General features: G+C 38.9%; 1 protein-coding gene across 1 annotated transcript; it reads left to right on the forward strand.

Annotated features, from left to right (window-relative positions):
• The first annotated feature begins 32774 nt into the window (after positions 1-32774).
• On the forward strand, positions 32775-34195 carry LOC123317735. Its single transcript, XM_044904344.1, has 2 exons — positions 32775-33040; positions 33095-34195. Exon 2 carries the CDS (start codon positions 33206-33208, stop codon positions 34193-34195), a length of 990 nt encoding a protein of 329 aa, XP_044760279.1. The 5' UTR covers positions 32775-33040; positions 33095-33205.
• Positions 34196-72089: the final 37894 nt, after the last annotated feature.

A 72089-nucleotide genomic window follows, 5' to 3' on the forward strand; every position in this document is an offset into this window, starting at 1 on the left:
TAGGAGTTGGTAATTTAGTGCCAATTCTTGGTGAAGAATCTTGGCAACAGCATCATGTCTATTTTTGTACTCCGTGCCCGCGAACTTCTGACATCCCGCGGTGATGTGCTGGATAGTTTCATGTGTCGCACAGCCATAACGACAGCTGTCGTCCGCCACTGAGGCATCCTTGGCGATGTATCTCATGTAATTTCTTGTTGGAATCACCTGATCCTGGATGGCAAGCATGAAGCCCTCTGTCTCAGGAAACAACCTTCCGGAAGTCAACCAGTAGTTCGACGCAGATATGTCGACGTAATCATGGTTGACCTCGTTTTGGTGTCTCCCATGCAAAGGTTTGCCAATCAGTTTCTGCATTTTACTTTCTGCAGAGTGTTGGACGGTTTCCAAGTGATCCTGGTGTAGCTTTAATGGTGTGGAAGTATCAGCAACACAAACTACTCGATGGAGTTCTGACGAAGCTGCCTTGCTCAAGAAATATTTTCGAAGTCCTTCAATTTCCTGGGACATACGGTTGGACAAATCAACATTTCCTCTACCCCCAAGATGTCGTGGCAGCTTTGTCCGTTCTATTGAGCTTTTGGGGTGATGTTTATTGTGTTTAGTCAGCATCGTCCTTATTTTTCTCTGTAAAGCTGCTAAATCGGTGGTCGTCCAAGAGATAATACCAAATGAATAGCTCAGCGCCAAGCAAGCGTAGGTGTTAATCGCTTTTATCAGATTCTTGCTGTTAAGACCAGTTCTCATTATCCTCCTCAATCTTCGGGTGAACTCCTCCGTTAATTCTTTCTTCTTCTGAGTCTGATTGATTTTTCTTGCCTGTTTTATGCCTAGATACTTGTATGTGTCTCCCTCCTTTAATGCTTCAATTTCTGCACCTTCCTTCAGTTTGAACGTACCATCTTCTATTTTCCCTCTCGTTATGTTTAGCAGTCGACATTTTTCTAGTCCAAACTTCATTTTGATGTCTTCCGAGAATCCTTCCACCATTTTCAGCATCAGTTGCATTTGTTTTTTGGTAGATGCGAAGAGTTTCAAATCGTCCATGTAAAAGAGATGATTCAGTTTCATCATAGTTCTACTGCCGCTCTTGATAGAAAATCCGTAGTCCGTAGAATTCAATCTATGAGACAAGGGATTCAGGGCCATGCAGAACCACAGAGGGCTCAGCGAGTCTCCTTGGAAAATTCCGCGTCTTATTGGAATAGGTCCTGTTGTAATGGAGTAATCTGCTGCTTTCATTTGAAGACTAGTACGCCAGGTTGACATGGCGTTTTTCAGGAACTTAACAATATTGGGATCCACTTTATAAATCTTCAAGATCGTCAAGAGCCATTCGTGAGGTATAGAATCGAATGCTTTTTTGTAGTCTATGTACGCAGCGTAAAGATTCCTTATTATTATGACTTTAGCCTTGCGGCTTTCACACTCCTCTCCAGAGGAAAATTCACTTATCCCAGATATCTCAGATATCAAAAGGATTAAGCTCTGTTGAAGCCCTTTCCAGGTTTTCGGGCTCGTGGTGTTGGTCGGGCTCGGGTCGCTCCTCGGCTCCCCGCTGTAGGTTGGATTCCGTCCGCACTTCCTGTCGGAGCAGACGGTGTTCCTCTGAATTTCCCATGTACTTGCGTACAGTTCTCGCCGTTCCCAGCAGTACCGCCTTCTGCATCACTCTATAGATATTTTCGTCCAGCTGAAGTTTCCTCAAGTTCTGTAGTAGTTTCTTCGGTATCAGGCCTGTAGATGATATGACAATAGGGATGGTCTTGACATCTTTCAGCTTCCACTGTCTCCTGGTTTGCTCCTCGAGATCTCTGTACTTTGAAATTTTTTCAGTGTGCCTATCTAGAAGATTGTTATTATTTGGAATCGCCACATCGATGAAAAGTGCTGTGTCCTCATCCTTATTGAGCAATATGAGGTCTGGTCTATTGTGGGTTATTTTCCGGTCTGTGAGAACCGTGCGATCCCAATAGAGCTTGTGATGTTCATTTTCCAATACAGCATCCGGATGGTAATTGTAATAAGAAACCTTTTTCGAACTTAGAAGTTGGTGTTTTAGTGCCAATTCTTGGTGAAGAATCTTGGCAACGGCATCATGTCTATTTTTGTACTCCGTGCCCGCGAATTTCTGACATCCCCCGGTGATGTGCTGGATAGTTTCATGTGTCGCACAGCCATAACGACAGCTATCATCCGCCACTGAGGCATCCTTGGCGATATATTTCATGTAGTTCCTTGTTGGAATCACCTGATCCTGGATGGCAAGCATGAAGCCCTCTGTCTCAGGAAACAACCTTCCGGAAGTCAACCAGTAGTTCGACGCAGATATGTCGACGTAATCATGGTTGACCTCGTTTTGGTGTCTCCCATGCAAAGGTTTGCCAATCAGTTTCTGCATTTTACTTTCTGCAGAGTGTTCGACGGTTTCCAAGTGGTTCTGCTGTAGCTTCAACGGTGTAGAAGTATCAGCAACACAAACTACTCGATGGAGTTCTGACGAAGCAGCCTTGCTCAGAAAATATTTTCGAAGTCCTTCAATTTCCTGGGTCATTATTATTATTATTATTATTATTATTATTATTATTATTATTGAAATGAAAGAATATTGCGATTCTTGGACTAATTTCATCTAACTAAATGGACGATAACCTAAGAACAATTATTATTATTATTATGATGAAGAATGATCACGCCTAAACGGGGAGGCAATGAATAAAATAATGCGGATAAATTCAGATGCATACCACCCGACGATATGAATATCGACAAGTGTTACGATCTGAATTGAGCTAGCCAATTTGTCATCGTCAAGGCCCCCAAATGGAGTACGCTCCACCGAAGAAAAGCAGATGCTGACCATGTTTCCATAAATTCCAAACGTTCTCCACCGTGGAAAAATGCTATTTTGCTCTGATGAGGCCAAATGAGGCCGAAACCATGGTCAGCATCTGCTTTTCTTCGGTGGAGCGTACTCCATTTGGGGGCCTTGACGATGACAAATTGGCTAGCTCAATTCAGATCGTAACACTTGTCGATATTCATATCGTCGGGTGGTATGCATCTGAATTTATCCGCATTATTATTATTATGGTTGTGTTTTCCTTTTTCTGAATGTGAAATTAAATGCGATAAAATAGAACCTGTTTCCGAACGACAAGTATAATTATGTTTATCAGCGATAATTTTTTTGTTTGTTTCTTTTTTCAATTCAATATGGATGACTGAAATAATCTCGAACAACTCAGCTGAAAGAATTTCATGAAAAGAAAACTGATTCAATATATGGCTCGAACGGACCAAAATGGCACTACTAGGGCTTGAAGAGCTTGAAAATTCGAAGGACCTGGAATAAATCAAAACGCAATGCTGGGGTTGAGGTGCCTACCTTGAACAGATGGATATCCTCGAATAATCCTGGGTCTTGGTTCTCTTGCCGGGTTAGCTAACCACGTCGAAGGCTTCAGAACAGCACCACACATTCACTTAGTGTCTATATGTTAAAGTTTGTAGAGAGAAATATTATAGAGTTCAAGAAAAGAGAATAAGAAATCACGTAATTATTAAGCACTGGGAGGCGTTAATTCATACGATAATTTCGAGCGATGATTGATTGTCCCTTTATCAGCGGTGCGACAAATGTCATGTCCAGCATATGGGAATTTTAATTTATTCTTTCAGATGAGCTCCTCGAAACTATGTAATTACAAATATATTCGAAAGTATTGTGGGTGGCACTAACAGTTAGTGTTACATCCATTTCATGTTCAATCCTTGATCTATTGCCTCAAGTTTTGAAACACGCTCTTTTATATTAGCAAGTATATTTGTCACTGCCACAACTCAATTAGTGTGTAGATTGCAATCTCAAAATCATGAGTCAATTTCTTTTTCTTTGATTGTAAAAAATTAATAGCAGAGATTAATAAGTATCTTTCAAAATTCAACTGTTATTCTACTAAATTATCATATTGTATAATTTCAATATTTTCTGAAAACACTATTGTGATAACAAAACAGTTGATGGTAATCTCATTGTTAGGGAATTTGTTTTTCTATTTTTTCATAGAAGTGTTCTAGATGGAGTGTTCCTCAGTTGAGTTTGTTGTACTTGCTGAAATAAAATGTTTGAATATCTGAAATATTTTGTTGATGTGAATAAATATCTGAAACGTTCAACTTAATCGTTTATTTCCACAAATAACATGAATCATGTAAGTGAAATAATTGATTAAGAAATTTTTTCAATTAAAGTTTCAGCAAAAACTTCATCAAATGGCACTAATACTCTAGTTTTTGAGAAACTAGAATATAGAACTAAGTCACAACTTCTCAAGTTCAGCAAGGCCATGCCTAACTGAACTTGTGCATAATAGGAATGATTGTGCTTCAATTTGAGGCCACTGGGAGCTAGTTCCGAATAGTTGCATTCACCAAAGAATTCAGCCGCACTCTTAGTCTTCCCTAGAAAAAAAAATGAATGAAAAAGTAACAATATATGAAAATTAATTCAAATGCATAAAATCCATTGATATAAATCCCAAAAAATATATACAAATTGTGACAATAAGAAAGATAAATTTGCAAAACTATTACCAACAAATGGACATTTTGTTTCTAGCGAACGGAAAGGTTTGCCTTCTTCAGAAATCACTCCTTCGGGAGAAAAGCCAAGCTATGGATATCGGTTGCAGATTAAAAATCCAGTTTCTACCACACAATATCCTAGCTTGGATTTATAGCATTCCCTAGCTTCTCTTTCGTGGATTACACCATGTTGCACAAATTTGTTTTTGAACCCCTTTGGGTTGAAATAATTTGAGCTTTTATTAGGCCAATCAAGTTTGCTGTACGTGAAAATTGAATAGCACCTGGAACCTGAAAAAAGTTTATATCATTTGGTATATTTATTTTGAATTTTAAAAATCAATATTATCCATAATATGAATAAAATTTTTTATAAATGCACCTGTCAATCTATATTTTCTATAAATTTTCCAATTTTCACATCCACTGTGAAAAGTCTTTAAAATATTTGCAATGTCTGCCTCAATTGAAGTTGAATATGTTGTTTTGCAACAGTCCCTCGAACTTCTTCACTTCAATCCTTAAACCTGAAAGGAAAGTGGATTTCTCTATATTATTCAAAAGTGGATGTAGCCAATCAGGATCTGCTTCAGTGCTGGTACTGACATGTAATGCTCGTCGTCCCTTCCTGTTGGTAATTTAAAATATTAGTAGAATTAAATAATGTTGTCTTGACCAAAATATGAATGAAATACCCACTTAATTTTATTGAGGGCACAATAAGGATTTTTAGCTATAAGGAAGTCTGCACATTGTTTTTGTTCAGCTTCCGAAAGTTCTTTAAATGTTTTTGAGCCTGTTTTGAAACATTCCATATGTAGGACAAGCCTTGTACTCCTCCTGGATGTCTTTTTTATGGGATTTCCAATAGCACTCAACATCAGTACCTGACAATTTTTCCAGGTTTTGAAGGTTTACCCTGATATCAGAACAGAAGCAGAAAAAAGAAAAAAACTAATAAAACCTGGATAGCATTAAGTTCAATTGCAGGGGCTCGATTTATGCCACTTATCAATTGTTAATTAATACAACCTTGTACACTTCAGAAGTGTTGCCGAAACATGCTTGCATCTTCCGCTAGCTCCAGCTTTACATGAACACATAAATGTAATGATTTTCCAAATTTCTTCAGATGTGTCCAGCTCCAACAAACCAGATACCTCATGAGGTTCACCAGTCGAAAGGGTGCTAGTTTGGAGGCAAAGGGCCATTATTTTGATGGAGGAATGAATACCACCAGAATTTAATTTTCCATCAATGACTCCCATCAAAATAAGATGCCTGCTATTGAGCACTTGTTCACCCTCAACAAAACATCTACTATTTGAAGTAGCATCCAAATATTTGAAAACAGTCGTCAAGCTTAAATAACGTTCCATTTTTCCTGTTGAATGATCATCATTATCGATATAAAAACTAAAAAAGCCAATTTTTTCACCTAAATTTGATAAACTTGACGCTGCACAATTCACTTCTATTACTTGTATATCGCTATATCGAAGAAAAATCCAAAAAACTCGACTTCCACAATAGATTTCCCGAAACGATTACTCACATTCCTCCATATTTGTTGACAGTTCGCAGCGCCCTCAACGGTAGTTGGATTCGCCAATACTCCTCCCACTATGGAGTATATAGTCACTGTAATTCAGATAATTTTGGACCACGAGTTGCAAGCTGTTAGTGTCGCTTTCCTTGGCAACACAGAAATACCCAATTGGCAACTACGCAATCGGTAAATCCTCAACCATAGAACTTATACATAGAATAATTTGAATTTGAATTCAAATTTTGATGTTTAGTGTATACAACCAAGCTTAGCTAAGGCTTAGTACTCATGAGGGCGTTAGACGCCGCGTTGAGTGCGCCTAAGTTGTACGTAATTTTTGCGAATCTTCGTTCTTACCAGATCCAAATATTATATTCGAATCAAGTGTATATTTTGTTAGAGTGTGTATTCTGTTAGAGTTAAATCTGTTTCGATAATTTGAAGGACTATCAATTTTTATCATTGAAATGCCTTTTTAACACAAATTGTCGGTGAAACGCTGTCTTGTGTTGAACTGCAACAATGATGAAAATTCCGGAGTGTTGCTGCACCACTTTCCAAGAGTTGGAAAAACGAATGTTCTCAGGTGAAAAAAAAAACATAACATAAGTAGACTGTTATTATTCTTGTTAGGTTTCAATTGCAATGTCTGTTATTTAGGAGCATTAGCGATTCTTCCACCCCTACCAAAATCAAAAAACTGGATATGCATTAATTCTCATTCTCCGATAAACGACAAATTTCAGTTACTTTCCCTATTTTCAGACTGTTTCATTCAAATTGGTTTTTTATTGAAAGTTAACTTCCCTCAGTTATTAGTTTCAATTTCTACATGTTAAAAATGAATTATTAATTAATAATGTTGTGTGTATTTCACAGGTTGTCTGAAAGAAGACGGGTCAGCTTTGGTAACTTCGTTCGTTGTTTATGGATCGCTTATTCGACTCTGTTAATGGAAGTGGTGTTATCCCCCACAAAGGCAAAACGCTGAGAACCCGCATGACTGGCTCAAGTGCTCATCTTAAATTTTTTTGAGGAGGCAGCAGACGCGATTAGAAAATGGTCGTTTGTTGGACACACTAAGTCCAATTCTCGTCCGTTCCAAGCAGGCTGGTTGTTCACCTTACAAGCCATCCATCACATTTAGATCGACCTTCAAAAAGAGGGTTTCCATTACTTAGAGACAAGGGCCCTCAACCAAGATCGCCTTGAAAATTTTAATGGAGTAGTAAGGGCCAATTGTGGTGGAAACAGCAATCCAACTTGTATGCAGTACACAGGTGGCTTTAAAACAGTCATCATTAATGACTTCGCGTTTGCTGACATAGCTCGCACCAACTGCGAATTCGACAATATAGAATTAATTGACGACCTGCAAGCACTACTATGCAACGAAGAGCAGAGTAGGTCTGCCGATACTGAAGATGACTTCAGTGTGGAAAAACTCTTGAAAGAGGTACAGGATATAATAGAAAAAGGTTCTGAAACTACCGACTCAATGAAGGAGAGTGTTGAAAAAGGCGATAGAATTTCTCGACCTGTGGCACATATTGCTGGCTTTGTAGCGAAGAGGTTGATGAGGAAAATCACCTGTGAGTTGTGGAGTGAGTTGCTAGTGACCAACACAGTAAGGCCTTGTCATGTTTTGATTGCTGACAAAGAGTTCAATAAAAACAAAAAGAGCTTGACTTATCCATCTCTACAGCTAGTAGAATGTGTAGGTTGTTGCCTCACGTTCATTGACGAATTTTTGGATAAAAAGGGGACCTGCCCAAGTTTAAAGCAACCGTAACATCAGCACTTCAAAAAGCATTCAACTTTGATTGGCTGTCTTATGGTCCTTGTATTCAGCATAGGTACCTCCATTATTTCTGCACAAATATGTAACGATGCATTCTTTGTCGCTGTAAAATGGTGGTGCACAAGACAGAACAGAACTTTTACGGAGGAACAAAAGAGCGGAAAGGGCCATTAGGAAGGAAAATTAAACATTTCCAAGGCGTATAGCACCCCAGATCAAGATCTTCACATGATGGCACTTATATTATTTGTTATTAACGAAATTAATTCAGATAAATAACATCTTCCGATATAAAATCAACGACTGATACGATCTAAATTGAACTAGCAAACCACCGTCACACGAAGCACAAGTCACAAAAATACCATCTGGCCGAGAAAGAGATGGTTTCCCTCTCATTTGACCTCCTCAGAGCAACTCATCAACTCATACCTCGACGAAAATGGAACGAATTGATGGCTCCTGATATCGATGCCAGTAGTCACTATGGTGAAGGAATACAGCATCTAGCAAGGCTGTATCTCGGGAATAAAGGAATCCGCTACAACGAAAATAGAATCAATTTTTTGAAATTGAATAGGACACTTTCACTCTGTGTTTTCTTACATACCAGAATTTATTCCGTTCGTAGCTTGATGGTAAAAGCGTCGGCTCAATATATTGGAACCGCAATTTTTACTGAGTTCGATCCAGGGCTAAGAAAGAAATTTTCTAGTCGATACGGGTTCGGGCGACCATTCACTGTTGCTTTAAAATTAACAGTGCTTTGCCTCAAGGTGGCGTAAGAACACAGTAACAAAGCCTACACAACTGATTCTCTGAACTCGTACAAACTCACAGAGCTTCTGAATGGTACCTTGGTACCTACGGAGAATCAGGATAAAATAGTAAAAATATGCACCGACATATCTAATTATGACATTTAGGGCTGGTATATTCATCCTCCTGTATAGTTTTCGTTAACTTCTATTAGTTAATTTTAGGATCATCTGTAACTATTTTGGTTATATTCATTCGTAATGATTCTTTTTGGAGAATCCTTGGATTTTATTTCTTCCCGAGGAAAGGATCAATTTTCGCAGTGCGAGATGTACTTCAATATGAAATATTTCAACTTCTTTCGTGAACAATTTCATTTCTTACAATCCACTACACTCACGGGGAGAAAGAGTTTTTTACTGGGGTTTTTCCCCAAGCTCTTGTTTCATCTTTGTATGATACCCCGTTCCGCTAACCTCTGCTAAAACTGTATCTCATAAATATATGATTATTCTCATTTTGTTTTCTGCCTGCAGTTCCATATATGTTTATTCTTTTTATTTATTCTAGAAACTGCCCTGGTAGATATGATATTATTATCTCTTACAATGAAAGAAAAGCTGCTGTCCGAGGTAAACTTCGGAAAGCATTTGGCGTTACACAGTATATAATAATTCATCATAGCAATACAATAAATTCCAAAAACATTAGTTATTTGTTTCTTTAGTATTAAGAAACAAGAACATTAATTACTTATTTCTTTAGTGTATTATAAATTATTATATGAAGCATTCGTTATATGTTATTTTCATGTATTATTTTTTGTTAAGTAAGTAACTATTGTAACGGTTTTGGTTCGGAAAATGATTTAATCTCGAGCGCCAGCTATTCTTTCAATAGGGAGAAATAGCAAACCCACCCAGGTACCTACTAGTCGGAGACAGAGTTCGGGGTTATCTAAGGTGGTAGCGATAACAAGTACTTTAAAACCAAATTTATTACAACAATCTAAATTACAGTGAACCATACAGTTATTTCCAAGTCAAGAAATATATATATATATACAGCTGATGACCAAGTTCAAAAATGAGGAAAACAGAAATGCAATAATTAACTTCACGGTCTTGGTAATCAGAAATTCAAACTCAACACAGTGAAATTAATGAATCAAAGAACATTCAAACCAATTATGTTCAGTCAAACTATCAGGTGTTAAAGAAAGAAAATAATCAATAGCGGTCACTTTGATTCCTTCTGAGACAATAAAGAATGTACGAGGTTTATACAAAATTTACAGTAACCGGGTGTCTCAGAAAGATCCAAGTTTCTGTAATCGGTTAATTTAGCAATGGGTTTGATCCCGAGTACTTTCAGTGATTTTCAGTGTACAGGCCAATCAGAATTGAAACTATTCAATAAACGGGACGGGGTTGATGCAGATGAAACACAATGCAACAATTTACAGGATAACGGGGTAGTTTATCGTGGTCTCCCCGTGGCAACCTTGGGTGTACACGCCAAGCATTACCAGCAGAAAAACTTCGAGACGTCTGCCGATTGGTTTCTGTCACCAGATAGCCAGGCGAGAGAAGTCTGCGGTAAACGGGAAATCTACACGGAACACAACAGGGGTAGTACGGTATAAGTTACTGTGGCAACCTTGGGTGTCACACGCCAAGCATTACCAGTAGAAGAACTTCGAGACTTCTGCCGATTGGTTTCCGTCACCAGATAGCCAGGCGACAGAAGTCTGCGTTAAACGGGAAGTCTAAACGGAACAAAAATGGGGTAGGACGGGATAGGTTACTGTGATAGGGTGTGACACCCAAGGTTGCCACACGCCAAGCATTACCAGTAGAAAAACTTCGAGATTTCCGTCGACTATCTTGACAGAGAACCAGGCGACAGAAGTCTGCGTTAAACAGGGGGATTAACAACAAGGATTAACACAATTAAACAAATAAAAGAATGCAAAGTATGCGGTATCAAGAAAAGACTTACAGTTTGTTCCGGTACGGTAACACCACCACTTAGCGAAATGAAAAGAAAAGCAAAAGGAAACAGGAAGAATGATTGAATACAGACTAAAGAATGAATATTGAATCAAGAATGAATAATGAGTGAATAAAGAATCAATAATGAATCAAGACTGACTAAAGAATCACGAATGAATCTAGAATACAGAATGAATACCGAACCAAGACTGAAAAATGAATGAATGAACGACTAACGAATCAGGAATGACTACCGAATGAATAACGAATGAATGACATTCGTCTGGTGGTGCGGCCCTATTTATTAACTCTCCAACATGTGGACGGACACGTGATCAAAATTGCACTCAAAAATTCGGAATTCTCGAATATTCTCCCCAGAAAAAATATTCTCGGTGGCGGTTATCTCTTTATCGGTAAAAGAAACTGTCGTTATCTGCAATCCACGTTGTTTTATACTGAATTCGGTGTGTTTTTGTGGACGGAAAAACAACGCCGAATGCAGAAAGAAACTTTTTCTTTGTTTTGGATTATTACGGCGGTTGAATGATGGAAATTTCAATTATACGGAATTTGAATTTATTAATCGGGATGGAGAGGCTGGCTGAATAGCGTAAAGTATCCTTGGAACAAGTTTTTGAATCAGTCTATGAGTTACTACGAAGGGATGCTAGGGATTGGTTCATTCCCCGGAGAGGTACTTTCGAGGACTGGGAGGATTTTAGCAACCAACTGAAAGAAGCATTTCTGCCAGTTAACTTCGAAGAGAATCTATTGGAGGAAATAAAAAGGCGAACACAGAGCTCTGAAGGAAGGTTGCTTCTATATGTTACCCGGATGCAGAACTCATTTCAGAAACTCGCCTATGCAAAACCATCCGAAATGGAGCAGATCCGGCTTATCCGACAGAGGTTGATTCTGCCCTTACAACAGTCCTTGGCCTTCCAGGAGACCCAGACTTATGATGAACTTCTCCGTAAGGGAGAAGTTTTTGAACTGGTCCAGTGGCAGATGAGCCAGTACACCCGGCCACCATCCAAGCCAGGTTTTGTGGAGGAACCTCACCTGACATACAGTCCCCGTCAACTGAACCGATATCAAGCAAGTTTTTCTATGGATACCGGAGAACAGGTTCGCCAAACAACTGATCACAGGGAATCAGTCCCGTCGACGCAATCCAAGCAAACACGACTTTCTCCGCCGGAGGAAAGCCGTCCAGGTCCAGAGAGTCAATATTCCAACAACAGGAATCTCACCGTCCGACTTCTGGAGACAGGTCCGAAGGTCGATCCAGACCGTCAACACCGCCACCCCGCCGTCCAGACGAAAAAAGTTGATAGTGGATATGGCCACATGCGTCGAGAATGTCGCAGGCCACCGAAAATCTTCTGTTCTCTAGGCCAGAGGGAAAACATTCTCCCACGAGATTGTCCGTGTTCGGGAAACTGAAGGGGAGATTGGAGGCGGAGTCAACCACATCTCCCGGAATCTTGACTCCATTGGCACCGACTACCTGTAATGATAACCGTCCGTTAGTAGAGGTCAGAATAGCCGGCAAACACTTCCGAGCACTGATAGATACCGGGGCGACCAGGAGTTTCTGCAGTCAGGCCGTATCCGATCAGTGTGAAAGTAAAGGAATCACAGAACAAACAATGCACAACAGTTTCGCAGTAATAGCGAGAGGACAAACCACCATCACACCGAAACTGTACACCACCACCGTGCAAATTTCCGACTACACACTGCCTGATTTGAAATTCTTACTGTTACCAAACTTACCGGTTCACATTATTCTGGGGATGGATGTTCTGTCGACTTTCAGGTTTTCCGTAAATCTCAGTACCGCCGAGTGCTTTCTGGAAGGCCGACTGATCTCGAAACCGATGACTCCCGTCGAAACCACCGCAGAAGTTTACACCGCCGAAGAACACGTTGGAGCTGACGGAATCTCAGAAACAGGAGCTGGAGGAATTTCTGAAAGAGGAATTAAAGAAGTTTGAAGACCTATATGGTACAACCGACCTGATTGAACATAAGATCAAACTGAAACCGGGCACCGAACCGATCAAACAACGATACCGACCCCTAAACCCGAAAATGCAGGAGATCTTCAATCAGGAAGTGGACCGTATGCTGGCTGAGGTAGTGATTGAACCATCCAAGTCACCGTGGAGTTTACCGTTAGTTTTGGTCAGGAAGAAAGACGGAAAATTCCGATTTTGCATCGACTTCCGTGCCGTCAACCAAGTGTCTGTAAAAGATGCATACCCGATGCCGTACATTTCTGGGATTCTGGATAAACTGCATAAGGCCAAAAACACCTCCACACTGGATCTGAAACATGGATATTGGCAGATACCGTTAGCAAAGGGAAGCCGTCCGATTACTGCCTTCACATTTCCAGGAAAGGGATTGTTCCAGTTCACCGTCATGCCGTTTGGTCTTCACGCTAGTCCACATTCCAGAGATTCTTAGACACCGTTATTGGCCCAGAAATGGAACCGGAGGCGTTCGCTTACCTGGACGATACAGTTGTCCTGGGGGAAACTTTCGAGGAACACCTGGAGAACTTAAGAGAAGTATTCCGGCGGTTGAGAGAAGCCAATTTTCGTCTCAATCCCGAAAAGTGTGATTTTGTGCGAAAATCCCTAAAATACCTAGGACATGTCGTCACTTCCGAAGGAATCCGTACCGACCCGGATAAAGTTTCCTCTATCGTAGCATTCCCAGCGCCGAAAACCATCCGTGAATTGCGCCGTTTTCTGGGTGTTGCTAGCTGGTACCGCCGTTTTATAGAGAACTTTTCCGATGTCGTTTCACCGTTGACTCACCTGTTAAAGAAGAAACCACGTTGGAAGTGGGGTGAGGAACAACAAAAAGCGTTCGACCTCCTGAAACAAAAACTGACCGAATCACCGATACTGGCCTGTCCGGATTTCAATCAACCGTTCGTCCTGCAAACAGACGCCAGTGACGTAGGCCTTGGAGGAGCCCTGACCCAAATCCTGGATGGAGAGGAAAAAGTGATCGCCTATGTCAGCCGTACCTTGAACACCGCCGAAAGAAATTACTCCATGTCCGAAAAGGAATGTCTCGCCATCGTTTTCTCGATAGAGAAACTGCGACCATACCTGGAAGGATTTCATTTCACCGTAATTCTCGACCACATGAGTCTGAAATGGCTGAATTCCATCAAGTCACCGTCCGGAAGAATTGCTCGATGGGCCGTTTTCCTTCAGCAATTCGACTTTGAAGTCCATTACAGGAAAGTCGCAGACAGTTTGTCCCGAAACCCGTTACCGTCTGTAGATTCCGTATGCCTGGCCGACGTCGAAGTTCGCTGCAGTTGGTACAACAAAAAGCTCCAAGAGGTACAAAGAGACCCAGAAGATTTCCCTGACTACGCCGTTGAGGATGGGAAACTGTATCGTCACTTCTGGGACTCTTCCGACTTTACGGAAGTTGGATCCGAAACCACGGAAGCTCTGTGTACCCGCCGAACAACGACTGGAGGTCCTGAAAGAAAATCACGATTCTGAATTAGCTGGTCACCTGGGAATCTCCAAAACAATCTCTCGGCTAGCCTGGAATTATTACTGGCCAGGATGTTCAGAGATGTCGCAAAATACGTAAGAAACTGCCCATCCCGTCAAAGGTACAAAGTACCACAACAGAAGACGCCTGGAAGAATGCAACCACATAGAATGACTGATGCACCGTTCCAAGAGGTCTGTACAGATGTGGTTGGGCCACTTCCTCGTTCCAAGAAGGGAAATTCTTACGTAGAGGTGATGCAGGACCGTTTCACGAAGTGGGTTGAATGCCGTCCGTTGCGGAAAGCCACCGCTAAAACCGTTTACTTAGCCCTATATGAACAGGTTATACTCCGATATGGCTGTCCGAGACTGGTGATATCTGACAACGGGGTACAGTATGACAGTAGACTGTTCAAAAACAGTCTCCGAGAGTTTAACATTGCTCACCGTTTCACCCCTCCATATACACCCCAGTGCAACGCCGTAGAACGAGCCAATCGTACGCTGAAGGCCAGTTCTGTGAAACCGACCACCGTACTTGGGATGAGAAATTAGGTGAACTAACTTTCGCCCTGAATACCGCAAAACAAGAATCTACAGGATTCACACCGGCATTTCTGAACTATGGAAGGGAATTAGCAGTCCCAAAGGCAATCTACTCATCAAACACCCAAGACGAAGACACCGAGGAGACAAACAGAAGCCCAGAAGAAAGTAGAGTAAAACTCACCGTACAGAACAAATCCGTCATCTTCAGGAGGCCTATGAGTTTGTCAATACCAGGTTGTACCGTGCATTTGAGCAGCAAGCTCACCGTTACAACCTCCGTCGAAGAGAAGTTCGTTTTTATGTCGGTGAGTTCTGCGCCGTTGATAGCTTTGCAGCCAAGTTGGCTCCGAAGTTCTCTGGTCCGTATACCGTTGTGAAAGTAATTTCACCCGTTGTTTATTACCTGAAAGATGACAGTGGTAAGAAAATCACCAATATTCACGTAAAGGATTTAAAACCGTTTCATCCGTCAGATGGTTAGTAAGTACACTGTATAGCATCCGTTTACATTACTCACCTGGTTAGCGTCCTGATGAAGCCGTTCCACCATAACCGACAGATCTAACCTGGCCCTGCCAGGGTTGGATAATTCAAATGTCTGTTCCGTAAAATTTTGTTTGTTCTGTGCAGTTTTGATTACCACCAGACAGGACCGTCTGACTGTCATTGTGTAAGTAAGTGGTATCCCATAACACCTACAACAGAAAAATCCGTTAATTCACTGGAAAAACAGGAACCGTTACAGTTAATTCAATTTTCTGTACTAATTGTGGGACCGATAATAATAAGTGAGATACACCCGTTCTGTCTGTCTCTATTTCACCCATGTGTTACCGTTAAATACAATAACAGAATAGAAAATAGCAAGAGAAGGCTGACACCGCTTACACCGATATTACAAGCTGGCCTGAACGGTAAGTGAAATAGAACATTATATTTGTATCTCCTTATTAAAATTACCGACCGTACTTACCTTTTCTTCCGAAATTCCACCGTACATCCTGTTATCCCTCTGCTCCAGGGTATCAGTATACTAAATGCTTTTCTCTCATTTTTATGCAACCTACAACTGCTGCCGATTCCAACACCCTCGGAGAAGTTCACCACCGTCACGGGGGGAGTCAACGACGCCCATTGATGTTCCAAACTACCCTGGTTGGAAGATGTTGGCCCCCATGGCATGTGCCCGGAGGCGGCTTTGCGAGGTCAACCCTAAAATGGTCCAGAAATAACACAACGAATGACAAATCGAAATGGTACTCACTTTGGAAATTCCGTCCTGCACTGTTTCCACGATGTTCCGGCGTTTCTTTCACCGATGGAGGTGGAAGTTGAAATTTGGAACCACCCGGCGTAATTTGACAATTGGAGGTTAGCTGATAGACTAAAGAACTTCGTCACGTCCCTGACTACCGACAGCACCACCGAAGCGGGCACACGTCAACGCGGACCATAGGGTGGGAGCAACCGATATAGCATTAGCCGAGTATACGCCACCTGGAGTAGATTAGGTGAACTTGTTTAATGTAAATCCGATCTCAATCGTCTTTCCGGTAACCGGACTTAGTAGATTTCACCGTGAAAAATTCAATCCCCTATTTCATCGTGGATTCAATTTTTCTACCGAAGCCCCGGGGATGTAACGAGAGGGTAGTTTTCAAACCTACCCCCTCATTTTAGAATTATTATTTTAGTTCTCATTTTTGAGTAATTTTGTTTTGAATTAGTTTTCCGAGAAATCTTTTCAAATTTCTAATTCAGGATTCCGACATCGTTCGGAATTGTAAACATTCCGCACCGTTTTTATTCCGTTTTCATTTCTAAAAACGGTGTCGCACCGTATAAAACATCCTGAATTGGAAGATAACCGAGTTTTTTGTTCGCTAGCTCAGATAAGTCTTCATCGACGCATATTTTACCGAATTTCGACTGTCAGGGCACATCTGATTTCCGCACCCCCCCTGTGGGTATAAAATCAGATGTCCCCCCGCAGGTCACTTCACTTACGATTAATTCACCGAGTGTTCACTTACGATTAACCTGCTGTCACTTACGTTTTTCGCCTGTTACGAGAACTTGCCTACGACTAGTGCCGTCCGCCGTATTAATTGGAAGTTTTTCTTTAACGAATTGAATTCCAATTTTCTTTTTTTGTTTTCTTATTCACCGTACTCGGGCGATTCTTTCTGTTTTGCGAGTGCAAGTGGCCAAACCGATAGGTAACACGACACTCCGTTTTTTTATATATCATTGGAACTTCAGTCTCCGTCTACTTTCCTCTTATACCCGAGTCTGAGTTCCACCCCTACTGTCATTAACGTACCCTGCTGGTGTGGATACCCGAGGGGTACCGAAGGCACTTTGGGGTGGCTCACCCTTCCCTGAAATTTCCCGTCTCTCTCAGTTCCACCCCTACTGTCGTTAAAGTACCCTGCTGGTGTGGATACCCGGGGGGTACCGAGGACACTTTGGGGTGGCGCACCCTTTTCTCAGTTCCCGTCTTTCACCTCGTTCCTGTGTTCACCCCTGCGGTTAGGGAGGCATTCTGCTGGTGTGGAGTGCCGAACGAGCCTAAGGGTGAGCCGTCGTGACTCTGTGTCGTAATTTTTCAACCCCCTTACCTGGCTGAAGTCCGATATCTGTCCGTTAAGTGTGCGTCTTAGGTTCTGGCTGGCGAACAAGTCCGAAAACCCCCGTATAACTTTTGAGATCGGATCCCGTGTCATTCCGTCCGTTTTGCCCTGTAAACTCACTGATTTCGAGTCACTGTACGAATTTTATAATAGTGCCATTTGTGTTTCCTTGTAAGAGTCGACAAATATAGTTGTCGCTAACACCCCAGACACCAAGGAACCTTGTCTTCGGCTAGTAGCTACCAGCGTAGGTTTGCTATTCTCCCTTAAAGAATAGCTGGCGCTCGAGTGCACCTAGGAAAACCCGTTACAACCTCATTGGGCTCTTCAGATCCAGTTGGGCATGGAATTTCATACCATCCAACTGGAGGAAGGTTAAAGTCGTTTATATTCCCAAGGGGGGAAAAACGGAGCCTAAATCATTCCGACCGATCAGTTTAATTTCGGTCGTGATGAAAACCCTTGAAAAGATACTAGATGAGCAAATCAGAGAGGTGATTCTACGGAAGTATCACCTGAGTGCTCATCAGTATGCCTACCAGAAAGGCAAATCCACGGATCTTGCCCTCAATAATCTTCTCGGCAGGATCAATGAATCTCTCAACTCCAGGGAGATTTCAGTGGCTGCCTTTCTGGACATTGAGGGAGCCTTTAATGCTGCCCTTAATGAATATCTGGTGAGGGCTGCCAAGGTTAAAGGTGTCCCTCCTACCATATCGAATTGGATCAGCACAATGCTGAGCTCCAGAAACATCATAACCACGCTTTGTGGTCAAGCGCTTAGATTCAAAGCATGCAGAGGTTGCCCGCAAGGCGGTGTATTTTCGGCCCGGAACCCAGTATAGGAATTTCCAATTCCTTAATCAGGGACCGAAACAACAGCTGGATAAGGTCCTGGACTGCGTCACTCGCACAGGGCTATTTCAGTGCCTGCTAGCCCATACACCAGTCGTTGGCTAAAATTTTCTAGAACTAATCTGAGATATATAATGGCGGTTTTCACAGGACACTGTAGACTCAGAGCCCACCTCAAAAAACTCAGCATCGTCAATGACCCGCTCTGCAGACTCTGCTTAGAGGAGGACGAAACAATTGAGCATATCCTCTGTGACTGCCCGGCGGCAGAAAGGGTCAGACATGGAGTTTTTGGCTCCCCGAAGATGATCCTAGAGGAACTCAAGAATCACTTCCCCTCCGACATCATCTCCTTTTTGGGCAGGATGGGACTGGAGGGAGAGATCTAGCTCTATGAGCTTGTCTGTGTGCTACAATAGACCGCTTGGTCGCAGTGGCAGGTTTGGGTTTATCCGTCCAACACACCCAGCAATCAGTATGTCAGTAAGGTTTCAATACTCGCAGAGAATAAAGAACAGGGTTCAATCTCCCTCTCAGACCCCCAATATGCAGGTTCCACTGAATGTTTTGGTCTATGGTTAAGCCAAAAAATCTGGTTGACGAAACTGTCTTCACAGTTTCATTTGCAATCTGAATTTCTTTGGGTGAATTTCTGTAGGATTTATTGGTTTAAAAAAAGAGTGCACTAGTTTTTGCTGCGTTCAAGGTGAGGTGGTTACTTTTGAACCAGTAAATAAGGCGGTCGTTACACATCCGAAATGTTCCTGTAAGAAGTTCCCGGTTCTTCTCTCGAATCAGTTGTTGTTCTGTAATTTGAAAGATATTATTTGAGAGATATTTTCAGGAAGGGGTTGGGGGAGGTGATTGGGCTGGGGGGTGGGGTTTGAGGAAGATGGGAAGGTTCTGATAGGGAAGGGGGTGTGGGCTGTTGGGATCGATGTTATTAACTCTTATTTTTGTTATATTTTTTACGAGATCGCTCGAACGACAATGGAATTCGTAGAAATTATTTGATATCCGATCGAAATGATCTCCGATTGTTGGGAGATCTGTGATTTCGTGGAGGTCAGAAATTCTCGTGTAGCTGTCCCTGTTCGAGATGAGACGAAGCATTTTGTTTTGGAAATTTTGAATGGGCCTGCTATCCAGCTCGATACTTAGGTATCTAACGGAGTTTTTGGGGGTGATTGTGTGATTGTTGATTTTAAGTGGGGGGTTGATGATTTTGTCGTTGACCCTTCTGCTAAACACGATCTGTTCTGTCTTGCTTTCGTTGAGTTTAATTTTCCATCTTTCAAAATATTTAAGTAGTATTTTGAGATGGGAATCGATTTCATTGTTTGCTTCAGTTGCGCAGCGCGAATGTGCATATATTGCAGTATCGTCTGCGAACAGTGCAATTTTTATGTTAGGATGTGTGGGAATGTCTTGGACATAGGTATTGAAGAGCCTAGATCCAAGGACTGACCCTTGTACTATCCCTGCAGTGATATTTTTTATGCTGGAGTTTTCTGTACCTATTCTAACTCTAAATTTTCTGTTAGTTAGGTACGCGTGAATGAGTTTAATCAAAAATGGTGGGTAGTTGAACTTGATCATTTTATAGATTAAGCCCTCTATCCAGACATTGTCGAAAGCTTTTTGTATGTCCAATAGGACCATGACAGTGTGATTTTTTTGGTTGAAATTATTTGTGATGTCAACCACTATTCTGCAAATTTGTTGAATGGCGCTCTGTTTTTCCTTGAAACCAAATTGATAGATGTCTTTAATTTTGAGTCTACGGGTGATTTTTTTTATTTTAATTAATAGGATTTTTTCTACTACTTTGCTGAGGTTCGATAACAGGCTTATCGGTCGGTAGTTGTTAGGGGATGTTTTATCTTTCCCTGGTTTGGGGATAGGTACTACCGTTGCCATTTTCCACTGTTTCGGCCAGTGCTGTAATGCAATGATGGCGTTAATTATGTAGTTGAGATGCACTATGGCTTTTTTTAAAAGAATCTTGATAAGCCTTTTATCGATCTCGTCAGAGCCAGGGGCTTTTCTATTGGGGAGGGATTTAATGGTGTCATGGATTTCTGTGGGATTGGTGTGATAGGTTTGGTCGGGTTGGGGGTTTTCATTTTTTTCTAGAAATTCTTCGACGCTATCGATTATTTTTTTCTGCTCTTCACTGTCGGTTTGGGAGATTGTGTGAGCTTCTTCGAAAGTTTCCGCGAGTACCTCCGCTTTTTCTACATCAGTCGAGAATGTGGAAGACGCTTTCACTAGAGTGGGAATTGGAGTGTTTTTTCTTGAAAATCTGGGCTGTTTTCCAGAGAAAGTTATCTTGAGGGTTGAGGTTAGACTGTTTTTCTTCCCACTTTTCATTTCTGAATTCTAGTATTAGGGATTGGATTTCTTTCGTGGTGTGGTTGAGGAGAGTTTTATGTGCGGCTAATCTGTGAGATTGCCAGCGCTTTCGCACTTTATTTTTGAATTTGATTAGGGAGATGATGTGCTGGGGGAGTTTGTCCTGGGGGGTTTTATGGGGGTTTTGGGTGTAGTTTTATAGCGAGCGTAAATGAAGGCTTTCGTGAAATTCTCTACTTCCAACTCGAGGGTGTGGGCGTTGTTTATGTTATTGTTCATTTTAATTTTGGAATCTAATATTTCACGAAATGTACGCCATTCAGTGTTTGAGTAGTCAAACACTAATTTTTCGGGTACCTTTTCGATGTTTCCTACGGTGATGGTGAATACTACTGGATTATGATCTGAGGAGAGTTCGCTTCTCGAATCTAAGTCTGATATGTTTTTAATGTTTTTAGATATAACTAAATCTATGGTTGAGGGGGTGCTGTTATTTCTGGGATAGTGCGTGGGATTATTAGGGACATGCAGTGTATAATCAATATTATTGATAACGGCGGCATGGGGCTTCGCAGCCAAGACCAACATCAAGAAAATACAGGCCACTGAGAATAAACTCCTTAGAATGGCGATGGACGTACCCTGGTTTGTTAGGAACAAACAAATCTACAAGGACTTGGAATGGGAACCGGTTACAAAATTTATGAAGAGAAAGGCGGAAAGGATATTCGACAAAGCCAAACAACATACAAATGAGGAACTACGAAGATTAGTCGACTACGATCCAACGGAAGAAGCTAGAAGGTCAAGAACCTACCACCGAAGACCCAGAGATCAGTTAAGTATTTAAATGTAACCAAAGAAGAGCTTAACCTATAAAAGCTATAGGCAGCATACCAGAAACCATAAGAGTCAACTGGTTAATAGGCAAAATGCCCGGAACCTATGAAGAAGCAGTTAAGGGTTTTTAGTGGGTCTCGAGCTCAGAGAGTGAGAATCCCCACACTGTTCCCCCTCAGGAGAGGGTGTGTTCGTCTGTTTGCAGATTTTCCCCCTGCTACACCAAAAAAAAAAAATCAATATTGGTTTCAAGGAAGTGATTCAATCTATTACCGTTAGTATTTCGGGTTTCGCAGTTCCAGTTTTCGTGTCTAGCATTAAGGTCACCGACAAGGAGGCAAGAATTTCCCCTGAGGAGGTTCCTAATACAATTCGTTGAGAATTTATTGGTGGGTCTGTTGTACGCCGCCGTGACTATTGTTCCATCCTCGAGTTGGATGCCGACGTTTTCAATGGAGCCATTGACCTTGCGAATTCTTTGGAATTTTAAGTGGTTTCTGACCAGAATGACGACACCTCCGAATCCCGAGTCGTCCGAGCGGTCCTCTCTTGCTACCTGGAAACCGTTTAGTTAGAATTTGTCTGTGCTTTTAAGCCATGTTTCGTTAAGAATTGCGATGTCTATTTTGTTTGAATTTAGAAAGCGCGACAGTTCCAGATGCTTTCTCTGGATCCCTTCCGAGTTCCAGGTAGCAAGTTTGAGTTCACTTCCCATTGTTACGGTTCGTGAGTGATTCAAACACAGTTTGAATGATTTTATTAACAACCGTTTCTATGAATTTGCTTATGTCGAAGTTCTAGAACATTCTTGCGACCTCTTCCCCGATGAGGTTTAGTGGGTTCGTGTTATCTCCGTTTATTTTATTCCGTGGGGTTTCTCGGGGTTTTTCTTGTCTGTCCCGCGCTTTTTTTCTTTCTTCCCATACGTTTGTGATTGGGAAGGGGGCCTCGGTGAATTTCCTCGGGTTTTGATTGGTTTGGTTTATGAGGTTTGCCCTTTGTTTTCTTTCAATTACTTCCTGGTACACAGGGCATGATTTATTGTTTGCCGGGTGACTTCCCTTGCAATTAGCGCATGTGGCCGGTGTGTTCGCTTCTTTTGTACATTCCCTTGTCAGGTGATTTTTTGGGCATTTCAAACACTGTGCATTTCTAAAGCAGTTCGAGGTGGCGTGTCCATAATCCTGGCACCTGTGGCATTGGATTATCTCTCGCCGTGAATTGTATCTGTCCCATCTAATTGCCGTGAGATTGAGAACTTTTACCTTAGATGTTAAGTTTTTCAGGTAGACAGTATTGTCGGTAATTACCAGGAATACTGGTGTTTTGGTCCCCTTCATTTTTTAAATATTTCTAACTGGGATTTTGAAGACATTTTGAAGTTCATCTTGAATTAAGCTGATTTCCGGGCCATTTGCAAGTCCTCTTAGGGTGAATGCATGCGTTTTCTCCGTTTTGGGCGTATATGTGTGAAATTGTTGCCCAATTTCTTTGAAGTATTCCATAATTATTTTATTATCCTCGATTTTGTCACAGTATATTGTGGATGTAGTATATCCAAATCTTATGAAAAACGGTCCGGTGATTCTGTTTTTTAGCATTTCTGCGATTTCTTCATGTTTCGTGAATACTCCCAGGACGACTATCGGCGGTGGTTTCCTTTGTCTGTTCGGTTGCACGCGATCCTGTGTACCCGCGTTGTTTTCTTCTTCGTCCTGGTTCAGGTTTTCATACCTATTCCTTATGGTAACTTGGTGTGGTGCCTTTTTTTTAGTTATTCTTTTGGTGGTCGGATGCGCGAAAGTCGGGTCTTCCGAATCGCTGGCTCTGGACCTTTTGACGCTTCGGCTTGATTTGCCCTCGTCGTCACTGTACACGGAGCCCTCTTGGGACTCCATTTTTCGCGGCACTGGCACTGACACTGTGTTCAAAGTCACTGTCTTTATTGTTTTCAAAGTCACTACGGAGATGTCGACTACCACTGCTTTCTCGTCGTTGGTGAAGATCAAATCTGGTTTGTTTAGGATCCCACGGGTGTTTCTAATGTGGGGTTCCCATTCGACACACCATCCCTTCTTTAGTGCCATAGATTTGATTCTAGTTGCAACGTAGTTGTGCCGTTGCATCCTGGCGCCGTTCACAATGGAGCATCTTTGAAGAATATGCGACAATCTTTCGACGCGGCCGCATCCAGATCTGCACATCCTTTCGCTAGGGGGGTTATAAGGTAGGGCTCTCGTTGGGAGGCAGTTTGTGCGGAGGTGGACGGATTTGATGTAATCCTGCCCAGACCAGTACTTGGGGGGATTATCTATGAGATGGTTGGAGGCGGAGTCATTTTGGTACTGGAGTGTACCACCCCCGTAGTAGGACTGATCAAAGTTTACCCCATTTTTTGCGATCCACCTGTTCTTTTGTCGTCGCATCGGGTTTAATCATCTTATTGACTCTGTTGGTCCAATCCCTGGCTTCATCCAAGAGGTATTTGAAGTCTTCACTAGTTCTTAAGACTGATTGCCAACGGTTTTTAATTATTATTGGGATTTTCTTGGCAAAGGAGAAAATTCCTAGACCTCCCATTTTAGCGGGGGAGTATATTGCCGAGTCAATAATATGCTGGGGCAGGTGTAGAATTTTCTTGACCGCCATTCTAATTCTTCTGTCCACCTCCTTAAGGATCTTTCTATTAATAGAGGGGGTCTGCATGGCATGAATGTATAGGGGAATGAGGTAAGTCTTGACGATGTTCAACTTTTGCTGAGGCTTAAGTGGAGCCTTCATTATTCTGCCCAGCTGTACCGGAAGCTCCTTGACATCACACCGCGTGGCACCCGTAAAAGAGAATTTCTATTATTATTATTATATTCTATATTAAGTGAGTGAATTCTACCACCGCCGTTTACCCGCTCGTATTTACATCTATGTACATGGGGCTTCGATCTGAAGTGCGATAACCCGATGAATAATCTTTTCACACTATGAAGCCCTACAACGTGTTGAATCGTTTTTTCGCACTTCGACGTCCGACAACGTGTTGAATCGTTTTTTTACACTGACGTCGGACAACGCGTCGAATAATCGTTCAGACTTTGACGTCGGGCAACGTATTGAGAGTCGTTCTGATACACAAACGCGTCCCTGACGCCGAACAACGTGTTGAGTCGTTTTCAGTTTCAAACGCGGCTCTTCCAGTGAATAACGTGCTGAATCTTTTTCGTTTTCAAACGCGGCTCTTCCAGTGAATAACGTGTTGAATCTTTCTCGTTTTTAAACGCGGCTCAAAGTCAGAAAACGGTTATTCACCGGAAGGTTCGCCTTTAAAGTTAAAACTATCGTGATCATCCGGCCGTCCGATCCACGTACCTACCGGTCCTTCAAGTACAACGGTGCAGTACGTTGATTCGCACCGCTCCGAGACTCGAAGAACTCGATAATCGGATAGCGCTATCGTGATCTCATCGTACGCTATCATTTGCCCTCTATTTGTTTATTTTCATGAAAGAAAAAGATCCAACACGTTATCCGCCGTAACGGCCGCGTTCAAAGTCGGAAAACGGTTCAACACGTTATTCACCGGAAGGTCCGCCTTTGAAGTTAAAACTATCGTGATCATCCGGCCGTCCGATCCACGTACCGGTCCTTCAAGTACAACGGTGCAATACGTTGATTCGCACCGCTCCGAGACTCGAAGAACTCGATAATCGGATCGCGCTATCGTGATCTCATCGTACGCTATCATTTGTCCTCTTTCAATTCGATTTTATGAATTTTTATATTTGGGAGACTGAGTCTCAACAGCTCTGTGTACGATGCTTTATTCAAGCAACATCGAATTTTCGCGTGTCGAGCACTTTGCACTCTCACCGTTTGCGAATTCATTTTCGCCTTCGATATTCGGGAGATCGCTTCTTCCCAATATCATACGCTGTTGGCCAGGCAGCGTTAAGTTTGATCTTCGAGAGAAAACGTTTCAGCACGTCTTTCTCGGACGTACGTCTTCCAAGTTAACATCACCCCTTCGGAAATTCGTTATATTTTATGTATTGCGGGTGAAATATTTCCATCAGTTGTTAACGATGCTGTTTGCCTGCCAGCATCGGGAACCTTCTCCCGTAATAATGTCGCTCATTTGTGCCAGACCTTAAGACGGTTTTTCAATTTCTATTATGAAATGTAAGTATGTTATATATGTATTCTAGTATTTTTCGATGCCAAGTTGGTTGATGAAATAGAAAACAAATACGTTTTGAATCTTTCTTCGGTAATTAAAAATTTACTATGCGCCCTCGTGCGATCCCCGAATTTACGGCTTCAAAGACCGTAAAAGGAGGACCGTTGCGAGAACGATCATCGTCGTCGATACCGAAGTATTCGAACTTCATTCATTCATTTTTCTATGAACAATAGACATTTATACAAATATATACAAGGAGCAGTTAGTATATTATGTTTTATAAAATATGGTCTGCAGGATGTTCGTGGACTCAGACCAAATATCATTCGGAGGCTGCGTTTTTGAGCTATAAAAACTATTATGAAATCAACAGAGCGGCCCCAGATCAAAATATTATATGCTAGGTGACTATACACCAAGCTATAATAAACATTCAATACAGAAGTGAGTGGAAGGCAATCCTTTAATCGACGAATGGCATAAAAGGAAGAACTGAGCTTCCTGCTGACATATGATACATGATCAGACCATCTCAAACACTCATCAATATATATATATATATATTCTTTTGAAAAAGAGTGTTACAAACTTTTACAATCTGAAAATAACAATGAAGCGGGTGTAAAGAAATGGAACAAGAGACAGATCCTAAAAACCTGTTTCTCGTTCCAGATCTCAGTGTAAGCAGAGGAAAAATGTCAACGGGGTACCATACATATCTTCGTATGATACATGAAAAAAACAGAGATAAAAACCTCAGAAAAAACTCTCTGTTTGCCCGTATAAGTGTAATGATGATGTATTTGTGTAAAGAATAGGCTGAAAATAATTGAAATTGAAGGATATCTTCTTCATATACCAAAATCCAAAAACTTCCTCCCATTCTTTGTACTTAGTAGACTCTTCGGAAATTAGGCTATAATGGCCAAATTTCAGGACTATAGAATTTCCTTTCTTCAATCCGAATTTGATGACTTGTGTTTTATCCAGATTCAGAACAAGTTCATTCATCCTACACCAAACGGCAAAGGCTTTCAATATAATGATTAGCATAACTCTATGAGTTCCTTCAGATTTTCAGCTGTTACAAGAAATGATATATCGTCTACGATGTAATGGGAAACCGGTGGAAATGATGAGATGTTTAATCTTCAGCTTTTTTTAATTGAATTTCCATATTCATAGCAACAATAACAATTTATATCAATTGAGTAAGTTTGCGATTACAGCAAGTGTTGTAATAATAACTATTAATGCAAGGTGTTTGAAATCAATAACAATGATTGGTATTCAGGTAATCAGGTTGATTGCCGAAATCAGATCAATAATACAAAACATCTCTACACCTTCCCTTCCTGAGGAACGATCTTCACTATGGCCACTTATGAAGATCGATCCCTAAGAATGAGAAGATTCTTAACAATTCTGAAATTTAAACTTTTATTCGAAATATCTACTTGAACCCAAAATTACCATAAATTTACATCGGGATAGAATAAGCGAAGATATAAAAGTCTTACTACTAAGTTACATGTTTTCTTACCTACAGGTAGCTACCATCCTTCTGGTAATAATCCTAGGTATAAATGAATGAAAATTATTACAAACTACTATACAGATACACTATCTCATATATCTCTTAATTCTATTTTTGTGCACAGTACTGCGTCTTCCATCTTTGTCGACAATTATGCAATTAGGCCCACTTGCAGAGACAACTGTATAGGGACCTTTCCACCAAGGGTCAACTTTTTGTCTGGTTTCATTCGTTATGAGAACAAGGTCTCCTTCTTCAATGTGCAATTGAGAAGCATCTTTATCATATAACTCCTTACGCTTTATTTTGGCACTTTCAAGATAATTTCTAGCTCTGTTCTGCGCGAATTGTAACCTAAAACGTATTTCTTGGTCATATGCTTCAATACTATAAAGAGGATCTACTCGATTATCACAGAATATATCCGAGCTAAGGTTAGCCCTTCTTGCAAAAACTAACTCATAAGGTGTATAATTGTGATACGTCATTGGGGTTGTATTGTAACAAAATGTAAAATATTTAGTCCACGTATCCCAGTCAGACTGACTTTCATTGATATACATTTTAATGAAATTTAAGACCCTATGATTCCTTTCACATCCTCCTATAGTCTGACTGTGATACGCTGTTGAAATTTTGTGTTGTATCTTGAGCAGTTCCGCAAGATTCGAGAAAACTTCATTCTTGTATTCTGTACCCATATCCGTTCTAATTTCTTTCATGGGTCCATATATAAGAATGAAATCCTCTAGGATTGCTTTCGCTACCGTAGGAGCTTCTTTATTGGTTATTGGCGATATGACTACATATTTTGACAATTCGCACTGTATAGTTACCGCATATCGATTTCCTCGCGATGTTTTAGGAAATGGTCCAACGGTATCGATTCATACTATATCGAAAGCATTCTGAGGAGTTGGTGTTATCACGAAGGGTTGATTATGCCTTTTGTTAATTTTATTAATTTGACATTTATGACATTGCCTAGTGTATTGAGCAACATCCCTCGACATTCCTTTCCAATAGTAGAACGATTTTAATTTCTTTAGCAACCGCTTTTGTCCACAATGACCACCATACATAGGATCATTGTGATATTTTTCAACTAATTTTAGTCTTTCATCCTTATCAACAATTACTATTCGTGGTTCAAGTAAAACTATGCATATGTTTCGTAAAATGTTTTGCCCCACTCTCTTGAATTCATTTATGTTAAATCTCGTAAATATGGGATCATTCACATTCATTCTTAATGTTTTATAATCTCTTTCACCAGCCAACTGATCAAGCTTAGACAATACCTGCTCTAAAGCGAGGTTATCGCCATTAGTGATTGAAATTTTTACATGAGTACTCACTTTTCTCTTATCATATATTAACATATCAATTTCATAATTTTCGAGAGTGCTTTTTCCTATATTTTCAACCTTGAATCTTAAATAGGGCAAGTTCAATGAATCATAATTATTTATTGAATTATAAACTTTTACTTGGTTTGTTATTTGAGCCGCTTCAGCATCTTTTTCGCTTGGTGTATTGTTCGATGACTTCGACCTTGACACTAGTCACCGCAAGAATTTGAGAAGTGTTATGATTAATTTCTTTAAGGTCATCAATGTTTATCCTAGACAATGCGTCTGCACAAACGTTCTGCCTGCCTTTGATATATTCAATTTCAAAGTTGAACTCTTCCAAATCTAATCTCATACGTGTTAATTTAGAACTTGGGTCTTTCATCGAAAACAAATAGACTAACGGTTTATGGTCAGTTTTTATCAAAAATTTTTGTCCATATAAATAGCAACGAAAATGTTTGACAGCCCAATGAATTGCTGTGAGCTCTTTCAGAATCGTCGGTTTATGTGATTCTCCTTTAGTAAAGGCTTTGGATCCGTAAGAAATTGGAAACTCTTGTCCGCCAATAATTTGAGAAAGAACGGCTCCGCATGCTAAATTTGAGCTATCTGTGGTCAAAATGAATTGTTTGGAAAAATCTGGATATTTCAATATTTGTGGGTTGATGAGAGCTTTTTTTAGTTCAACAAAAGAATCTTGACATAATTTGGACCAGATAAATTTACTACCTTCTCTTGTTAATTGATTTAATGGTTGAGTTATTTCCGCGAAACGAGGAATAAACCTTCTAAAATAATTGCAAAACGCAACAAATCTTTTAACTTCATCTGCATTAGTTGGAGTTGGATATTTGTTAATTACCTCGAACTTTGAGTCGTCCGGCAGAATGCCTTTGTCTGTAATTTTGTGGCCTAAAAAAGTTACTTCGTTCCTGAAAAAATGGTATTTTTCTGGATTCAACTTTAAATTGAATTTTCTACAAGTTTCAAAAACTTCTTTCAAGTTTTTCAAATGATGATTCTCAGAGCATCCTATTTCAATGAGATCGTCCATGTAGAGGAAAGCTTTTTCTGGGGTTAGACCTGCAAAAGCGATTGTCATCATCCTTTGAAAACTATTAGGACTTACAGATAAACCAAAGGGTAGGCGTGTAAACCTATAGGAACCTGATTCCGTACTGAATGAAGTTATGTCACGGGAGTCTACGTCCAGTTCAATTTGATGAAATCCTGAATATAAATCAATAACAGAAAACCATTTTGCTCGACCTAACTGATCCGAAATGTCGTCTATACGTGGAAGAGGAAATTTATCAGCAATTAGTTTTTTATTTACGTTTCGAAAGTCTAAAACAAGCCTTGAGGATTTTTGGCCATTTGGTCCTTTTTTTGGTACTAATAAAATGGGGTTATTGTATTCTGACACTGAAGGTTCTATGATTTTGTGTTGAAGCAACTTTTGCACATGATTTTTAATGTCTTCCTTTTGTGCCATTGGTAGCCTATAATTTTTTGTGTATACTGGTTTCGGATCCGATAATTTTAATTTTTGTTTGTAAAAATTATTTACTGTCAAAATATCATCTTTCAATGCAAAAATATCTGAATAATCTTTACATAAACTAATAACTTCTGATCGAATGAAATCCGGCATTTCCTTATTTAGTTGATTCATTAGTTTTTCCTGCCTATCATTATGATCAGCATTAATGTTATAGATGTTGAACTTATCTAGACTTATTACTTCTAGCTGAATGTTTTTCAAAATAACACTTTCGAAAGTAGTGTTCATGATTTTTACCAAACCTTCTCCTGGAGACACGACCGTTCGTGCAATGAAAACTCCTGGTAAAGGTTCTTTATTCAACACTAATACACTTTCCGAAATATTTTTAAGAGATGGTATTTGCCTAATTACTTCACAACGTGGTGGTATATGAATTTGGTTTTCCTCAACTCCGCTTAGAATAGGAATCACAAAGTTCTTATTAAAATATCGAAGATTCAACGTCCACCGACCATAATCTAAATTAGCACTATATTTGATAAGAAAATCCCTGCCTAGAATTCAATCTCCCGGAATTGGAAAGTCGTCGCTTACCACGTGAAAATTATGTCCGATAGTTTGATTATTTTTCACCCATATTTCAGTATTAATAACACCCAAAGATTTTGTCAATCCCTCAGTTACACCTTTGATATCAATTATTTTAGAATTATCAACAGAATTTTGGAACAAAATTTTCCCTACTTTTAATATAGAAACATCAGCCCCGGTATCTACCAACAAAGTGACCTTTTCTTGAGTTATCTTAGTTTCAACGGCTACAAAATTCGAAAGAGATAAATCTAGCTGATAAATATTTATTGCTCTGTCTCCCCCAATCGAACCGGTTGGGGGTCCGATTGGTTTCCCTGGTTTGACAATTCCAAAAATCTGACATTGGCATTGGTTTGTCCGTTACCTCTGCCACTAGGTCTACTATTATTGTCATACCTATTTCCAGCGAATCGATATTGACCTCTCCCGGCATTGAAATTGTGTGAATTTCTGAAACCACGGTATGAATTTTGAAAATTTCTCCCTGAACCACGCCGGTTATTATTGAACGGATGTCTGTTGCGTGAATTATTATTGTTATTCATAAAGAATACGTTGTTTGCAGGCGACGGTTGAGTGGTAACGTTTAAAAATTTTGTCATGATTTCCTGGACAGAGCTGAAATTGCCAGCTTCTATCACTACACGAGCTCTTTCGGTATTTGAATTTTGACTAAGTGCCCTGGAAGTAGTTTGAACTGCATATTTTTCGGCTACTTCATTAGGAACACCCTCACTTATGAAAGCATTTTGTAATTTCTGAGCCAACTGCTCAATCTCTGCTGCATAAGTGGAAGTGTCCTTATGGTTTTGCCTTAAATTCAATAATTTGGATGTTAGAAGGTTCGAACTTTCACCTTTTAAGGCATGTTTCAACTTCCTCGCAATATCATTTAGATCATCTCCGTCAGAAATTAAATTACGCGCCTTTCCGACTAGTCTAGTTTTTACAAAAGACGCGGCTCTATCCTGGTGATCCGCGCTATTCTCCTGAAGGAGTTCTAACGAATCTAAAAAGGATCTCAAATTATCAACATTTCCGTCGAACTGATTTGGAATGATTTTGCTTGCCAAATTGAAAAATTCTGTTGTAGTCATCGCCATGATTTTTTCGTCTTCGTCTTGGGACTCTTCTTCTAACGATAATATATTGATTTGTTCTACACAAGACACTGGAACCTGATATTTAACACCTAAAGTTTGAAAAGAACGAATAACCTTGTCTCGGATATAGTGAAAATCAGTTTTTATTGATTGCCTATCTGTATTATCTAAATATTGCCAAGAACTAGCTACGCTTTTTGTAAACTCGTTGAAGAGAGCTACCAAATTATCTCGAACTTCAACTCTAATTGAATTGCTCTTTGGAACATTTTTCTTTAGTATTCTTTTAGATTGTTTTTTCAATTCAGTTATTATTATTGAAAGGTTGCCTAATACAGCTTCTCTTTTTTGAGCCTGCATAAAATTTCTATCAACTGTTAATTAAAAATAAACCGCAATTGTCATCATAAATAGTCAAAACGAGCTCACCCTTTGTTCCACGCACACAACAGCACTTTAACTTCACTCACGGAATGTTTTCGTCGCTGCCTCCTATCACTAGATTGCTGCCACAGACGCCCTTGATGCAGTAGCCTCTCGCCTGAACCTCTTCACCAAATTTTTTTTGTGCATTTTATATGCCTTGAAAATCAAGTTGAGCACCAACACCGCCAAAATCAAATACAACACGATTTTCATGTCCTTTGAGATGTTGTACTCACTCTCTTGTACAACGAAGTTCGAATTGATCGCTCCATTTTCTTTTACCGTCTGGGTGGTGTCCTTGGAATTTGAACTTCCCATTTTAAGTTCTTCGAATTTTTCACTTTGCCATCACTTTATTCATCCGACTAAACACTTTACGAATATTGGTCAGAATTATTCAACACTGATGTTTTACTAGTATGGCAGGATCGCCATGTAATGGGAAACCGGTGGAAATGATGAGATGTTTAATCTTCAGCTTTTTTTAATTGAATTCCCATATTCATAACAACAATAACAATTTATATCAATTGAGTAAGTTTGCGATTACAGCAAGTGTTGTAATAATAACTATTAATGCAAGGTGTTTGAAATCAATAACAATTTTGAATTTGTACAGGGTGAACAGAGGTCGGCTGAGAGGGAGAATAACATGAACGTTTATACCTGGTTCGCATTACAACCTGTATTGATATTATGTTATCACACTACATCTGGTGATAAGATAAATTACTATTTGATGTGAATTTCTGGTTGATGTTTATTATATATGATGTCCGTTCTAATTTATTATTTTAATTGTAAATATCTGAACAAATTTTATTTATACACTGTGTGTTCAATGTTTTGTATTACACCGTTGGCCCACAACAATTAACTAAGGGTGAGTCACCACTATAGTTTTTTCCAAACATTCTGTAATGGTCCATTGTTCTAGCTGTGAAGAAGTCCAAATATATGGACGAAACGTCGCTGAAGTGAGAGGTTGTGTTTCATTGGCTGTCCTACTTCCCATTATCCTTTTTATGTACATTGCAAAGGACGTGATATGGTTGATATGATTGAATGCTCAGGGAGTTTTTTTCGGGATTTGAACCGCAGGTATGGATATAGGATTGTTGCAGAGTTGAAAGACTGGATAAAACTTGACAAGAAGAGGGCATCATTGTGTAATCGTAGAATATTTTTGTTGGAATGTAGACGTAACAAACTCACCCCAAGACATATCTCACAGAATATAAAATGCCTTAATGAAGTCGTAATGGATATAAATTGTCCGATAATGAAGAAGGCTGATAAATTGTTGAATAAGTTCAAAAGATCTGTTATCAATATTGAGATAGAGGCTACCATTTGGCAATTAACAAGGATTCAAAGGAGATTAGTTGATATAAAGTACAACTCTAGAAAATCACTTCCGCCAGATGTTTTCGCAGATTTTGAATTGAGATCTTATAATAATTATGATAAGTTATTCAGAAAAATTCGAAAATCGAATGTCAAGAAGATTGAGGAGTTGAAGAGGAAACAGAAGGTCACTCATATAGATGGATCAGTGGTTGATGAATTTTTATTTAATTACACATCTCTAGAGATTCCTATTGATGTTGCACATACTTTATCGATGGGCCCCAATTTCGGTATTAATGAGTTGAAACACGAGTTTTCTATCCCGAGGGTATTGAAGGATTTTGAGTATTGCATACGAGGAATCACGAGTTCAGATGATATTAAAAACACTTTAAGAGCCCAAGCCACAAATATTATTACTAATCATTATCGAAACCCAAAAAATTTTCGTGGTGATTACATGGTTAAAAATTTCAAGGAAACTAGAAGATTTTTAGAGGATAATCCCGATATCTTAGTTATGAGATCGGATAAGGGCAACTCTACAGTTATAATGTACAGGGATGAATACGTGGACTCAATGTACTCTTTGCTTAGTGACGTAACTATGTACAGGGTGCTCAACAAAGACCCCACCTTGACGGTTCAATCGTTTGCTAATTGTCTCCTTGATAAGCTCCATACCTAGGGTTTTATAGACTCAATAACATCCAAGAGTTTGAAAAAACACAACTCAACGGCTCCAAAACTGTACGGCTTGAGAAAGACACATAAGACAAATCTTAGTTTCAGGCCCATTGTATCTTGTGTCAATTCTCCCATATATGATCTCTCGGTGTTTCTTCATGGTCTTCTGTCACCGTTGACAACTACATTCTTATATAGTGTTCAGAACTCGTATAGTTTTGTTGAATGTGTTAGAGATGTATTACTGCCAGATGGGTATGTATTAGTTTCCCTCGATGTGGTATCATTATTCACTAATATCCCTAAAGTATTAGCAGGTAATATGTTTAAGACCAAGTGGAGATACATATCGTCTCACACAGACCTAACAAGAGAGATGTTTATGAGGATTGTTGTTTTTATATTTGACAATAGCTATTTTTCTTTTGATGGTAAATTTTATGGTCAACTTGATGGAACGGCAATGGGGAACCCAGCTTCTCCAGTTATAGCCAAGTTTGTTATGAACTTTGTAATTGAGGAATGTTTGAAAATGTTATCATTTATTGTACCCATATTGAAGATTTATGTTGATGATTTATTTTTGGCAGTCCCGGAAGATAAGATTGATGAACTTGTAATGGTTTTCAATTCATTTCACACCAGACTGCAGTTTACAGTTGAGAGAGAGGTAGACCGAAAAATTCCGTTTCTTGATGTGATGGTGCATAGGTGTGATGATGGCAGGCTCTTGACCTGCTGGTATAGAAAACCTACTAGTTCTGGTAGATTGTTAAACTACTTTTCGAATCATGACTTTAAACAGAAGTTATCAGTAATGAAAGGGTTGATTCATAGAGTAAGGAACCTTAGTAGTCCCCAATTTCACCATGACAATAATGATTTAATAAGATATGTTCTCAAACTCAATAACTACCCCATTAATTTGGTTAATAAAGTGATAGCACAGTCTATGAGAATAGATAACATTCACGCGCATCCACCCGATAATGATGAAAATAAAGAAATAATTAAATATTATAAATTCCCTTTCGTACCATCACTATCGTTGAAGCTTAATTTGATGTTCAAGAGAAATAATATTCCGGCTCAATTGGTGTTCTATAACACAAAAAAAGTAAGCGCGTTATTCCATAAATTAAAAGATAACACCCCTATGCTACAAAGGTCTAATTTAATTTATCAGATACCTTGCCTGGATTGCGAGAGGAGTTATATAGGACAGACTAGACAGTACCTTCAGAATAGAATTAGACAACATAGATATGACTGCCAAACAAAAAATTGTAATAAAGTTGACAAAACGGCTCTAGCCAGACATCATTTTGAAGAATTGCACGCATTTGATTTTCAAAATGCCCGTATACTAGACTATGAAGACATTTACTATAAGAGATGCATTAGTGAAATGATTTTTATAAATATTAACTCTACTGTAAATGACAGAACGGATACACATAATTTGAGTTCTGTGTATTCCAATATTTTGAATTTGTACAGGGGGAACAGAGGTCGGCTGAGAGAGAGAATAACATGAACGTTTATACCTGGTTCGCATTACAACCTGTATTGATATTATGTTATCACACTACATCTGGTGATAAGATAGATTACTATTTGATGTGAATTTCTGGTTGATGTTTATTATATATGATGTCAGTTCTAATTTATTATTTTAATTGTAAATATCTGAACAAATTTTATTTATACACTGTGTGTTCAATGTTTTGTATTACACCGTTGGCCCACAACAATTAACTAAGGGTGAGTCACCACTATAGTTTTTTCCAAACATTCTGTAATGGTCCATTGTTCTAGCTGTGAAGAAGTCCAAATATATGGACGAAACGTCGCTGAAGTGAGAGGTTGTATTTCATTGGCTGTCCTACTTCCCATTATCCTTTTTATGTACATTGCAAAGGACGTGATATGGTTGATATGATCAATAACAATGATTGGTATTCAGGTAATCAGGTTGATTGCCGAAATCAGATCAATAATACAAAACATCTCTACAACGAATATAATAAGTTTTATTCTTATATAGTATGGAGGATCATTTATGAAGAGTATAAATAGAAGAGGTCCTAAGACTGACCTCTGTGGTACACCGAGATCAATCTCATACTCGTCAGAAAAAACATACATAGTGTCTAATCCAATCTAGGAAAACACCTCGAAATCCAAGGTTGAACAGCTTCTCCATCAGAAACCCAGGTGAAATTGTATCAAAAGCACGGGAGAGATCAAAGAACATGCCCGCAACAACCAATCCCCTATCCAACGAAAATTGAATCGAATGAACTAAATCCAGAACAGCAGACTCAGTTGACCGTCCAGTTCTAAAACAGTGTTGGCTATCTGTGATTATGTTGAATTTGTCTAAGAATTTCACCAGTCGATCCAAAACTATTCTCTCAAAGATCTTAGAGAATACACTCAGCAACGAAATAGGCCGATAGTTGGAAATATCGAGTGGATAATTTTTCTTGTGAACAGGTAAAACAATGGCATTTTTTAGTACGTTTGGAAAGGTACCAGAACAGACTGAATGATTTATAAGATGGGCAAAAGGATCCACTATATGTTTAGCGATTAATTACAATATTCTGACCGAGACAAAATCAACACCAGTACTTTTCTTGTTTTTCAGGGCATCAATTGCATTTTTAACCTCATAACCATCTACAGGGTGAAAATAAAATGTTTCATAACGCATAGGGGACGCCGTGTACCAACTAACTCTTGCACCTCCATATGCTTGGTCAAGAGTTCGCCTAGCCACAGTTGAAAAATATTGAGCAAATGCATTTGCCACTTCAGTTGGATCAGAACAATTGATCCCTTCTATGTTCAAAGCAATTTTTCTGTTTTTATTCGACATTCTACCACTCTCCCGGTTTACAATTGTCCGAACTGTTTTACATTTATTGTCAGAATTTTCTGATAGGTTGTAATGATAAGCTAATTTTGAGGACTTAATTAGTGAATTGAAATTGGCTTTAAATCTTTTATAAATTTGTGATAATTCAACTGACTTCAAGTTGGACTGGAGCCAGAACAGGTTCTTCAACACCTGCACGTTTTATTTCGGTTGTTATCGAACCCTTCGACTTGCCTGAAACAATATTACGACTTTCAACTGGACAATGTTCATCTATTAATACTTGTACTAATACTGATCATGTTAATAAAACATTCAAAACTATTCCCTTCCATTGATAACTGATAAAGTTCATCAAATGAGATTCTTGACATCGAATCAACAAGATGATTCAGGTTTACATCTGACATATTCCTAGATAAAATTTTTCTTGTACCTTCCTCGAGCACTGCACCAGAATGTTTAAAATAATAGTCAAATAAAATAGCTAAGTGATCCCCAAAATGGGGAGGAAAAACATTAGCTTTACAACTATTTAGTTCACAATTTGTTACAATATAATCAACTTTTGTAGAGGTTGATCTACCTGATAGGTCAGTAACTATACGAGTGGAACAAAGAGAGGTTACTTTCAGATCAAAACAATTAAATAGATCGTCCAAATGTTGCCTTGATCTAGAGCTATCAATCAAGTAGTCGATATTTAGGTCACCACAAAGGAATAAACGATCATTTTGCCCCTCACATCGTTGTAAAATGTAGGATATCTTTTCTAAAAAGATCTTGACATTACCTGAAGGTGGTCTGTACACACTAAAAATTGTAAACTTAGTGTGACCGATATTAATCCTGACCGCACAGCAATCACATTCCATCTCCTCTGACATCTTGGAGACTTGCAGATCCCTCAACTCCAATCCAACCCTAGTGAATATAGCAGAACCACCATGCTCATGAACGGATCGGCAGAAACTTGCTGCCCTAACATAGCCTGGTAGCTCCACCACACTCAAACTTTCTGCACTACACCAATATTCATCAACACCTATTACATCAGTTCCACCGGACATCAGACTATCACAATCTCAGGTAAAAGATATCCTCTCACATTTGACTTCCCCATATATTCCCATGGGAGACATTAATGTGTCGAAATAATATGTAAATTTAGGTTGAATGATACTTCTGTATGAAAGTCTCATGTTCTATGTTCTATATTTTGTCAAGGAGAATGTATTTAGAGATTTTGAAAAGTGTGTATGTGTCGAGTTAGTCAAAAAAAAGGAATGTAATAAATTCAGACTTGTTGAACAGAAGTTCTTTTTTTTTACCAAAATAGAAGACTCCAACAGGTTATGCGCCCAGAATACGCAGTTTAATCGGTAAAAAGACTGTTCAAGAGAATTGTGTGGAGTGACGCCATCTTAGCATTATGGAGCTGGCAAAACACATAAAACCCCTTTCTAGCGAGGCGGATTGGTCAATTTGGAAACATAAATTACGCGACATGTTGGATTATCACGAAGGAGCCTTAGATGTAATTGATGGCAAGTTGGTGAAACCTGAACCCTTGAGAAATGACGCTTCGGAAAGTAATATCAAGAAACACAGGCAGGCCAGTGAGTTATTTCGTAAAACAAATAGCTACGCAAAGTCAATGATTTCGAGTTCAGTAACTGATGCGGTTTACCAGAAAATAATGGATAAGCAAACAGCGCGTGAAGCATGGGAAGCATTGAAGTTAAATTTTGAAGCATCTTCTAAAGATCAACTTTTCAAAGTGTGCACGGATTTTTTCGCATTCAGTTGAGTTATTGGAGAGGATGTCTCAACACACATCGCAAAATTAAGAAATTTATGGAACGAACTCAACAATGGTTTGAAAGCAAAGAATGAAAATATTTTACCAGACTTAATTCTTGTGTGTAAAGTTTTGAAAATTTTGCCTGACGAATTTGAGAACTTCAAGTCAAGTTGGATGTTGTTGTCAAAAAACGAAGAGAGAACTTTCGACGAGTTAATAACTCAACTGTGCATGTATGAAAGAAATTTCAGAAAGACCACAGACAGTGGAAGTGGAGAAGCATTGTTTGTTAAAATCGATAAAACGAAGAAGTATCAAGGTTTCAAGAAGTCGAAAGCAAATGACACATGCAACTACTGCAAAAAGAAGGGACATTGGGTAAATACGTGTAAAAGGTGGATTGCTGATGGAAGACCATCGCGGACTAAGGACTCTCCACAGAGCAATACTCTGGATACCAATGTGGCCCTGTGTGCTAGCGGTGAAGATGAGACTGGTAAATCAGTATGGTGGATTGACAATGGAGCCACAAAGCATGTGACGAATTGTCCAGACCAGTTTGTTGATTTTCACAAGTTTCGAAGTCCCTGCGTCATAAGGGCTGCTGGAAAAGAAACTCTTGAGGCAATTGGGAAAGGAACTATAGAGATATCATCCTTTACTGAAGATTGTAAACTAAAGATTACCTTGAATGAAGTATGGTATGTTCCAAAAATATCTAAAAATTTATTTTCTGTATTAGCTGCTCAAGACAGAAACAAAAATAGCAGATTCTACTCGACTTCAACTAAGTGTTCGCTGGAGGTTAATGGAAAGGTAGTACTATGTGGACATCGTGAAAAGGATGGAACTTTATATAAAGCAGCAGTCGAACCGATAATTACTGATGAAATAGAGAGAGTCAACAAGTCGAAGCAGAAAATTCCACACTTCAGCTGTATCACGAGAGGTGGGGACACCAAGACAAGCGACACGTAAGAGAGATACTGAAGAGAGAGTTAGGTATTTCTGTTAAGATGGTAAGAGATATTTGTGAACCCTGTATTTTTGGTGAAGCACATCGTTTACCTTTTGGCACTAGAATAAAAGCAACGAAACCTGGGGAACTGTTTTCCACTGATGTTGTAGGTCCATTTTGCGAATATTTTAACAAAAAAAAGCTTCTAGTTGTATTTAAGGATAGCTACACGAAGTTTCGTTATGGTTTTGTAATTAAGCAGAAATCAGATTTTAAGATTGTGTTGAAACAGTTTTTAGCTCTCGCAAAAACACTTGGACAGAAAATCCAAGAGCTACTCAGTGATAATGGGGGAGAATTCGATTGTGAAACTGTCAAGGAGATCCTGGCTGAGAATGGAATTGCAGAGATTGACAGCACCATATACGCCAGAACAAAATGGAAGCAGTGAGCGAGAAAATCGAACAATTGTTGAAATGGCAAGGACTTTCAAGTACTCGAATAGTGAAGTAGAATTTCCAGATTCAATATGGGCAGAGCTTGTGATGTCAGCTATTTACATATTGAATAGAACAGGAAAATCGTCAGAAGACGGATTCACCCCGTTTGAGTTATGGTTCAAGAAGAAACCAAGAATTAAACATCTGCGTGTAATTGGTTCATCTTGCTACGTTCTCATACCAGCTGAAAAAAGGAAGAAAATGGACAAAAAGGTAGAAAAAGGATATCTTGTAGGATATGACGGAGATGAACGTCTACATTCCAAGCAACAACAAGGTAATTTTATCAAGAGATGTTCAATTCCAAGAGAGACTCAAAGAATGTGAAGAGCTAGTCAAGCTACCGTTGGAAGATAAAATTCAGGACCAGTTAGAAGAGAAAGAAAATAATTGGGAAGTACATTCTGAGGAAGAAGATGATGATGATCAACTTGAGAACACTGAAGAAACGTTAACATCGGAAAGAAACTTGAGGGATCGGTCATCTTTGCAAAAACCAAGACATCTTGAAGATTACACAATATTGATAGAAGAGTTCGCAAACCAAGTTACAGGTGATCCGGAGACCTATGAAGATGCCTTGCATAACGAAGATTTAGCAGAGTGGAAGAAAGCCATGGATCGTGAAATGTCCTCCCTGAAAGAGAATCAGACCTGGACTTCAACAGAATCTTTCATTTCAGGGAAAGCTGAGAAAGAAATACGAAAATCCAAATCAAGAAGACGTAACCCGAGTCAAGAGAGTTTCATCGTAGAACCAAACATACTTCCATTAAATACTCATCAGAGAAAAAGTGACGGAGGGAAAATTGTTTATTCAACAGATCTCTACAGAGCATCAAGTTGCAGACATCATGACGAAGCCGTTGCAAAAAGAACGTTTGAAGATGTTATGTGCGAAGATGGGACTTATGTGAGAAGGGACAATGGACAACATTAAGAATGCCACATTATTTACCTCTTTATCTCACATATATCTGTTTTATTCAACTGTAATTTACAAGGGAAAGTGTTGAAATAATATGTAAATTTAAGTTGAATAAAACAGATATATGTAATAATAATAATAATAATAATAATATTTATTTCCATAATCAAACAATATTGAAAAGAAAATACGTCAATATAAGAAGCAACTGAACAAATATAAAACGCTCAGATTTGAAATTTATGATTTAGGTACTCCTTCACATCGTACGGTTCCAATTCTATCAACAATTTCTTGATTCTAGTCTTAAACTTATTACCATCGAGAATTTGATAATTCCTCGGAAGTTTATCAAATAGTTTTAGGCACATATATTCCACATTCTTTTGTGTCAAAGTGAGCGAACACTTGGGAAAGAGAAACGGATGAATGCGCCTTGTTCTATTGCCGTTCTCATACTCCCTGAATAGATTATAATTGCTTTTCAAAAAAATCAAGCATCTAAAAATGTATGTCCCAGCAGTTGTGAGTATACCTTGACTCTTAAAATGTCCTCGACAAGATGTCCTCGCTGTTAGACCAAGCATAGCTCTGATAGCCTTTTTCTGGACCAAAAAGATTTTCCAAACATCCGAACCATTACCCCATGCCAAAATTCCATAGGACATGACCGAATGAAAATTAGAAAAATATACTGTCCTCAGCAACTCAGAGTCAGACTGCAGTGCCAAGACACGGAGTGTGTAGAGAACAGAGTTCAATCTACTCTGCAATGATCTTATATGTTCAGACCAATTAAGTTGATGATCGATAATCACACCCAGGAAACTAGTACTGGTGGAGATCTTGACAATTTGTCCAGAGAGAACAATATCTTCAGGAATATGAACTCTTGAATGAGAGGTACCGAAAACAACACACTCCGTTTTATTCGAGTTGATTGTAATTCTATTCGAATTACACCAAATCGAAATATCATAAAATCCCCTAGCAGCTATCCCAACAACCTCTGAAATACCAGATGCCGCCACCAGTAGATTAGTATCGTCCACAAACATGACGACTTCCCCCTCAGATTGAACTTCGAAATCTGCAAAGAGATCACCCAGATAAATAATTTCTTCATTTGCAGGTCTGCTATCAATAGCCAAAATACTCTCAACAGCCAGAGATTCTTCCTCCACCAAAATATTTTCTGGTAGGTCATTGATATATATTAAGAATAGAAATGGACCGAAAATACCCCCCTGAGGCACACCCACCAAAACTTCTGAATCTAACGAAACATACTCTACACCCTGGATCACCAGAGAAACCCTCTGTCGACGATTGCGCAAATAGCTCCTCATAAAATCCAACTGTTTATCTCTAATCCCATAAAGGAACAGTTTTCTTAGTAGATCTTCATGCACGACGCAATCAAATGCCTTAGAGAAATCTATGAAAAGACCGGCAGGAACATCACCACCCTCCAGGGCCCGAAGAACAGAGCGGATCATCTGATAGATTGCAGTCTCAGTACTCTTAGATCTTAGGTATCCGTGTTGACACTTAGAGAATATTCGATGTTTGTTGAAAAAACTTAGGAGCCTATTAACAATCACCTTTTCAAAGACCTTAGAGAAAGATGTCAACAAACTGATTGGTCGATAATTACCGAGCTCTTCTATACTCCCCTTCTTAAAAAGAGGTTTAACTACAGCAATTTTCAAAGAATTAGGAAAAATGCCTTCTTTGAAAGATTTATAAATAATATAGGCCAATGGTTCAGCAAACAATTTAATAGATTTCTTGATAACCGTCATTGGTATACCATCATATCCGAATGAACTCTTATTCTTCATTTTATTCACCGTACGAATAACCTCATCAGCTGTAATTTCAAAAAGGAAAAATGATTTCGGGTTTCGACTGACAGGGCGAACATTAGATGTCAATGTGTCAACAGGATTATGTACTGCCGTGGAAGAGGAAATATCAATAAAATGTCTATTGAAAGCATTGGACAATTCATGGGGATTATCTGTGTTGATTAAATTACCTGCATTCACATTTCCACGGCCAGTTATCTCATTAATAATCCGCCAAACGGTTCTGCTTTTGTTATTAGAGTTATTTATACGCTTTTTTATATGATCCTTCTTATTCTTTAGGAGTATACCGTCATATAGCTTTTTAGTATGCTTGTATAGATAAGCAAATTCAGGTCGAAAAAGGGAAACTGTATAAAGGTAATCCAATCGTCTTTTTATTTCAATTACTTGAGGTGATTTGTCAAAATATCTTCTGTGAGAACCAGCAACCCTAACCGCTATCAAAGGAAAAGCCAAATCAAAAATGGTTTTAAACCTGCCGAAAAAATTATCCCAGAGGCGGTCAACATCACACTGATTCCCCTCAAAAGTGAGACCATTCCACTCCTCAGTCGACAACATTTCTAGGAATCTCAACATTGTTTCCTCATTAATCAGCCGAACATGTTTCTTTATAGATTTCGGTATGGATTCAGAGATATGAAAAGAAAATTTTTGAGAGGTGTGGTCAGACAGATGAGAAGGAACCACCCCAGTTACATAATCCCCTAAATTCGTTATAATATTATCTACGCAAGTAGAAGAATTAGAAGTAACTCGAGTGGGCTCATGCACCGTAATACAAGCACTGTAACCCTCGTGTATGTATGTATGTGAGATAAAGAGGTAAATAATGTGGCATTCTTAATGTTGTCCATTGCACAGAACCCCCTATGGGGATCTAGCTTCAAAAATCATAACGGGAATATTATTGAACTCATTTTGCAGGACAGTGAAGCGGTTATCCTTAATGACGGTACACCTACCAGGTTGACACCACCCAACTCCAACTCTAGTGCCCCAGATCTGACAATCTGCTCATCGGAGCTGGCATTGCATTGTTCTTGGACAGTCATATCATATTGCTGGCAGAGCGATCACTTTCCCACATTGGTGGAAATTAGTGGACAGGGCTTAGGAAACAACTTTCTACATACAGGTTCCCCCTGCTGCAGGAAGTATTATACTAAAAATTCAAATTGGTCAGTGTACTTCGCAGAAGTTTTTGACTACATGAACAATCACTCAATCTCGAATGCCGCTGACTTTCTCCAGATGATTGATGTTGCTGCGGAGAAAACCTTCCCCAAAAGACATCGGGACACACCCCCAAAATACAGGATACATTGGTGGGACGACGAAGTTGCAGAGTCCATCCATGTCAGAAGACAGGCTCTCAGATTGTATAAGGAACATCCATCGCTGCAAAATTTTTTGTCTTTCAAAAGAGTTAGAACCAGTACACGCAAACTTATCAGAAAAAAGAAAAGATCATCGTTCCAGCAGTTTACTGAGAGAATTTCATTCATGAAAACAGACAAAATGTGGAAGGTTATCAAACGCTTCTCAGGAAAGCCATCGGAGGCAGCGCAACCTACGCCACCGAGGACATGTTTGTTGGGCATCCTTAAAAAACTCAGCAAAGGAGGCGCACCAGTAGCTTCCAGGTCACACTCACCAGGTGAGTTTCGACCCTTTACCATTAATGAACTGCTTTACGCTTTATCCCCAAAAAAAGACCTAAATCACTCCGGGTTTAGATGGGCTCAGCTACCCACTGTTTGCACACCTGCCTCTCTCGGCCAAGACTATTCTCCTGCACATATATGACGAGTGTCTGAAGACAGGCACTGTACCACCAGAATTCCAGAACAACCTCATTCTGCCTATCCTTAAAAAGGGAAAAACCCCGAACCAGATCTCAAGCTATAGGCCTATAGCTCTCTCCCCTTGTGTGGTTAAGATTATGGAAACCATGTTGAAGAATAGAGTCGAACTTAACATTGAAAAGACTATGGGACCGCACAGACCTACATTTGGTTTCCGAAGGGGTTATTCTGTTAATGACTGCTTTGCATTCCTGACGGGGAGCTCCAGAAGGTGAATGCAGGGGTATCACCGGTTGAAAAATCGTCCGCTATGGTTCTTACTAAATCAGGGAAAGCTCGCTACCCCCCCTGCCATAATGTCTGGTACTGTACCTATACCATGGGCGACTCAACATAGATACCTCGGATTACATATAGAGAGTAACCTCCGTTGGCGCGGACAGGTGGATTCGGCCAGGAACAAGGCCATGCAGGTCTTAAATATCATATTAAAGCTTTGGGCAGGACCACGTGGGTAGCACACCCCTCTGTCCTACTTAGAATATATAAATCCCTGGCACTGCCTTAGCTAGACTACGGGAGCCTGATTTATGGGAGGTGCTCCAAGGAAGCCCTCCAGATATTAGACCGAACGCAATACGCTCTGCTTAGAACTGCTCTATCTATGATGAAGTCAACCCCAACTAATATCTTGCTTTTCGAAAGCTTTCAGCCACCCTTATATCTAAGACGTAGATGGCTTGCCTATAAATTCATCACTAAGGCTCTCAGAATGGCATATCACCCAGTCTTGGCGTTAATGGAAGATTCCTACCCAATAGAAGCACTATGGTTCAATGGAGTGGTCCCTCCTTCCATCAGAGCAATTAATGATCTAAGAGCTGAAAACCGAGTCTATCGATCTGAGACTATACCATACTTTGCAGTGCCCCTGGCGGTGAAGACTCACCGAATTAGAGTACACAATTCAGGCCTTCCTAAATCGGCCTCTCACAAACTACCCTAAATTCAGAAAACTGATAGACAGACAATTTCCACAATATGTCTTGTGCTTTACTGACGCATTGATCTCGTCCAACTGGGATTAATTGGGATATTGGGTTTACTTTCCCTCTTCAGACATTAAGATAGCCGGACGCCTGCCAAATCACTGGACAGTTTATCACGCGGAGCTATACGCAATTGGGCGGGCCGTGTCGGAAGCACTGGAAAAGGAAATAAGGAGGGTACTGGTGATTTCTGACTCTCTCAGCGCACTGGAGGCGCTTAAGTCCTCTAATTTTGACTCCAACTCTGAAATCGTGCTTATGAGAGTAAGACATATGTTCTACACGGCTGACTCCACAGGGTGTATAATCAGCTGCCTATGGGTGCCAAGTCACTCTTATATACATGGGAATGATGTTGCAGACAGACTGGCCAACGAAGGAAGATATGCAGATGAACCCCCTAACATTCTAGCAGGACCTCGGACATTGTGGCCAGTAATTAAGAGAGAATTAATAACGCTGTGGGTCAATGACTTCTTAGAATCCTCGAAGACCAAAGGAAGAATATATGGTCAATACGTTGCCAACACCAAATTTCCCCTCTCCCCCTCTGGTTCACCAAGGTGGACAAACGCTATTTCACCATCATCCTACGACTTAAGTCAGGACACTGCTTGACCACAGCTCACCTACATAAAAAAGGCTTAAAAGAATCTCCCCTTTGCGAATGTGGAGGGTTGGGTGATCTCCCTCACGTTTTCCTATCATGTGAAAAGTATCGGGAACAATCGAATGTTCTTTACTCGAAGCTCTGTAGTAGGGGATTTTTCCTTCCACTTAACATTTACGATGTGATTTCTTCTGATCGGATAGAGATTTTGGAGCTTGTTGTGCAGTTTGTTTCGGAATGCAAATTGGCGCTGTAGATTTTTTTTTTCTCTTGGCTTTTGCATGTCAGCCTGGAATTATGTGTAATTCCCGGTGTGCTTTCCCCCATTTTTCCCCAACCGCTATCCTGCTTTGCTAGATACAGAGTATGCTTTTGATCCAAATATATCGCAGACTGTAAACAAGTTTGAATGTATTGAGCTCCCGAACTCAATATCGACTTATGCTCTAACCGATCCTGGGATTGCACTGCAAGACTCTTGCGCCCTCAGGACCCCGGATCAAGAAACGACAAAAGATCACACAGAAACTGGGCGCATAGTCCTGAGGCTGAGCCCATATTCAACCTCCCCTCAAGTAGAGGGCCGCTATTTGAGACGGAGATTGCTTGAGAAAGAAGAAGAAGAAGAATAACCTAAAAGAAACACAGGTCAACTATTGCATCTTTTAATTATGACATTGTATATTGAACTCAAATTGTCCAGGTCCGATCTGAAATTCACACAACTGTTGGATCTCTTGATATAAAACATCTCAGCGAACAGTCTTTTTCTATAATTGTCTTCTCTGTGGAGAACCTCTACATTATCTATATTGAAATCGAATGAATGTCCAGTTCCGAGGTGGTGTTCAACCAGAGCTGTTCTCTGATTCGAAATTGTTTTACATGATGACTTGTGGTTCAAGATTCTACTGGTGAGGTGCTGCTTGGTTATGCCAATATAGCATTTATCACAGTGACAACACTTAATCTCATAAATGATATTGAACAAGAACTTTTTTGGAGTCTTGTCTTCGAGACAACTGAACACCAAGTTATTCAAAGTGTTCTTAGAGTAACTAATTATTTTAAAGTTCTCTTTGTTGAGGACAGATTTAAGTTGAATAGACAAACCTGGAACGGACAATAGTTTAAAGTGTTTCCCGTTTGTTTGTTCAGAGGGTGCGTTTTCTCTCCGAGGGTCAGGAGTGTGAGGGTTCAATACACTATTAATGAGTCGGGCAGGATAACCATTTTTATGTAAGTCTTCTCTCAAATGTGTGAAGTTTTTTTCTCTGAACTCAACACTGCAAAGGTTAGTAATCCTTAATTCAGACTGTGTGATGATATTTATTTTTTTATGTAAGGGGTGTAACGAGTTGAAGTTTATGGTCCTACTAGTGCTCGTTGGTTTTCTGTAGAGATCAGTTGATAGCCTTCCACCCACTGGATCTCTGAAAATTCGGACATCTAAAAATGGAAGGGAATGATTCAAGTCCTCCAACTCTTAGGTGAAATTTATCTCAGGAACTATAGAGTTAAAAATCGATAGGACGCGCCGAACAGAATCTTTTGGGATAATAGCGAAGATATCATCTACGTAAACTAGTTAAATTAGAAATATTTTTTTTTTATTAATCTCAATAATTATTAACAATCAGAATAAATTCTATAAGTTAATGTGTTAACAAGTAGTCAAGTGACTTGAATAGAGCGGGGAGATTATCTCCAGTGAGAGAATCTCGTTATTCCATTAAATCAGCTGGCCAATGTCTCTTCAATCTTGATAAGGTGTTTGCCAGTAAGGGTTGGAGTAAAATATTTGAGTGGTTTTCCATTCTTGCGTGGTGATGTTTGCTTCTATGCTTGATGACTTCTTCAACGTATGGTATATTTAGGTCTTCATGTAAAGTCTGGTTGGACACACACCATGGGGCGTTGGCCATCATGCGAAGTATTTTCGATTGCGTTCTTTGGATCAGAGCTATGCTGGATTTGCTTGCGCATCCCCAGATTTCTATCCCGTATGTCCATATTGGGGTGATGATAGTTTTATACAACAATATTTTGTTTGTAAGTGGTAACTTGGATTTTCTTTCGATGAGCCAATTAATTTCCCTGACTTTCAGGTCAATTTGTTTTCTTTTTTTGATAATATGTTCCCTCCAGGTTAGTCTAGTGTCTAGATGAAAGCCTAGGTATTTTGCTGATGTAGCTTGTGGAATTATTATGTTGTTCAATTTGATTGGAGGACAGTGTTGCTTTCTCAGTGTGAAGTCTACTTGTTGTGATTTGGTTTCATTTATTTTTATTTTCCACTTTTTCATCCAGATTTGTAATTTGTCTAGGTGTTCTTGTACTAGTTTAGTCGCTGTTGCTGGGTCTTCATGTGCTGCCATTATTGTTGTGTCATCAGCAAATGTTCCTGTTGTAGTGTGTGCTGTTATTGGTAGATCCGAGGTATAAAGTAGGTAAGGAACGGGCCCAGCACGCTTCCTTGTGGGACTCCAGCTTGAATGGGACAATAATCTGATACTTCATGCCCTACTCTAGTTCTAAACTGTCTGTTTGTAAGGTATGAATTCAGTATATTGAAGAATTTTAGAGGAAGAATATTTCTTATCTTGAATAGGAGTCCTGAATGCCATACTTTATCGAACGCTTGACTCACATCCAGAAAGACTGAAGTACAGTATAGCTTCTTTTCAAACGCTTGGTTTATGGTTTGCGTTATTCGATGCGTTTGTTGGACAGTTGAGTGACCTTGTCTGAATCCGAATTGAGGTGAAGGAATCCAATGATCTATGGGAATTTCGGCGTTTATTCTCTGAAGTAATAATCTTTCCAATATTTTCGAGATTATTGGCAGAAGGCTTATGGGTCGATATGATGTCACTTCGTGTGGATTCTTGTCCGGTTTCAGTATCATGAGTACTTCTGCTGTTTTCAGTGATCTGGGCCAGTGCCCGAGTCTCAATATAGCATTAAAGATGTAGGTCACCATGACAATCCCTTTTCTAGGCAGTTCTTTGATCATCTTTGCAGTTATTCCATCAATACCTGGTGCCTTTTTAAGGTTCAGATGAGTGATTTCTTTGTATACTTCTTTAGGTGTTAAGAACTTTATATTTTGAGTTTCTGTAGGGATGTTAGAAATATTTTCCTCAACAATTTCAGCAATGACCTGGTCATTTGGTTTGAATACCTCTGTCAGGTAATGTGCAAACAATTTCGCCTTTTCTTTTTCGCTTCTAGCCCATCTAGCATTGGTTTCAGTTGAGTTTTTCACTGGGACATTTTGTTCTGTTGGCTTTACCTTGGATTTTATAGGTCTCCATATTGAGTTGTCGTATCGGTTCAATCCGGTGATATATATATATTGAATGATTCTTCCTTCAATTCTCTTAGCCTATTTTTAAGTTTATTGCTTATATTATTGAATGCTGTTTTGTCTGCAGGAGCATGTGTGTTTTGCCATCTAGATCTTATTTTGCGTTTTTCAGCAATGAGCTTTTTAATTTCTAATGGTATTGGTTCTGGTTTGTTGTCATTGCAACTTCTTGGAGTACTTTGGATGGCTGCATCCTTAAGAATAGTTGTAAATGAATCAAGTGCTTCTTCGATTTCTTTTTTTTCCTTCAGTCTCAAGGAAAGAGAGACCCGCTCATGAATTAATTTGCGGTATTCAACCCAGTTGGTTTTTCGATTATGTAGTTTTGGTAATTAGTAATTATGTAGTTTTGGTAATTAGTAATTATGTAGTTTTGGTAAATTATAATAGAAATATGGAGACCAATTTTCTTTGAACCTCTGATAAAATGAAATGCATGACGAGTATTGCAAATAGAGATGAACAGGGAGCTCCCATAGGGCAACCTGAAATTTGTCTGTAAAAACAGTTAAATTGACTCAATTAAGGAGAATATTGGTGTTTTTTCTCTTTATTCTTCGCCGAGCTTTCGCATTTGTTTAATGCTTTTTCGGGGCTTCTAAAAAGTATAATCATGGTTAATTTCAATCTTACATATTTGTTTTTCTTAAATTTTCACTTATCGAATGTGAGGTTTATTTGTAAAATCTCATCAAAGCTTCAACATTCGTCATTTTGATTTTAAAAAACATAAACATAAATATAGTCACAAGGAATAAAATAATTTAAAGTACAATAAAAACACACAAAAGAGTTTGTTTTGATTCATTTCAGTTTTTGTTAATAAGGTTATGTTACTTTTCGTTGTTTTGTGGTCCGTTGTTCACCACTGAATATTGTTTCCATTGCAGTCTCCTGTTTTCTGGTTCCTTATTCATCTAGAGGGCCATCATAAAATTTTTTCATGCATAGACATTTTCAATAAATAACTGTATATATTGCTCAATTTATTAGTATCCGTTTTCTTGTTTATTGCATTTTCGTTTTTATGTATCTGTATCATTTCATGTATTATTCTTTTATGATAATTTTTCTCTGATTTCAATATTTTTTTACGTTTTCAAAGTCTATACAATGGTCTAAATTATGTGCATGTGTTGCCAGTGCACATCTTTCATGTTGTTTTTTTATGTCCGATTTGTGCAATGCCATTCTACTCTTGACCCATTGGGATGTTTGTCCAATATATTTTTTATTGCATGTTCCACACTCCACTTGGTATACGACATTACTCTTTACGGGTATAGGGATGGGGTCCTTTATTTTACTATAAAGATTTCCAACAGTTTTGGTATTATAAACTGCAATTTTTACATTTTCATGTATTTTCATGTATTATCATGATTATACCTTGTGATAGACTTTTCGTACTCTGGCAGCTCCTTACGGTTGCTCGGGCGCCAGTGGGGCAATCAGTCAAACCCCACGTCTCTCACAGAATCCCCAAAGAATTGGAGAGCCCGGGTAGACTTGAGTATCAGTGGAGAAGGGTATCGATGAAGACTAGGGCGGTAGCGTCTTCTAAGTGTCTGCTTTTCAACGGTCTTTAGGCGTCAGAAAGAGTACTTACCTCTTCTAACTAAACTCTTAGATGAAACTGATTTAATAAATAGACTCTCACTGGCAAAATAATTGGCAACAAAAATAAACTATTTATTTCTATTAAAATAAACTGTACACAAAAGAAAATAGACAGGTACACTAAAGCGTGGACGTCAACGGCTGTGTCTGGTCGGCGCTGGACGGCTGGCAAAATTTCACTTCAGGAAAATGGACGGTTTCGGAAATATACGGAAGTAAGTCAAGTCTCAACTAAACTAAGTGCAAAGAAACATGCACGGTTTCGGAAAAATATACGGAAGTAAGTCAAGTCTCAATTAAACTAAGTGCAAAGAAACATGCACGGTTTCGGAAAAATATACGGAAGTAAGTCAAGTTTCAATTAAACTAAGTGCAAAGAAACATGCACGGTTTCGGAAAAATATACGGAAGTAAGTCAAGTTTCAATTAAACTAAGTGCAAAGAAACATGCACGGTTTCGGAAAAATATACGGAAGTAAGTCAAGTTTCAATTAAACTGAGTGCAAAGAAACATGCACGGTTTCGGAAAAATATACGGAAGTAAGTCAAGTCTCAATCAAACTAAGGGCAAAGAAACATGCACGGTTTCGGAAAAATATACGGAAGTAAGTCAAGTTTCAATTAAACTGAGTGCAAAGAAACATGCACGGTTTCGGAAAAATATACGGAAGTAAGTCAAGTTTCAATTAAACTAAGTGCAAAGAAACATGCACGGTTTCGGAAAAATATACGGAAGTAAGTCAAGTTTCAATTAAACTAAGTGCAAAGAAACATGCACGGTTTCGGAAAAATATACGGAAGTAAGTCAAGTTTCAATTAAACTAAGTGCAAAGAAACATGCACGGTTTCGGAAAAATATACGGAAGTAAGTCAAGTTTCAATTAAACTAAGTGCAAAGAAACATGCACGGTTTCGGAAAAATATACGGAAGGAAGTCAAGTTTCAATTAAACTAAGTGCAAAGAAACATGCACGGTTTCGGAAAAATATACGGAAGTAAGTCAAGTTTCAATTAAACTAAGTGCAAAGAAACATGCACGGTTTCGGAAAAATATACGGAAGGAAGTCAAGTTTCAATTAAACTAAGTGCAAAGAAACATGCACGGTTTCGGAAAAATATACGGAAGTAAGTCAAGTTTCAATTAAACTAAGTGCAAAGAAACATGCACGGTTTCGGAAAAATATACGGAAGTAAGTCAAGTCTCAATCAAACTAAGGGCAAAGAAACATGCACGGTTTCGGAAAAATATACGGAAGTAAGTCAAGTTTCAATTAAACTAAGTGCAAAGAAACATGCACGGTTTCGGAAAAATATACGGAAGGAAGTAAAGTTTCAATTAAACTAAGTGCAAAGAAACATGCACGGTTTCGGAAAAATATACGGAAGTAAGTCAAGTTTCAATTAAACTAAGTGCAAAGAAACATGCAAGGTTTCGGAAAAATATACTGAAGTAAGTCAAGTCTCAATCAAACTAAGGGCAAAGAAACATGCACGGTTTCGGAAAAAGATACGGAAGTAAGTCAAGTTTCAATTAAACTAAGTGCAAAGAAACATGCACGGTTTCGGAAAAATATACGGAAGTAAGTCAAGTTTCAATTAAACTAAGTGCAAAGAAACATGCACGGTTTCGGAAAAATATACGGAAGTAAGTCAAGTTTCAATTAAACTAAGTGCAAAGAAACATGCACGGTTTCGGAAAAATATACGGAAGTAAGTCAAGTTTCAATTAAACTAAGTGCAAAGAAACATGCACGGTTTCGGAAAAATATACGGAAGTAAGTCAAGTTTCAATTAAACTAAGTGCAAAGAAACATGCACGGTTTCGGAAAAATATACGGAAGGAAGTCAAGTTTCAATTAAACTAAGTGCAAAGAAACATGCACGGTTTCGGAAAAATATACGGAAGGAAGTCAAGTTTCAATTAAACTAAGTGCAAAGAAACATGCACGGTTTCGGAAAAATATACGGAAGTAAGTCAAGTTTCAATTAAACTAAGTGCAAAGAAACATGCACGGTTTCGGAAAAATATACGGAAGTAAGTCAAGTTTCAATCAAACTAAGGGCAAAGAAACATGCACGGTTTCGGAAAAATATACGGAAGTAAGTCAAGTTTCAATTAAACTAAGTGCAAAGAAACATGCACGGTTTCGGAAAAATATACGGAAGTAAGTCAAGTTTCAATTAAACTAAGTGCAAAGAAACATGCACGGTTTCGGAAAAATATACGGAAGTAAGTCAAGTTTCAATTAAACTAAGTGCAAAGAAACATGCACGGTTTCGGAAAAATATACGGAAGTAAGTCAAGTCTCAATCAAACTAAGGGCAAAGAAACATGCACGGTTTCGGAAAAATATACGGAAGTAAGTCAAGTTTCAATTAAACTAAGTGCAAAGAAACATGCACGGTTTCGGAAAAATATACGGAAGTAAGTCAAGTTTCAATTAAACTAAGTGCAAAGAAACATGCACGGTTTCGGAAAAATATACGGAAGTAAGTCAAGTTTCAATTAAACTAAGTGCAAAGAAACATGCACGGTCTCGGAAAAATATACGGAAGTAAGTCAAGTTTCAACTGAAATAAGTGTGAAGAAATATGCACGGTTTCGGAAAAAATATTTCAACTAAGGCAAGACACAATTGAATGAAAAGTACGAACGGTTTTAAAAATAATCAACGGAATTCAGTCAGGTCGAAATTTAAAAACACCAGTTCACCGGGGTACGCCCTCTATCTCTGTCTCGGTGGTTTGTCTATGATCCGGTGTCCTTCGGTCTCTCTCTCTCTCTCGGTGACCTCAAGCGGGCTGGCTGTCAAACAGCGGCCACAGAGTCCGGCGGTGAGGGTATTTGACGGTTATGAAATCCCAACTCTATGCTCGGCGAATCTAACCTATAACTATAATTCAAACGGTTGGAAATCGGGATGAAACGGTCAAATATTCAGGAATCGGAAAAATCAGGGGGCCCAACGTCCTCCTGGGACCCAAATGCCACCCTGCGGTAACGGAAAACACTATATACAGCAGGAAATGGTCAATCTACGGTTAATTCGGATTTTCAGCCAAGCAAAAGTCTAGAGAGAATATTATTCCATAAAGGTGCAATGAAGCGGTAATAATTTCAACAATCACTTGCCTTAGATTTTCCTTTGCTTCGTAAGTACGGTTTTACTAACTTTACACACACTCCCCTCGTTCACCTCTCATCAACGATTGTCTCTTTTTTTTCTCTTCACCTTCCAGGGCCGCGAAGAAATATCCCCTCTCTACTCGGAAAAACTCTCCCCCCTATGGGAAACTCACCAATCCATTGGATAAAGCAAAAATGATACGGTTATTCAATTGGCCCAGAAAAAGACAGAGGCAACGGATGAGAAGGAAAGTAGAAAAAGTTATGAGAACTTTTTCAGAGCAAACAAAAAATGGTAGAACGGAAAGAATTATTAAAATAAATGAATTCTGAAAACATAAGAGATACGGTCTTTCCTACTAACATGGACTGACCGGTGGAAAACTATGAACTAACAATTATCGGTAAGGCTCCTTTCAATCGTAACACACAACTATTGTTATCGGTACACCCCCTATGACAGTATTTCGGTTTTCTTCAAAAATATCTCGGTTATCAGGCATTATTATGCAAGTATCGGTTGAAAAATTTAATTTTTTGTGGCGGAGCAAAATCTGGTTCGTCACACCCCCCTCTGCCGTGTGCAAGAAAAATAAAACGGAGTTTTATTTTTCTTCTAACCGTCCTGGGTTTTCGGTGTAATTTGCGGTGGCAGCCTGTGAACAAAATAAAGTTGCGGGGTTATTGAACTCGGAACTATTTTCTGGTATTGTGACCTAGTTAGCGGTACTTTGATGGTGGAAACGGTTAGCGCATCCACCATTTCGGTTGGTGAAATAAAAGATATTTTTCGGAACGGTATTTATTCAACGGAAATATTCAATTCAACGGTATTAAACAACGGTGCCTTTTCTTTGACGGTAATAATTTAACGGTATTAATCTACTTTAACCTTCTTTTTCGGTGGGGTCGGCAAAATGTGGCGGAGCAAAATCTGGTTCGTCACAACCTTTTAGAAGCCCCGAAGAAGCATTAAACAAATGCGAAAGCTCGGCGAAGAATAAAGAGAAAAAACACCAATATTCTCCTTAATTGAGTCAATAACCCTTACCTTATATTCAAAATACTTGAAAGTAGACTCTGATTTCCGTAGAAAATATATATATATATATATATATATATATATATATATATATATATATATATATATATATATATATATATATATATATATATATATATATATATATATATATATATATATATATATATATATATATATATATATATATATATATATATATATATATATATATATATATATATATATATATATATATATATATATATATATATATATATATATATATATATATATATATATATATATATATATATATATATATATATATATATATATATATATATATATATATATATATATATATATATATATATATATATATATATATATATATATATATATATATATATATATGAACCCGTATGCATCCCCCCGAGACGGCACCGCAAGGCCAGGCCTCGTTACTTTGCAACGAAGGAGCTTTGGAAACTTGAATGAGCAAAATGCTCATTCCGTTACAAGCGGAACACGAGATAGTGCGCATTATATTGCACATATAATCGAACGAACCGGAAAAACCTATAGACAGCTTTTGGTTGAAATATGGAGGGAGATGTATCCCATCAGGCCCTCGTACACCCAACTTCTATCAAATAGGGTACGATGGATAATAAAGGGTGAAAAACTATCTCGAGCTGAGCTTAGCAATATCAAAGCAAGCTGTTACCCACTTGAAGCAGTACAAAATATGAGTACAGATATGGTAGAATCCAGTCCGCGCAGGTAATCGCTGAGGGTAAGACGTAGCGGATTATATCTAAGAGACGACTTACAAACCAATAAAATCGAAGAAGAGTTTGTTGGGAATTTGATGAAGTTTTCGGGCTTAGCAGTAGAAAACAGGCCAAAGATCTCACGAATACAACACAATAAGGGTCTGTTGAAGTCGGTGAAGTTGTTGAACTCGGTGCTACCAAAACACCTCACTGGAATTGAAACACTTTCCGAGCTGGTGGACATAGTGTATGCTGGGGCGGTGACTGTCTCTGAGGCTCAAGGATATGGAGTAGGCGATAACAACGCCTGGAAAGTGAAATCGTGAAGTTTAGAAAAAAAATAGGAACATTTTATACTTACCTCAGTACTCCGCAACCTTCGAAAAAATTAATGAAGAACGTTAAAAAACTCGCATCAGAGTTCAGGATCAAACGAAGAGATCCTCTCTTCAAGGATAAGATAGCCCTTTTAAATGACACCCTGAAACAGAAGATCAAAGCTTTAGGGAACCGTATTCGTCGATACAATGAAAAGGAGAAGAGAAACAAGAATAACAGGATGTTTCACCAGAATCAGAAGAAGTTCTTTCGAGATCTTGAACAAAAAGATGTCAGCCAAGATGTCAACCTTGAACCTAGGGTTGCTGAGGAGTATTGGAGTGGGATATGGTCGAAGAGCGTCGAACATAATGAGCACATGTCTTGGATGGGGGAGGCTGAAACCAGAATACCGCAAGTCCAAATGGATGAAGTTGACATTACTGTATCCGATATAGAGGAGGCCTTGAAGGGAACGAACAACTGGGCAACCCCAGGTTGGGATAAACTGCACAACTACTGGTGGAAGCACTTCACTAATATCCATGAAGTATTGTCTTCGATTCTCAAGAAATCTTTTACAGACCCCCTTTCACTTCCTCCTTACCTCACACAGGGACTTACGTACCTAATCCCGAAAGCTGGAGACCTTCGGAATCCGAACAACTATAGGCCCATAACCTGCCTCCCTGCGGTTTATAAAATATTAACATCTGTGATCACTAAACACATACACCAACACCTCAGAACGAATAACCTCATGGCACCGGAACAAGGTGGGGGCCGAATAAGGACCAAAGGCTCTAAAGAACTGCTTATCGTTGACTACATCGTGACGAAGCAAGCACGTAAAAAGCTGCGCAATATATCAGTAGCGTGGATTGACTATCGGAAGGCCTTCGACTCTGTGCCTCACACTTGGTTGTTGAAAGTTCTTAAAATGCACGGAGTCCATGAAAAACTAATCAACCTCCTGAGATTCCTCATGCAGACCTGGAGGACGTCTCTCCTAATCCGTACTGGGGACGGAATGAAACAGTCCAGGAGTATAAAAATCAGACGAGGGGTTTTTCAAGGTGACACACTCAGTGCAATATGGTTTTGCATGGCGATCAATCCTCTGAGTGCATTGCTGAGAAACACAGAATATGGATATGTAATTGACAAGCATTCGAATAAATCACAGTCTATACATAGATGACCTTAAACTATATGGTGCCAATTTCGAACAGATAAAGAGACTCCTAGAAATAGTGTCGCTCTTTAGCGATTCCATCGGTATGAGTTTTGGGGTGGATAAGTGTGCGACCCTGGAAGTGAGGCGAGAAAAGATTCAAAACACAAGCCTTGGAACTACATTAATGAATCAAACTATCATACCATCCCTGAACGTGGATGATTCATACAAATATCTCAGAATAAAACAGGCTTTAGATATCAAAACATCAGAGATGAAAGAACTGTATCGTGAGAAAATACTTAAAAGAGTCAACATGCTTTTAAGATCAAAACTCAACTCTAGATCTCTATTTACTGCCATCAACATCTGGCATATCAGGATCTGGCCTTTGAGTTGAAAACCATACACAGCCTTAAAACAACAACAATAATGCCGCTGATAATTTCGACCAACGGGTTGGTCGAAAAACATCTGGTGGAGAATACCCTCAAATTAGGATTAGATGGGGACCTCATCAGCACAGCAAAGAAGGAGGTCATACTCGCGAATGTAAGAACGGTCAGGAAATTTCTTACAACAATCTTACATGCCTTGGCAAAACACTTTGCCCGGCACTAGGAACTGCCAACCCTTCAAGGTGATTTAAAAAAAAAATATAGGCAATATATATATATATATATATATATATATATATATATATATATATATATATATATATATATATATATATATATATATATATATATATATATATATATATATATATATATATATATATATATATATATCCCCCAAACTGGGGACGAAATATAGAGTATGAGAACGAATTGACCTTCATTTCGCCCAAAAAAAACCTAGTCGAACAGCCTTGAAATTCATTATACCTTCACGACTATTACTTCAATAAAATTATATATATATATATATATAAAGGCAAAAAAACCTAGCCACGGCATGGATCGATTACCGAAGTCCTACGACTCAGTACCACACTCATGGTTGCTGGAAATTCTTGAAATTTACAAGGTGGAACCACGTGTAATCGAAATGTTGAGGGTTTTGATGACTGCATGGCGAACAACACTTACTCTGGGGGAAACATCGACTCCGTATGAAACGGCTGAAATCGAGATCAGAAGAGGCATCTTTCAGGGGGACAGCTTGAGCCTGTCATGGTTCTGCTTAGCTCTTAACATCCTCAGCAGCATGCTAAACAGGTCAATGTATGGTTACTCGATCACAGATCGAGCAAGGCTCTCTCATCTTTTCTATATGGATGACCTGAAGCTGTATGCGAGGGGAAGGGCACAACTGGAGGGACTCTTGGAATTGGTAAGGACATTCAGCGAAGACATCCGGATGAAGTTAGGCTTAGAAAAGTGTGCATCACTAATTATAAGAAGAGGAAAGATGGTGGAGGAGGAGAATATAAGGATGAGAAATGGTGAAGAAATAAAAAGCCTAAATACAGGAGACAGATATAAATATTTAGGAATACAACAAACATTCGGAATAAAACAATCAGAAAACGAAGAACATGCTAAAATTGAATTAATGAGAAGAACAAAACTTATCCTCAAAACACAGCTCTCATCAAAAAACAAAATAATGGCGATCAACATCTGGGCCATTCCTTCGTTCACCTATACTGCTGGGGTGCTTTCATGGTCGAAGACAGAACTGCAACAAATAGATACGAAAATCAGAACTACCTTCACACAATTCAGCCTTCTTCATCCTAACTCAGCCATAGAAAGAGTGTACTTGCCTCGTAAAGAGGGGGGTTGCGTCCGTACATTGTCTTTGGGCCATACACTATTGCGTCCTGAATAATACTGCGTCCGTATACCGGACGCAGCATTGTTTTTCAAAGTTTTCTCTGGTATTTCGAGGGATTCAACGACAGGGGTGGTCGCAAATCGTGAAGGACGTCGAGAGCTATCTTTGGAACAACTATAGATTTCATTCATCTTTTGATAAAAGAGTTATTCTATGTTGAAAAACATATCTCTAGACGCAGTAAAGTGCTTCTCATGAAACCTAAAGTATATTTTTAGTTCACGCAAATTCCGCTTCGGGGGCGCTTCAAATGATGAAAACTGATATACAGTCAATATACATCTTTCACACGACGCATAATGTTGCGTCCTAAATCTGGCAACTGTGTATACAAGTAAAAAAGTTGTATTTGCACAACTGAAATGATTTAGCTTCCTAGGCTCCAAGGTCATCCCGAAAGTCTGTTAGGTGAAGAATTGGATTCTGTCTCTAGAGCAATAGCAGGTCCGATTGAAGTGCCCTTATGGTGTTCTTTTGACTTGTCTTTATTATTGTTTTATTATTATTTTTTCGAATGAAAAAAAATATAACTCACGTGAATTTTATTCCACTTCAATTAGAAATCAAACGATAACACTTTCCAGATTTATAAATTGACATGAAAGGTATCGCTTTATCCGCTAATGCGGATGTCATCTCATTTCACTTGTGAATTAAAATTTTTTTATTCCACTGGATGAATAAACGTCAACTTCCCTTGTTGCTAGAGGCAAGTGTATTTGCCTCTTCATTTCCTTTAGTTCCCGAGGGACCAGGAACCTAGCTATAGAGTCATACGGTCATACAGAGCAGTTTTTGTTGATCGGTCGTCCTGTAGGCCATCTGGTATTTGTGAATTGGTGTATTCTCCAGATTCTATGTCCTTATGTTGTTATCTACTACTTTCTTCATCGTCTTCAATAGAAACGATGTTGAATTAATTGTTCTTGAAGATTGTGGGTCCCCATTTTGGTGTGAAGGGTACTTTTGTCCTTCTCCATTTTCTGTGTATATGACTCATTCTAAGCAGCTTCTGGTTATCTTCAGAAGATGAAGACGAATCTCTTCTAGGATTTTTCTTTACACTTCTGGTGATCTATATAGATTGAAGGTGTTCATTGCCCACTCCAAACATCGTCTTTTAAATATCCCAATCTTCCTTACGAGGATTCTTGGTCTATATTGCTGTATCGATTCTAGTTATGGGTTTACTAACTGTGAAGGTTGTTTTGGGAAAACTGAAAGATCGTTCCTGTTCTCCTTCGGTGAATTATCCGTCTGGCTTATTGAGCGATATTGTGGGGTTGATTACTCGTTTTGCCATGACTTTTTGTATTCTGAGTGCTGTGGGATTAGAAGTGACATTACCACAAAAATTAAAAAGTTCTACAAATTATGTAAACTCTTGTATATATGTAGTGTCCTTGTAATATATTAATTAATAAGGACTGTCTGTCAAAGTGTATATCACAGAGATGCGAGATCTGATTGAATTCAGAACAAATTATATTGTACACAGATGACTGAAACAATATATTTGTTCTGGGCGTAGTAAGGTTGAACAAGCGTACGGGTCTAGAACTTGGGCGTCCTACATGAAATCCTACTCTAGCGAGTAGATGTGCCATTCAAGGGTCCATGAAGGAACCTCAAACAAACAACGCCCTTGCTGACATCAAGCTTAACTGCACCGAATTTATTCAACAAAACAGCATACTCGAAAAAACTTCTCCGAAAAGCCTCCATAGTCCGAGAGCTGGCAACGAGATTCGGCAAAAGTTCTGTACTGGCGCATAATTTAATATGATTTAGTATTGAGTGTACAGGGTGGGCAAATTTCGATGTTTTAGCACTACAGTTTTTAAACCAGAGGAGATAGACAAAATCTGATACCCCATTCTCGTTCTCTTTTTTCGAGAAACTTACAATAGTACTAGTGATTTTTGGCCACTTTCTCTCGTTTTCGAGTTATAAGCAAAAATTGGAAAAATGGTGATATCGAAATAAATTTATATCTCCGCTAATACTGATGATAGGGCTCTGAAATTGAAACATTATACAGGCACTTTTTTACGTAGAATCCAGTGGCGTGCTCTTCTTTTCAGCAGGATTCTTAATTACGAAGCTATGACCCCTAAGTTCTGTTTTTTTAAATGGAAACATTAGATTTCTGTGCGATTTTTTGAATGCTCAATTTTTACTGATTTCAAAAATGTATAACATCATATGGTTTGTATCAATATAAATAATATAAAATGGTCAAATCCACTTTTTCCCAATATTTCTAAGGTTTCAACTTTAGACGAGCACAGAAAAATAGAGTTTCCTATAACCAAAGCAGTTTTCTTCCGGCAATGTCATTCTTTCTATGAATATGGGTAAAAAGTTACCAATATTCACAAAATTTGAATCAAGATATTATATTTCATAAATTTTCATAATAATGAAAGGACTTATAGAAGGAGACAGTGGTAATCATACGATGCTATATTTTTTTATGCTCATCAAAAGTTGAAACCATAGAAATATTGAGAAAAAAGGTTTTTGACCATTTTCTATTATTTATATTGATACAAACCATATGATGTTACATATTTTTGAAATCAGTAAAAATTAAGCTTGCAAAAAATTGCACAGAAAAGTAGTGTTCCCATTTAAAAAAACATAACTTTGGGTCATAGCTTCGTAATTAAAAATCCTGCTAAAAAGGCGAGCACGCCACTGGATTCTACGTAAAAAAGTGCCTGTATAATGTTTCAATTTCAGAGCTCTATCGTCAGTATTAGCGGAGATATAAATTAATTTCGATATCGCCATTTTTCCACTCTTTGCTTATTACTCGAAAACAAAAGAAAGTGGCCAAAAATGACTACTACCATTGTTAGTTTCTCAGAAAAAGACAACGAGAATGGGGTATCAGATTTTGTGTATCACCTCTGGTTTAGAAACTGTAGTGCTAAAACATCGAAATTTGCCCACCCTGTACATAAGTCAGCACCCACTCTCAAGGTCAGGTAGTGGAACACCTAGCGGCGACGCGCTTTGATGTAGGTATATGAAATTACAACACACTCTACAAGTATTTTGTAATGATTGAAAATTGTCACTAGTTCATAGAACAGAAAACTTGAAAAAGTGGTCAGATCTCATTTTAGTGAAATGCGGTGTGTCAGTACACCACATAAGTTGCTGCCTCGACGATGTTGTTTCAAAAGAATTATATCGGCTGAAGCAGTAAATGCATTACTGCTCAAATATCATATATTATTTGTGAATAAAATATTCAGACCACATATCAATAGAAGAGAGGCAGTCAGCAGTCACCTCAAAGTACGGATATTGTTATTTTATATAAATCAAAGAGCGTCGCCGTCAGATGTTCCACTACCTGACCTTTTAGCGTGGGTGCTGATTCACACCATCAAAACTAACTCATATTTAATTATGATCCATTACAAATCTTTTGCCGATTTTCGTCGCCAGCTCTCGGAATATATGTCATTGTGATGTGTATGGAAATCGTATATTGGGTTCCAAGCAATGCATCCAAAATCCAGTTTGCTCGTCACAAATGTATTGAACAGCAAAATCATGGTTTCCGGATCAGAAAATATCTGCTATTACGCACGATGAATTCATACAATCTTGGCCTCGTACCAAGTAAATGATTAACATAAGGAACAAATGTAAAACTTTGATCAAAACAACGCCAAGATCTTTTATCTCGGTTTTTTTGCTCAGGACGCTGCCATCAAGACTATAACTATACAGTAAATAGTTCTTTTTCCTAGTGTACGTGGCGACATTGCACTCAAAAATGTTCAATGGTAGTTGATTTCTGCCACACCAAATCAAGAATGAGTCCGCAAAGCACGCTGCAGGAAACGCAGTCTTCAATAGAGCCTATATCACCAAAGATTTTAAAATCGTCGGCATAAGTCCATGCACGAATAAGATTAATTAGATGCATCCTCACTTGTTCAAACTTCCGGGAGTGGATAACTGGACTGGAAGGCCTCTAAAATTCTCTGATCGACTTTTTGTTCCAGATCGTAATGCGCGAGGTTTGGCCAATTAGTTTCGAACTGTTGTAAGTTTTGCTTCAGATGGATCTTAATGGTGAATCAGTTCCTCTTCTGTTATTTTATATTCGATTATCCTATGGTCAGAGATTGATGGTTTGGTCACCATTTCCCAAGCTTTAACACTTCTTCTGGAAGCTGCGTTGACCATTGTCACGTCCAGAACCCCTTTTCTTGACCTAGTGACAGAACCAGGTGTTGTCCCCACGTTCTTGAGATAGTTCTTCATTCTGCCAGAGTTCTGCAGGCCAGAATAATCTCCAATTCAGTAACATTATTAGTTCTCAGATCTAAAAATTCTTCAATCAGATATACCATTCAAACTTTATGCCCTGGGTATGAAGCCCCCTGTTCGAACATTGATCCTTTGTATTTTTCACTTTTCTGTTCTTCGTTCACTACCACATTATTTTTGGCAGCGAAGGGAATACAACACAAGAAATTCTTTGAGCTCTTTTTCTGGCAGAACTTTATCGAGCTTTATTGCGTGTATATACACGCTTTTTCAACAACTTGACATATGCCTAATTGCAATATATGCGAGCTTTATCATTCTCAAAAACTGCTTTGGTTTTTGGAGGTACAAATGAGAGCTTTGGTTATTTGTCTATGCCATAAACTTCTCTCAGATGGAAGTAAGGAATTCGCATTGTGTCTCTCTATATACCCTGGTAAAGTATGAATTCTGCAAGCGGACAAGATGTGCATAAAAGTTTTTGTCGATCACGGCTAGCCCTGCAAGATGTTGAGGTGACCGCTTGCATTATATTCTTCTTATACTACCTAGTATTCTAGTATCTAGTATCACTCCATCTTGATGAACAAATCCTTCCGTTTCCGACATCAGCTCAGCCAACTCCAGAAAAGCAGAAGATAATTTTTACAGCAAGTCATGTTCTTTCAATCTCTTGAAATATATAAATCAAAGATTATCGAGTATATAATCTTTGATATGAAGTATATGTTTACTCATATGATATTCGAATGAAAACTTTGTTGACAAGTTTGGCTTGTCTAATCTGGCTTTCTAATATCTTTTGTTCCGCTGGCGTGATAGATTTTCCTACTAGCTTAAGATCGATTCATATGTCGGATATTAGCTTCTCCAAAGCACTCCAGCTCTTTGACTTTGATTTTTTGATGAGCTACTATTCCCTTGAGTGGGTCTTGATCTCTCAATAATCTTATTCCATTTCCAACTTTTGTGTATAATGTTGGTATTGCAAACTTTGAAACCCCTGTTTTCCTGCATTCGAGGAAAGTATATTCTTTGTATCGAAGAGTTACAGTTACAGTTTGTTCGGCGCATCTGTCGAATCCCCCAGACCTGCTACCGCGACCAAAGCGGTCTATTGTGGCACACAAACGAGCTCAAAGTGCTAAACTTCTATCTCCAGTGCCATCTTCCAAAGGGAAGACGTGGAAACAGAGGAGGAGTAGTTCATGAGTGAACCCTGTCTGCCGCTGGGCAGTCACTGAGGATATGCTCAATGGTTTCGTCCTCCTATAAGCAAAGAGAGTCCTTGTATATCGAAGAGCTAGGATGCAGGCTACGATTCATATTCAAACTCTTCTATCGAACTCGAGAATTTCATTCGCCGTCCATTTAACTACCCTGAGAGAGCAGTTGACTCTCCAGACTGCCAAATTGTTCGTAGGATAAACGTAGGATAAACTAACAACTGTGCAGTTAATGCATTCCTAATTTAAGTTATCTCCAGAGCACCACTCTCTCACATTCATTTGTTATAAAAAAAAAAATGAAAATGAAATATATAACGTTTTTAAAATTATTACATAATCACTAATATCTTTTTGACAAAAAGACACTTAAAGAGTGTTTGAAACATTCTGAAATACGATTCCCCAAGTGAGCAGTCCACAAACTAAGGATGATAGCCATCATAAATATTGCGATGTATGTTCCAAGTGATGATTCTTCTATTCTTCAGTTGTTTGAGGAACGCTACAGGACCCTTATATTGGGGAATCATAGATATACCAGTGGTTATTCAGTAGAAAATTGAAAAAACGGGGAAGAAATTAAAAAAACTTCTGAAACTTTATTGACAATTTGTCAAACAATCCATAAAGCTGACATAACTACACTTGTTCCACCACAATTCTGAGATCCAGGCTAGTTTAAGTCCTCTAGGAGATGCCATATTTTCGAAAGACTTCCAAAAGGAGGTCCTTCATGACATTTGTGTAGAGGCTTTCAGCATCGAAAGAAATCAACACATGGTCATCGGGGACGACGATGTTCCCAATGCGATCCAACAATTCTGTTGAGTTTTTAATGTTGTAAGTAAATATCGGGTTAAGGTTACTTAGGATGTTAGAAACAAACTTAGAAATATTATAGCCAGGTGATCCAACAAAAGAAACTATTGGGCGTAGAGGAAAACCCTGCTTGTGTATCTTGCATAGTCCATAAAGTTTTGGAGGAACGCAGTTGTATTTCTGATCCTTTGAGATATAATTCTCTCTAAATAATGATGAAATAATTTTGTTAGCTTCTTTCTGGAGGGAGATGGTGAGATCCCTATTCAGAAGCATATATGTGTTTTCATCTTCGACGATAGTTACCATTTTTCCTTCATATTCAGACTTATATAACACAACTGTTCGATTTCCCTTGTCTGCCTTGGATATAATGAATAATAAATTTATTTTGAATAAGTGCACTCATTCATTTGTGAGTACTTTTCTGCTTACTGGGTTTTCTTTTTTTTCTGTTTTCATTTGTTGATTTTCATAAAATCGACAAATAATTGCTGGAGTCAACAATCTCTTCTGGGATTCGATATTGGTTGCGCCGCGCACACTCCCTACCACAGGTCCATTCAATACCGGCTGCCAATCAATCAGTCACTGCACTGCGGTGTTGTGTAGTATTAGTCATAAAGTAAGTCAAGTGGGTTTGTTCTGTGGTATTAGTACTCTTCTCTTGTTCTGGGGAGTCACATCGCCGCGGTTGTTGGAGAGACTTACGTACTTCCTATAACACTCTCACTATCCGTGGCCCGCCCTTCTGTGCTGAGTCTTTCTTACAGGCCCAAGAAAGCGAAGATTGTTAATATTTGTTGTTTCTTTACCCTAAAAATGTCACGATCACTACGTAATACCGCAGCTGGCAATCGTTTAATCTCGTCTGGGGATACGAGTAACCCCTCTCCTATTAACGACAATCCTAAAACTACCCATCATTTCAATACACTTATGGAAAAAATTATTGATATGGCAACAAGTGTTTTAAGAATAGAGGAACGTCAAAACGATATCCTTACTCATCTTTCGACTTGTAATGCCGCTATTACTAAGCATTCCACTATGCTATCAGAGCATCGATCATGCATTGATGAAAACAAAGATCGAATAAAAGCTATTTCTGAAGCTCAAGCGAACCTCACTCATGCTATTTCTGATATCAGATCACAGATCACGAACCAAAAGACTAATACATCCGAAGACCCAGCAATTGTTCCGGAGTTGCTCGATCGGATCAAAAGGTCTCATAATATTATTGTTGCTAATGTTCCGGATAATGGAGACGAATCTGTAGACCCTGTCTTAGGACGGGATATTGTAGATCTCATACAAAAAAATGCCAGTGCCTACCTGATCAGTACTCGACGACTTCCGTCCAAGGATAGCAGTCGTCCTCGCTGGTTGAAGGTGTCCTTTTCCAACACGGAGATTGTGTCGAATATCCTCAAACATAAATCTTCTCTTCTGGGACACTCGCAATATCGTAATATAGCTATCTACGACGACAAAACGAAATTGCAGGCTGCGGAGCTGAATGCTTTACGTGAGGAACTAAAACGACGACAAAGAAATGGTGAAAGGGATATAACAATAAAATACTTTAAGGGTTCACCTAGGATCGTTCCTACGGGCAGTTCTAACAACCAACCAAAAAACTAAACAATTTACATGTTTGGCCAATCGTTTATACCAATGCTCAATCCCTCTCATCAAAACTGTTCGAATTGCAGGCTTTTCCAACTTCACGATCCATATATTATTTTCATAACCGAGTCTTGGCTGCAACCTTCGACCGATGACTCAGTTTGTTCCATACCCAACTACACCATAATATCGCTGCGACAATGTTGACACTCTTGGATACTGTGAAGTTTGTATATAGGGGAGACTGGGGAGGGTTGATACGTTTTTTGGAATTTTTATTCTGAAAACTGAATTATATGAAGAAACAGGACTTTTCTTATATTATATAATTCTTCAATTAATCGTTAAACAAAATAAATATTGAAGTCTCAAAACATAAACTTCTTATTCTGTACAGAACGTTGAACACAAAAACATGCAAACTGTCTCAAGCCTCCCCACATATGGGAGGATTGATACGATGTACTGGGAGAGTAATCGAGAGGATTATTTAGATCAGAAGGTAGGTCAGCAATGATACTGGCTTGCTTTGGTCCCATAGGTGTAGAAAAATCAGGAAATGGTCGGTTAGTCACTTCCGCACACGAAAAGTCGGCCTCGTTAATACATGGGGATTGTACGGATAAATTCCAGTTGTTGAAAATCCCTTTGATATGTTGGTGGTGAAAACGCCTTCATGTAGGCCTATCCAACTAGATAGGGAATATTTTTTGAAGATGATACATGTATCAGGCCTCCCCACGACAAATGTCTCAAACCTCCCTGAAAGCAATTTTTAAAGTGATTTATGTTTTCATCTTATAGTCATATATTTTGGAAAGCGAATAAAACTGTAAATTGAGTAGTTTTATGCATATTTCCCAGTGAAATGTTTGTTTATGCCGAAGAATTAATGCATGATCATAAAACCCTTAGATAACTTGAGTAAAAACTTACAATTTCTCACCTTGAAACACTCTTCGTTGAATATTTCACAAACAAACTACTGTTAGCCTTACAGATTAACGTCACGCAATGCCCTCTGCCAAAGAATAGTGTTCACTAGTATAATACTTTTGAAAACGGCTACAGATCGCGGATATAAGCCTGTATCAAGCCTCCCCATGTATTAATGCTCCCTAGTCTCCCCTATATTAAAGATGAAGTAGTCAAAACTTTTAGTATTAAATCATCAACCCATAACTGGCCTGGAATTGATAACATTTTCCTTAATCTCTCTTCCCCCAACCTATGTTTGTTCATTGGATGCATTTATCGACCGCGCCCATGCGAGCCTGACGCCAAGCTTTGCGAATACCTATCTGATTTGTCCATCCATTCCAAAAATGTTCTCATTACTGGTGACTTCAACTGCCGGGACATCAAGTGGCCTTCGGGACAGTGCGCTGTTGGATCCCCTTCACACCATTATGCCAAATTATTGCAAGACTCTAGCCTGCAGCAGTTAATTTCGAATGCAACCAGATATAGAGAAGGTCAAACTCCTTCAACTTTGGACCTGTTTTTCACAAACGACCCCAATTTGCTATCTTCAATAGAATACCTACCACCCCTTGGCAAGTCTGACCACGTTGTTCTACTATCTGAACTACAATTAAATATACAAAGTTCACCCCAATCCACCAAGAGGACCGTGAAGAGAACGAACTACGAAAGAGTTAAGGAGCTACTATCGAGAGAAAATTGGCATGAGGTTCTTCCTGAGGGTGCTGATGTCGATGAGTTGTGGATAACATTCTTCACGATCTTCAGCAGGGCAGTTACCCTGAGCACAGAAGAGAAAATCATCAAATCAAACGTCTCTAAACCATGGATCACTGGGAGATTCAATGAAATGATTAGGAAGAAAAAATTGCTGTGGCAGAGGTATCTCCGAAGTCGCTTCCGAAATGATTATTTAAACCATAGGTCCCTTTCAAACTTTCTGTCTAACGGATTAAGAAATTCCAAAAATACCTATGAACACCAACTAGCATGCTCTAAAGACAAAAAAAGGCTCTTCAAGTACTTGCGATGTTCATCTAACAGCAAAGTGGGCATTCCTTTAGTCAGAAATGGTTCTAACTCATTATGCAAGGATAATATGGAAACTGCTGATGTATTTTCGGAAATATTTTCTGCTGCGTTCACTTATGAACCTACAGGTCCAATTCCTATTCCGCAGACATCCCGTGAAACTTCAGATATAAACAACATTCTATTTAGTGAAGACCTGGTTATGAAACATCTTTTCGAACTGAAACCCTCCTCAGCACCTGTCCCAGATGGCATTTCCTCGTTCCAATTGAAACAGCCCAGCAAACACATTTCCATAACATCAATGTATCCTACATATTACAATGTTCCGTGTTACATAGCAAAGTTCCGTGCACGATCTTTCCGTGTAATGTCAAACGAGGGCTCTATGTCCGCCTTTCGCTACGTATAGTGTAACGAAATTGTAATATTACGTGTTCGGTGTAGGTACCTTACGTGTTACGTATAAATGTATATAGCTCTGGTACAGAAAATATGTTACCGAATCGATACATTACATCTGCAGCACATTTTATTTTTAAAATTGAAGAGACTAAGGGCCTGTTTCACCACTTACTGTTTAAGTGGCAGATAAGCTATCCACAACTAATCCACCAGATAAATCTGAAAATTGTGTTTCACAGGTGTCTGTTAGGTTATCCTTACTGTTAAACTGTCGAATATTTTGACTGAGAGATCGAATGGCTGATAAAAGTTCATGTACCAGTGTAGAGTTCCAGAATTACATCTCGGAGGAAAGAGAGCGAGGAGACTTTGCTCTGATTTACAGTCTGTTATACATGGATTTTAAAGCATAGCCAGATTTCCAAGAGTGATAGGAGTTATTGTCTGTACCCACATAACAATAAAATCTCCAGGTGGAGATAACGCAGAATATTACAGGGACAGACATGGTAATTTTTCAATGAATGTTCAGACTGTTGTAGACCATGAATCGAAAATTATGGATGTCGTAGCTAGATGGCCAGGTTCATGTCATGATCAGACAGTTTTCAATAATTCAAGAGTGAAACAGCGGCTTCTGAACAGAGAATTCAATAATAACTTAATATTAGGAGACAGAGGATATGAAAATACAAGCTATTTGCTGACGCCACTCCACAACCCCTCTAGCCCACAAGAACGGTTGTACAATGAATCACAAATCAGGACGAGGAATGTAGTAGAGAGATCTTATGGTGTATGGAAAAGCAGGTTTCCAGTATTATCAAAAAAAATAACACTTCATATTTCAAAAGTGCAAAGCATTATTGTAGCTTGTGCTGTGCTTCAGAACATTGCGATTATGTCAGGAGATAAACATTTTAATGAGGACTCTCAGCATATTGAAGAGGATACACAGCATAATGAAATCGAAACTGCTTCAGGAAATGATGTAAGAAGTATGCTTATATCGGAATACTTCGCATCATTATTGTAAATAAGAAGGAGCACAATATTTTTCATTAAAAACTGTATTGGAATTTGTGATGATAGTTTAGTGTCTGAAAATATAATGAAATGAAAGGTTTAGCGGCATGCAGACAGGAATTGAATTCTGAAAACTTTTTTCAGAATTCAATTCCTGTCTGCATGCCGCTAAACCTTTCATTTCATTGTATTGGAATTTGTTTCTTTATTTATTTATTATCTCTTTATTGAATATTCTCAACTAGTAAATATTGAACGATTTTTGGGTAATAACATCAATGAAAATGTGAGTCCTATATTATCAATTGTTAATGAAATTTCACTTAATTCACGGTTTTATTATTGCATGAGCATACATTTTTGTTCTTCTCAATCTCCAATAAAAGTGCCTTCTCTTTCAAATCATACAATTTACTTTGCTCTTCTTTCATGCTTTTCTGCATACTTGTTTTGTGCAGAATTTCCTCTCGCAACATTTTCATCTGTAGCTCATGGATTTCCATTTTCTGTTTTTCTTCTCCTTCCAAAATTTCATTCTTCTTTCTCTTCTCCTTCAATTCTTCTTCTAATACTTCTTTCTGCAATTCCACCAAGGCAAGTTTGGCTTCACCCAATTTATTAAACACCCTTTTGTCTTTTGGTTGGCCTGGAAAATGAGTTATAAAATATGTTCGCAGAAAAAAAATCAATAGAATACTTACACAAAGCAGGATGTTTTTTTGTTTCTAGGGAAGCAGGTTTCCATTGGCTCCATGTATTTTCAGTTGCTTCTCCGTCTATTGAATTTGATGAAGGAACTGATG

The sequence above is a fragment of the Coccinella septempunctata genome, chromosome 7 (genome assembly GCF_907165205.1).
Source record: "Coccinella septempunctata chromosome 7, icCocSept1.1, whole genome shotgun sequence".
NCBI lineage: Eukaryota > Metazoa > Arthropoda > Insecta > Coleoptera > Coccinellidae > Coccinella > Coccinella septempunctata.

Coding starts and splice junctions, on each gene's coding strand:
- LOC123317735 (XM_044904344.1), top strand. CDS start 33,206: ATGGTTGATATGATTGAATGCTCAGGGAGTTTTTTTCGGGATTTGAAC.